At 31.5% G+C, this 61,692-nt stretch overlaps 10 protein-coding genes across 13 annotated transcripts; 7 read left to right on the forward strand and 3 right to left on the reverse strand.

Moving 5' to 3' along the window:
- Window positions 1–1,845: 1,845 nt before the first annotated feature.
- On the forward strand, window positions 1,846–8,807 carry LOC113865993 (probable aminotransferase TAT2). Of its 3 annotated transcripts, XM_027500852.1 has the most exons (9): window positions 1,850–1,919; window positions 4,132–4,552; window positions 4,816–4,837; window positions 5,630–5,969; window positions 6,057–6,275; window positions 6,689–6,748; window positions 7,163–7,318; window positions 7,416–7,509; window positions 8,443–8,807. In XM_027500852.1, the coding sequence occupies exons 2-9, from the start codon at window positions 4,378–4,380 to the stop codon at window positions 8,559–8,561; spliced, it is 1,185 nt and encodes a 394-aa protein (XP_027356653.1). In that variant the 5' UTR covers window positions 1,850–1,919; window positions 4,132–4,377; the 3' UTR covers window positions 8,562–8,807. The 3 variants fall into 3 exon arrangements, with proteins under 3 accessions (XP_027356650.1, XP_027356653.1, XP_027356651.1); XM_027500849.1 differs by lacking the exon at window positions 4,816–4,837 and having other exon boundaries at window positions 1,846–1,919; window positions 8,443–8,640; XM_027500850.1 differs by lacking the exon at window positions 4,816–4,837 and having other exon boundaries at window positions 3,994–4,552.
- A 3,377-nt stretch (window positions 8,808–12,184) lies between these two features.
- Window positions 12,185–12,745, forward strand: LOC113865130 (homeobox-leucine zipper protein ATHB-52). Its single transcript, XM_027499508.1, has one exon. The coding sequence runs from the start codon at window positions 12,185–12,187 to the stop codon at window positions 12,743–12,745; it is 561 nt and encodes a 186-aa protein (XP_027355309.1).
- Window positions 12,746–14,620: 1,875 nt separating this feature from the next.
- Window positions 14,621–18,728, forward strand: LOC113865795 (uncharacterized exonuclease domain-containing protein At3g15140). 2 transcript variants are annotated; one of them, XM_027500543.1, is made up of 6 exons: window positions 14,621–14,881; window positions 15,561–15,763; window positions 16,229–16,309; window positions 16,708–16,824; window positions 17,198–17,321; window positions 18,243–18,728. In XM_027500543.1, the coding sequence occupies exons 1-6, from the start codon at window positions 14,657–14,659 to the stop codon at window positions 18,444–18,446; spliced, it is 954 nt and encodes a 317-aa protein (XP_027356344.1). In that variant the 5' UTR covers window positions 14,621–14,656; the 3' UTR covers window positions 18,447–18,728. The 2 variants fall into 2 exon arrangements, with proteins under 2 accessions (XP_027356344.1, XP_027356345.1); XM_027500544.1 differs by having other exon boundaries at window positions 14,659–14,881; window positions 18,246–18,446.
- Window positions 18,729–19,445: 717 nt separating this feature from the next.
- On the forward strand, window positions 19,446–21,894 carry LOC113864550. Its single transcript, XM_027498397.1, has 4 exons — window positions 19,446–19,902; window positions 20,175–20,378; window positions 21,042–21,067; window positions 21,153–21,894. The coding sequence occupies exons 1-4, from the start codon at window positions 19,597–19,599 to the stop codon at window positions 21,391–21,393; spliced, it is 777 nt and encodes a 258-aa protein (XP_027354198.1). The 5' UTR covers window positions 19,446–19,596; the 3' UTR covers window positions 21,394–21,894.
- Window positions 21,871–30,385, reverse strand: LOC113864549 (protein SAWADEE HOMEODOMAIN HOMOLOG 2-like). Its single transcript, XM_027498396.1, has 9 exons — window positions 30,107–30,385; window positions 28,669–28,754; window positions 28,505–28,550; window positions 28,260–28,431; window positions 25,878–25,953; window positions 25,738–25,789; window positions 23,565–23,708; window positions 23,306–23,425; window positions 21,871–22,464 (listed from the first exon to the last, which is right to left on the reverse strand). Exons 1-9 carry the CDS (start codon window positions 30,158–30,160, stop codon window positions 22,081–22,083), a joined length of 1,134 nt encoding a protein of 377 aa, XP_027354197.1. The 5' UTR covers window positions 30,161–30,385; the 3' UTR covers window positions 21,871–22,080.
- A 3,101-nt stretch (window positions 30,386–33,486) lies between these two features.
- On the forward strand, window positions 33,487–37,574 carry LOC113865729 (probable E3 ubiquitin-protein ligase ZFP1). The gene is made up of 6 exons (XM_027500455.1): window positions 33,487–33,738; window positions 35,180–35,858; window positions 36,226–36,605; window positions 36,736–36,801; window positions 36,911–37,069; window positions 37,154–37,574. Exons 2-6 carry the CDS (start codon window positions 35,210–35,212, stop codon window positions 37,283–37,285), a joined length of 1,386 nt encoding a protein of 461 aa, XP_027356256.1. The 5' UTR covers window positions 33,487–33,738; window positions 35,180–35,209; the 3' UTR covers window positions 37,286–37,574.
- Window positions 37,575–40,558: 2,984 nt separating this feature from the next.
- Window positions 40,559–45,359, forward strand: LOC113865354 (homogentisate 1,2-dioxygenase). The gene is made up of 9 exons (XM_027499838.1): window positions 40,559–40,829; window positions 41,767–41,997; window positions 42,520–42,599; window positions 43,151–43,318; window positions 43,430–43,605; window positions 43,755–43,824; window positions 43,928–44,082; window positions 44,488–44,571; window positions 44,994–45,359. The coding sequence occupies exons 1-9, from the start codon at window positions 40,642–40,644 to the stop codon at window positions 45,204–45,206; spliced, it is 1,365 nt and encodes a 454-aa protein (XP_027355639.1). The 5' UTR covers window positions 40,559–40,641; the 3' UTR covers window positions 45,207–45,359.
- A 1,453-nt stretch (window positions 45,360–46,812) lies between these two features.
- LOC113865576 (pre-mRNA-splicing factor ISY1 homolog) lies at window positions 46,813–48,792 on the forward strand. The gene is made up of 2 exons (XM_027500244.1): window positions 46,813–47,803; window positions 48,322–48,792. The coding sequence occupies exon 1, from the start codon at window positions 46,889–46,891 to the stop codon at window positions 47,801–47,803; it is 915 nt and encodes a 304-aa protein (XP_027356045.1). The 5' UTR covers window positions 46,813–46,888; the 3' UTR covers window positions 48,322–48,792.
- Window positions 48,419–53,061, reverse strand: LOC113865132 (glutamate receptor 2.8-like). The gene is made up of 6 exons (XM_027499511.1): window positions 52,848–53,061; window positions 51,230–52,437; window positions 50,276–50,588; window positions 49,232–49,626; window positions 48,641–48,808; window positions 48,419–48,556 (listed from the first exon to the last, which is right to left on the reverse strand). The coding sequence occupies exons 1-6, from the start codon at window positions 53,059–53,061 to the stop codon at window positions 48,419–48,421; spliced, it is 2,436 nt and encodes an 811-aa protein (XP_027355312.1).
- A 2,557-nt stretch (window positions 53,062–55,618) lies between these two features.
- On the reverse strand, window positions 55,619–60,712 carry LOC113865133 (sodium/calcium exchanger NCL1-like). Its single transcript, XM_027499512.1, has 9 exons — window positions 60,337–60,712; window positions 60,010–60,216; window positions 59,105–59,289; window positions 58,250–58,395; window positions 57,734–57,995; window positions 57,016–57,164; window positions 56,621–56,861; window positions 56,216–56,497; window positions 55,619–55,867 (listed from the first exon to the last, which is right to left on the reverse strand). The coding sequence occupies exons 1-9, from the start codon at window positions 60,710–60,712 to the stop codon at window positions 55,619–55,621; spliced, it is 2,097 nt and encodes a 698-aa protein (XP_027355313.1).
- Window positions 60,713–61,692: the final 980 nt, after the last annotated feature.

Genomic DNA, 61,692 nt, shown 5'->3' on the forward strand with positions numbered 1-61,692 from the left:
TGTAGTGTGAGTACACAACACCATTTCTCATAACATAGACTAGCCATGTAATGCTTTAAAACTCCAACTGCTTCTCTTTTTATCTGCATCTTCTAATTATATTACAACATGTTACCTCACACTGAAAAACTAAATAGTTCAATTTAATGTTATAAAATTTTGATAATTATTACCTCAGTTTAAACACTGAGTTAATCGATTACTGGTTCGACTAGTAATTTATTAATTTGGTATACAATAAATATTAAACGTTTAACATATTAAATAAGAATAAAGATTGTTACATCTTGCCTTAAACAAATGGACGTGTGTTTGAATCTTTTTTATTTTTCCAATTTTAAATTGTTGTTTAAGGGTTTGTTTATGAAATTATTTTTTGAGAAAAATAAAAAAATTTGTGATGATTATTTTTGTTTGAGGAATTTGAAAGAATTAAAAATTCTTCTAAATTTTACATTAATTTTAATTTCTAAGAGGGGTGGTCTAGTTTCTAAGTTTTATTCCGAGTTAAATTTAATAACATCAGTTCATTTCATATTAAATTAAATTTTAATACATAATTAGTTTTAAAATTATTATACACGTATTTAATAAAATATTATTAAATCATCTGAAATTTATTTTGATAATAAAAACAAGATTGAATAAGTTATTCTATTATATTTAATTTAATATTTAATAAATTAATAAAATAGAACAAGTTAATTATATTTATCTATCATATTATATTTATTAGTTTATATTTTATTTATCTGTGAAAATTGACTTACAAAGGACTTGGAACATGATATAGACAAATTTTTTTTTCATTCTCGTTTTGTGCAACTATTTCTGTTATCATAGCCACCATTGCATCCAGAACAAGAGTGAAATTAGAATTTTTATTTACAGGGGCAAAATCAAAAGACAAATTTACCTATTATGTATATAATACATGTAACAAATTTTGTATGTAATATATTTAAGGTTAATTTCAATAATTTTTTAATAAATTATTATAAAAAATAAAATAAAAGATAATATGAATCAAAATTTCTTCTATAACTTAAATTAACTCATACATCATAATTTTTGAAGAATTTAAGTAAACAAATATTTAAAAAAGTTAAGGTTCATAAATTAGTTTTAACTTAAAAGAACAAGCAATTTATTTTATCTTTTTTTATAAATATTTATTAAAAATTTGGAGATTTCATAAAATTATTTATATATAATAATATTATGAAATTATGCATGATTTGAGTGATGTATTTGGGTATTTATTCAATGTGGGCTAAAATGAATGAAGAAAACGTGAGGCCCAAAAAGTAAATAGAGAGAAATAAACATGGCCCAGGCAAGAGTGAAGTTTAATTTCTTTCTTTCTTATTTGAAATTTGTTTCAAATTGTGTGGTGAAATATAAAGTTTATTCCTAAATGTAAACTAAAAGAGAAAATTGTTGATATATAGATATTTTTTAGGTAAACTTATAAAAATCCGTTAAAAAAAAGAATAATATTGCAATATTTAATAAAATATTTTAACCACAAACTTATTTGGAAAAAAAAAAAGAAAATACGAAGACAAAGTAGAAGGGTTGATGCCAACGTGCATCCCATATCCTTAAACTATATAATAATATATACATTTGAATTGATAAGGATGAGATGTATGCAATGTAATGTTGCATTGTTTCTGGTCAACATCATCCATGAAAATTAGATAGGATGAATCATCAAACTTATCTTGTCAAAGTTTAAAAATACAAAACAGTGTTCATTTTTCTTTACGTTCCGTGTGAGAAGACTCAGAACTCGTAACCAAGCGATATATGCTATAAAGCCAAATCTTGCATCGTATTATTATCCATCCATTTTTGGTTGGTGGAGTTGAACACTAAAAACCATTGCTTTGGATGAACAATTATTGCATGGGCAGGTACTGTTCTAATTTTGCCTTTTCTTTCAGATTTTGATTTGCCATTTTTTGGTGTGTAATTTCAAATTCTAAATGTTCGGATTTCAGGAAGCTTCTAATATGATGTTTGCTTCTAATACTAAAGATTTATTGACATTTTTCTCACTCTTTTTCATTTGATGTCTTTTAAAATTGTTATTATTTTAAAAAATAAAATTAATTAAAGAAGTTATTTTTAAATATAAAAAAGAAAATTAATACACTTGTATCATTGCACGAGTTTTTATTTATTTTATATGCACACATTCTAAAAATACACTTTAAATATAAAAGAGAGAGTTTTAAATATTTACTCTAAGTGATACATAAAACATTTTCTTTATTGATTTAGGGCTTTTCAAAACCCAAATAGATTTTTCGGTATATGTTATTGTCATTTGTCCAACAATTCAAACCCAACATAGGATTAGTAATATTTAGATATAACAGCCAAATTAAGTTCCAAAATTAAAGTTTATTATAAATTAAAGTGAATTCTTGCGCAGATAATTAAGTTCTAACATTGTATGTTTATGTGGAATTTCAATAAATCTTATAAAAATATTCATTACAGTGCTACTTCAATTTATTGAGAAAGACAGATTTTGGGTAGATACAAAATTAAGCATTTATTCAAAAGAGTCTAACAAATGATAACTTATGTTATTAACACTTAATTTAATAAATATACTTTGAGAAACTTTACAATAAAATTTATTAAAGTAAACTTACATTAAAGTCATAAGTCATTTTAATAAATCTATTTTATATCACAAAAAACATTTGTGTTGACAGCTTATTCAAACACACCTTTCATACCGTTACAAGACAAATAAATCTCTCATCAATTTCTTCATTAATTGCTTAACAAACTAATCTTAAATTTGTCCCAATTGAGATAAGGGGTCAGAGTGGGTTGGCTTCAACCTAGTTTCACATCTTCATTACCATAATTTTCTCAACCTACGATCTTACTATCACCTAATTAAAGATTGAAATAATATAAAACTTTTATTAACATGTAAGTTAAAAACCATATCATAATAATTAATTTCGGAAAATAAAATTAAGTCGAGTTATTGAGTTGGATAAAGCATTCACTCTTTCACCACTTTCTGAATTTTAAAATGTATATAGATAAAAATTAATAATAAATTTGGATAATAAAAAATAAGTTTATAATTAATAATCAATTTTAAAAACTTGATTTTAAATTAGGTTAACCCATGTGATTGCTATTTAAATATTATCCATACCTAACTTTCACGTGTCCTATCCTACCATTTAAGTTGAGTACTGCACTTTTGAACAGTACCTAACTCACTACAATCTTAATATGTTAACAGAGTTTACTATTTTTTTTATTGAATAAAGTGTGTAATCATCTTAAATTTTACATACCATCTCTAAACTTTTAAATTACGTTTTTTTATACAATCTCAAAATCACTTTTTAAATGAGGTTCATTTTAATTTTCTCATATAATAAATATTAATCACTTCAATTTTTAACTTGAATTTTTAATTTAATTATCAATTTTAGAAAAAAATTATTTTAATATTTATTTATATAAAATAAATAAAACAAACGAAATTTAAAAAATATATATAAAATCAATAATTGAAATGACTTATTCTTATAATTTTAAGAAATAAAATGAAACTTTACCCCTTTTAAATTTGTACACTTTCAACTACAAATTTACGCGTTTTCTTTATACAATCTTAAACACTTATTAGAGTGTACAAATTTGTACACTTTATGAAGAAAATCACTTTAGTTCATAAAATATTAAAATATCACACCAACTATTGAGATATTGTTTTAAGAAAAAGTTTGTCAGGTCTTCAACTACAAGTCAATCTCAGGCTTGACAAAATATGCAAAGAGTTAATTTAATTTACACTATTTTTGATTGTGCAACCCTTAATAGTTTCTTTCAATTGACTTATATAGGGAAGGGTAATGTGCATTTTAGCCATCAAATTTGTTTTCTTTAGTTTATTAGTACTTTTTAATTTTTAATTTGAATAAATGACTAAAATAAAAATGTCAGGTTCCAATTGAAGCCATGATGATTAGCTTAGTTCCACATATTTTTAAAGACTGTTACAAAGGTTGAATTTCCCACGTAATGGTTTGTACAACTCACACAACTATACAAAAACCGCCAAATCTTTGTTTCCATGCGCAGGAAAACAACATAACGTGTGGTGTGTGGTCTCGGGGAAACCAAACTCTGAACAATTCTAAAAATCAAAGCAACCCAACTATTGCCTGAGCCATCGAGCCTTCAAAAATACTAAGCTCATTGTGTGTGTGAGAGAGAAAAGGGGCATGGAAAGTGGGGTTGTGGCTGTGAATAACAGTAACTATGAATCCAAAGCAACTTCCACCATTACCATAAAGGGTATTCTGAGTCTTCTAATGGAGAGCATTGATGAGAATTGTTGTGATGGTGATGGCAAAAGAGTTATTTCTTTGGGTATGGGAGACCCAACTCTCACTACTTGCTTCCATGCTTCCACTGTTGTTGAAGAAGCTGTTGCTGATACTCTTAAATCTCACAAGTTTCATGGCTATGCCCCCACTGCCGGTCTACTTCAAGCCAGAATGTAATGCTTCTCTGCTTCTCTCTCTTTGGAATTTCAATTTGTTTTAGCCCTGTTGTTATTTTCGTTCATTTTTTAGATAATCTTCAATTTTGTGTCAGTCCTTTAAGCTCTGCTGTTATTGTAGTTCATTATCTAATGATTATCAATTTGGTCCTTTCCAATTTATAAAAATTTTGGTTCTTAAATTAGTCTCTTAAAAATTTTAATTGTTTTTATGTTCTGTTCAATTTTTTTAAGCAGTGACTTTTGCTCACTGTTTGCAGGTTTTGGATCGAATTCTGCCCAGTATGAAATTGCATGGAATTTATTCTTAATTTGACAATTTCTCTGTGTTTTGCATTTGGTTCGGAAAGTTTATGCTATTTTTTTCTCTACTATAGTAGTTGACATTAGCTTATTTTATGTGTATATCTGTGTGTATATATATATATTTTTTATTTATTTATTTTTTCTTTATTTTTTTTTTTTGCTGAGATGAAATAGGTGGGATATTCTATAAGAACCCTTTTATCCTTGCATCAGATTTAGAATTGTTTTTCTTTCTCCCTCTTGCAAATTGGATATAAAATTATGGGTTTTTCTTGGTTCAATTTGATTGCATACGGAAGCAACTTTTCTTTTGCTCTCTTTTACTTCATCAACTTCAAATTCTAGAACATGTTAAGGGACTGTTACTTAAAACTAAGATATATAAGATATGCCCAATAAAGATGCTCTAATCAAATTCCAGTAAAATCATTGTTCGAAACTCTCTTTTCTGTATGAATGAGTCCATATTATTTTCATTGGACCAGGATCCAATATCATGTAACAAACATGGTTTCATAGTGCCATTCATATAAAGTATAAACATACTTCAATTCATTTCTGGGTTTGGTGTAACAATTTAGCTTCAATGCAATGCTTTTTTCTAGTTCCTATGCAATTTTGTTACTAGCTTAGGAAATCTAGTATCTCACAGTTACTAATATGTTGGTTGCTTGACTTGTTAACTTTTTGCTCGTGCAATGAATTGACTTACTTGGCTTTTATTCTAAAATTAAATGCAATCTAAAGTTACTATCATGTTGGTGACAGTGCAATTGCTGAATATCTGTCTGGTGACCTACCTTACCAGCTATCATCTGATGATGTTTTCATCACTTGTGGATGCACACAAGCCATTGACGTTTCGGTGGCGATGTTGGCACGCCCTGGTGCAAACATTTTGCTTCCAAGACCAGGCTTCCCAATCTATGAACTTTGTGCGGCATTTAGAGGAGTTGAAGTGAGGCATTATGATCTGCTGCCACAGAAAGATTGGGAGGTTGATCTAGATGCTGTTGAAGCTCTTGCAGATCAGAACACAGTTGCACTGGTGATTATAAACCCAGGGAATCCATGTGGGAATGTGTACAGTTACCATCATTTAGAGAAGGTTAGTTTTTGTTGTTTAGTTTCTACAAACGTTTTCTGTTTTCATTGTAATTAAAAAAGTACCAGCTTATTTTCATATTGGACTTAGATTGCTGAAACTGCAAAGCGGCTAGGAACAATTGTGATTTCTGATGAAGTATATGGTCACCTTGCTTTTGGGGCCAATCCTTTTGTGCCAATGGGAGTTTTTGGCTCTATTGTTCCTGTTCTCACTCTTGGGTCACTGTCTAAGAGATGGATAGTACCTGGATGGAGGCTTGGTTGGTTTGTGACAAATGATCCATGTGGCACTTTTAGAAAACCAAAGGTTCTATTCCCTCTCACTTTTTAATGTTTTTATATTTTTTTATCTCGAGTCTTAGATAATAGTCCAATAGTCAATCTGAGAAGATCCTTAGATGTTATATATAACTGATCTGTGATTTATGTTCTGTTATGACAATCGACCTTTTTCTTCAGTATGTTTATTTGTTGTTCCCTCTTTATCTATGTAATTCTTTACTTTGTTTGTGTCTACTAACTTTATTTCCTCTTTGTTTGCTTCACTCTTTTGTACTATTCTATATTGAAAGTTCAATGATTGACTGGATTTAACTGTCAGTACTTTAAAATATGAACATTTCATAGTTGAAATATTTTTTTGCTACTTCGAAATTATGAGTGGTTATTCGTAGTATTCAATCACTTTCTTACGCTAATAAAACCAAGTTTCTTATGCAGGTAGTTGAGCGCATTAAAAAGTATTTTGATCTTTTGGGAGGTCCAGCCACCTTCATTCAGGTTTTTTTTTTTTATCTCTTGCATGTTTATTTTCATGTAGAGTAATGAATGCCTTTGATACTACTATCCAAAGAGAAAAGGGCAAAAATAAAAAGAAAGAAATGAAGAAAAAATTTCAATTTCAAAGAATACAATAGCAGACTATATTTATCTCTAGACTAGAAGCATTCTAGCCAGGACACTTTTTTCACCTGACAAAATGTTCAATTTGGCTAAGTACTCTGAAAAGTCATTTGGATGTAGTATTCATATGATGATGCTAGCTCTGTCGTGAAATCCAAGTTATTTGGTTTGGTGCTGATCTATGTTGGAACTTCATCCAAAATTCTTGATGAGGCAGAGTTTTCTTCCATGACATACATTTATCTGTTACTTATTTTTTCTATCTGATTGATAACACTTCTGGTTTGACAGGCGGCTGTTCCTCGGATAATTGCACATACAGAGGAGGTTTTCTTCAAGAAAACCATTGATAATTTGAGGCATACCGCAGATATATGTTGTAAAGAGATACAAGATATTCCATGCATTTTTTGCCCTTACAAACCAGAAGGGTCCATGGCTATGATGGTGAGTAACTGAGAGTATATCAAAATTGGAGTTATTTGAGGACAGAATAATGTTTTATAAATGCAATCTTTCTTATTTATTCTTGAATGAAATGCAGGTGAAACTTAACCTTTCACTTCTGGAAGATATTAGCGATGATATTGATTTCTGTTTCAAACTTGCAAAGGAGGAAGCTGTTATCATTCTTCCAGGTATTGTGCAAATCATGCTTTATTTGGCATTTTGTGCATATTCTATTTGAGGAGTCATTTCATGTGTACAGAAAAATTAGAGCATTTATTAGCTTAAGAAGGAGGTGTTTTTATTTGATATCTTCAATTATGTCATGTGTTTCACTTTTATCAAGAAATTGTATCACTTTCTTAGAAACAACTTTGATAACACTCTGAAGATGTTCACATCTCACCATAATTTATCGGCGTTTTAACATTTCCAGCTTGAGTTTCAACTAATTGTGACTTATGTAACCAAAACAACTCAAGGTTGTTTGTTTAGGTCCAAAATCGTTGCTGATATTTAGTTATAACTAAAACAATTAAGTGGTGTTAGTCTCTATCTTTATATTGAACTTTCTGAAACTCAAAAGACTTTCTACCTATTGTTTATTTATTGATAACGCACATAGAATATTTCAGGGAAGAATATTTAATTCTCTTGAAAACAGTTTGAAGTACAAATGTATGGAAATGTGTTGTTTTTGAAAGAAGTATATGAAGTTGCTTCTTTCTCAATTGTTCTCTCCCTGTATTCTTCCTTCCAAGTTCCAATAGGAAAAAGGGACTTTCTTTATAAAAAAATATAGCCGTCAGTGAAAGTCACTTAGATGATATTTTCATCAAGGTAAGTAGATATTACTTGGGCTTATTCCAAAAGGTCTCCATTATTATTCATTTACACCCTGCCACTTTGGTAACAATTTTCTAATTGTCATACATTCAATTAGTGAGAAAAACTTACTCAGCACTAAAAATATAAAAAAGAACAACAGTTAAGAATTTCTATTTGGCACTAAATATATATTGTAACAAAAGCTATCTAGTGCTAGCTTTTGTCTTCGCCATGGCTCACAAATTTTCTAGTAAATTTTGTAACAAACAAAAATGACAAATTTTTTTTTTTTGCAGGAACTGCGGTGGGGCTAAAAGATTGGCTTCGTATCACTTTTGCTGCTGATCCATCTGCTCTTAGAGAGGGTATGAGAAGGATAAAAGCATTTTATCAAAGACATGCCAGAAGATTATAAAAACAATAGTGAATCCACAAATAAAATGTTTACTATACATGTGCCCCTTGATTCTGTCTCTTGCAAAAAAAAAAAAAAAGAAAAAAGGAAGAAGAAGAAAAGAAAATGGAATCACAGATTAACTTGTATTTCAATACAGCATACACTCATTAAAAATGAACTATAAAGTTGGACATTGCAAATTATAGAGCCAATCCTCTTTATAGTGTAGCGTTATCTTTATTCATAAATGATATCAACATTAAGAAAACCAGATCACAGAAGCTAGTTGGGACTCAAAGTCTCGTACCTTGCAAATGAATTCTATCATTTCACCATACCTCAAAGCCTCACTGCTCATTGGGTTGGATGTATACTAGCCCTTTAAGTAGTTTTCGGCAGACACTATAATGCCACGTCATTACGTGTGGCATGAGCGGCTAAGATGGTAGAAAGTTCTAATATCAATTTATAACGAAATTTAAGTAAACAGTACTATAAAAGTTAGTCATCGTACTTTGAGAGTTTAAGACTTTATCAACCCTATTAAAATCTCATACTTTCAATGTGTAATTCAGGTCTAGTAACTTGCAGTTAAATTCTGACAATATACCTATCAGTGCATGTTCAGGAGTGAAAAAATTCATTTATATGGATCATCAATAATAAGCCTTGAGATGGAAGTGGTGCAAGAGCCTTTACACTTTTCAATTAGAGTATAATGATAATATACTAATTTCCACTATTCAATCATCTGCTTCTCAACTTTGAAATGAGACCAAAAGGTTGTTTGTAACTTTGTTATCACTTATGGAATTGTGGTGTTTATGCTTCTAAGACAAGCGATTAATTTTAGTTCTAAGGAAGTATCGTTTGCCCTTCAATCATGCAAAATTAAATGCAACGAGAAGTGCAGAAAATTTTTCATGCTCTATTGAGCTTGCGCACTCAGTGTAGCTCTGGAATTTGCTTTCACATGAAAGAAAAACTCCATGAATTTGTACATATTGTTGATCAAAGTGTATGTATCCCTAAACTAGATTTAGTGTCAATCATGCTTTACACAAAAACTATCAATCAAAAACCACTGGTAAAAACAGAACCGGCTTTTTTTTTTCTCCCCAAAATCAATACTATTTGATCTTACCAATTAATATAACTCTTATGGACTTGTTAAGGAATTGATTTGTACTGCACACTTTTATTTAACATAGTAAATATATCTTTGGTTAATACTATACATAGCGTTGAGCTTGAATAAACTTTTGTAAAAATACTTGTAGAAAAAGAAAATAAGGAGATGAATTAAATAAAATTATTCTTATAAGTTAAAATCAATTTATACATTTCATGTTTTAGATAAGTTAATTGAAAAAGTTTCTGAAAAGTAAGAACACATTAATTTTAAATTATGAGAATAATTTTATTTATTTTCTTTTCTTTTCAATAAAAATATGTTTATAAAAGCTTATACAAGCTGGGCCTAACTCCTTTTAAAGGGTAAAGATTATTAATATAAGCTAAATTGGGCCTAACTCTTTTTATTATAAAATTTTCTGCACAAATTTTTTGTACTAATAAAATTTTTCTATAAATTAGATGGGCAAGTGTCTAACGTTAGGTGTTAACTCGTAAGTACAAAACATAAAGAAAAAGATCTTTAGTACAAAGAAATTAGTACGATTATTGACCAAAAGGCAGCTACAAATAATTTCCAACAAATAGCTTTTTATTTTTCTCTTGCCCGATTCGTTGCGCAACACAAACTAACATGAGTTTAAATTTTGTAGTGTTCGTACAACAAAATTCATACTAAATTACAAAACTTAAACATAAAAGGCAACCTAGCTAGTAGCCATCTAGCTAGCTTTCTTTTCATGCTCTTTCAAAATCTCACAATTGGATTAATCCACCGTATGAAATTGATATTAGTTTTGACCTGGTGCTAACACTCTTCTCTGTTTTCTACAGGATACTGCGGAAGTTTCTTTAAAGTTATTAGATGAATTAGGATTTGTTTAATTAACATGATAGGATACGAGGATAAAAAATAATATAGCATAAGTATGATAGATTTGTATGTTCTTTTATATTAATGTGTATCAAATTAAATATATATTTTTAACTTAAACTTTGTGTATAGGACAAATTTTATACTAAAAAATAAGATAAGTTTATAAGATAGATTTATTATATTCTGAACAAGACATTATTTAAAAAATTAATGTTATTCTTACAATACTTTTTACTTTTCTCTATCACATTATTTTATTTCACATTTTTTTTCTATTTATTTTCTTATTGTAAAAAAGGTTGTGAGAAAATATTGTGAAAATAGCATATTCAGTTTAAAACATGTGTAATCACACCCTTTGAAGCTTATTTTCTCTTTCACTATCAAGGCAACTGGCATTGGCTTGGCATGTTGACTAAGTTCATGCATTTGGGATAGGAAGAGAGCATTGAGACTATGAGCCATCTAATTCTTCAAACAGATTCAGTGAAGGGATAGCAACTTCATCATTGCATGAAATAGTTGATCTTTATGAGTAAACGAAATTGAGATCCAAGGATGCATGTACTTAGGCCTCAATCACCAATTTTCCTAGCAAGGGTGGGGGATGTTGTCACCTTCCAAACGACACATGCACTGATCATTGACGTAACATAAACAGAATATAATTAATTTGGGATCTTTCCAATTAAAGTCAGATTAGCTATGTTTAAGTTGAAGCAGACAAAATCTATAACACAAGTTAACGAAGATAAGTCAATAATAGTGTCTACTTCTTAGCTTGTCTCTCTTGCATGCTTAGCATGCCCGGCTTTTCAAGATTATCTAGCATCTTGATCAGATGTATGAACACAAAATCCTATTTGCTTTTCAAGTTTCAAAATATTAATTTTATTAAGTAGAAGTTAAAAAGTGTAATGAATGAAAGTTCATAAAAATTAAAGTTAAAATTAGAGTTCATAGGCATGCATGCTATAAATAAATCATGTTCCATAATAATATTAAGAGCCACATAATTGCAAGTAAATGCAGTGATCAAATAACCTGTTTACATTTTGCCTCTTTTCCAATTTTTTAAATTCAAAATAACACCCTATAAATTAATAATCACTATAGATAATATTATTTCTTAAAAGACGTGTTATTTTTTTTAATTAAAAGAATAAAGAAAGGGACAAGAAACATGACAAGTAATTTCAATCCTACAAGCAACTTTAACCGCGTTGCTTAAGTTGCTTTCAAGGAACTGTAACCAAAGTAAATTGCACCATAAAATGATCTTTGACATCCGATTTCTTATTTAAGACAGTTTCTTACCACAAAAAGGGAGGCTAATTTGTACAACAATATAAAAATAAATGTTATTGTTAACGAGATATTATAATATAGTATATATATATATATTCTACAATATTTAAAATAGAAACTTAGTGTTAGGTAAGTACGCTAAAGTTGTGCATCATTAGATATCCTCTTTGTGATTCCATTTGGTGGGGCTCATGATGTCTCTCAAGCTAAAAAGCCTTATAAAAGAATGAGCATCCAACTCATCTGGTCTCACAATATATTTCACATCAACAAAACTAATCTCAGTTGTTCCAAAACTTCAATCAAGTGACTCCAACAATCAATGGAGGATTTCATCTTCTCCTTCAAGACCCAAGAACATGCACACCACAGAGCAAAACACAACAAGAAGAGGCTAACTGAAGACCAAGTGGCCATCCTAGAGAATTGCTTTGCCTCTAACAAGAAGCTTGAACCTGAGCAAAAGTTCCAACTTGCAAACCAACTTGGTGTCCCTCCAAGAAAGGTTGCCATTTGGTACCAAAACAAGAGAGCTAGGTGGAAGAATCAAACCCTGGAGGTTGATCATGGTGTTCTTCAGGCAAAGCTAGAGAATGTGATGGCTGAAAAAGAGAAACTAGAGAAAGATGTTGAAAGGCTGAAAGAAGAGCTGAAGAAAGCTCAAGAGATGCTACTTAGTAGCAATAGCAACATCAAAGGTGGAGACCATAATAATGCTTCTTGTGAATTTTCAACTTCTTTTGAGGAGGGTGGGAATTCAGGGGTGCATGATGATGCTACTCATGAGTTTTGGCACAATGCTGAGGTTATGCAGGATGAGGAGCTTTATGCTTACTTCATGGGTGCAAATTATGGGTCAAGCTTGCATGAGAAAACGGCATAATATATAACAATCTTTTGTTAGTGTGTTCATTTTTTAGTTAAGTTCTCCACGCAGCACGACCCAAAAATTAAAATTCGTTTCCATTTTTCTTTAATAGATATTGTATAAGACCATGTCCATGTGTTACAATGAAAAAAGGGAGTGTCCTTTCTTGGATATTTTTTTAAAATTAAGCACAATTTCTTAAAATATTTTTTTACTATTTTTTAATCAAAATTAAAATTTTATTTCGATAAAAATAATATTTAATGTTGTTATGAATTATTAAACTAAAATTTTAATTCTAATTAAAAAACAACACTAAAATTATAAAAAATATCACACTTACATTTTATCAAATTAAAATAAATCGAATGAAGCAATTTGAGAGCCTTGCATTGCATTTTGTTAAGTTCTAAGCTGCTTTAAAATTGAAGATCTTATTTATCTCAATCTTTAAAATTAAGTTTAAATATTTTAAGAGTAACGATTTTTTAATTTATAACTCCAATTCATGAGTTAGAGAAAAAAGATTGACTTTTGGTCAAACCATCTTCAAGCCGCAAATGCAAATCACATCAATGGACTATGCATGAATGTAAATGCAACTTATCAAAATACTATTTGCAATGCAGACAGTGACTATCACCTCTCACTGACCCACAAAAATGGGAGAAAAGGCAATGCCAATCACACATTTTCCCCATTTTTTATGCCTTTAAACTTAAAAGGTTCCTAATAATTTGTAAGGAGAAGTATACGTTCAAATTGGCTTAATTTATTGAATTGATTTGGTTTGAATTTTGAGTTTTGGGCAATTAATCAGAGTTATATCTTCTGAGAAAAGATGAAATAATATGATTCAATTTTCTTTCTCATGTTTTAGTCTTTATATTTATCTTGTAGACAGGTAACAACTTATTGTAGGTAAGGTTTATTAGTTGTTCCCCTGCAAAACTTCTATCTCGTTGGGATCTTATCTTATTTTGTATGTTAATATTTCATGCAAGAAGCTAGAGATAAAGACTTAACTTTGCCTTCAAACAAAATGTGTTCAAGTCGTTTGTGGATTATAATATGATTCAATACAAACTAATAAATGATAAATTAATTCTTATTCTGATGAGTTAACTTTTAGAATTAACTCTAAATTTCAGATGATATTGAATTAATCTTGACAAAAAAACTAAGTATTATTCTTATAAATGTTTTTAGTAACTAAGTATTATTCTTATAAATGTTTTTAGTAACTTGCTTTTGTGATTTTTCTGTTTAGTGAGTGTCCAATCTCGAGTATGAATAGATGTGTTAAAGTTTTACATTGACTACATATACAACTGAATAAAAACTTATAAAAATTAAAGTAATTATCATTTTATAAACTAGCTTTAAGGTTGAGTAAAGCACTGTATATGTAAAAAAGAGTTAAAGAACAGTTTTGCATTAGCTTAGAGAGTGATAACAAACACTCTAAGAAGATATATGTTATGCAAGTGACTAACTTTCAAAAAGTAATTACAAAATTTATTTTTTTGTTGATTCATTATTTAAATCTGAATATGGATATAAAATTTGTTTTGTTTTGTTGATGTGATATTCTCTTATTAATTATCAACATATTATAGAATAAATTGATATTTTATTGCATTTAAAATCTTAATTTTTTTATTATCAATTTATTTTGTGTTGAATATTTTTTATAAAAAATAAATCATCAATTTATTAACACTAATAAAATTTAATTATATATAATAAATTTTAAAAACATTCATATTAATATAAATAGTTCAATTAATAATTTATACCAGAAATACATAAATAAATTTACCTACAGGGCTATTTTAGTAACACAAATTTGATAATTTTTATAATAATAATTTATAGAATGAAGGCGAGATATAAACCTAGCTGTAGAATCCACTTCGAAGAGAAATGGCGGTTCTGAGAGGTAGTTTGGGCAACATCTTTTCACATCGTAATCCTTTGTTTTTGAGCCTTTCACATCTCACTACTCACCCCAATTACCTCTTCCTCACTCCAATGCACTCTCTCACACTCTCTGCTTCTCTTTCCACTTCCCACAACCCTTCTTCACAAGAGTCTCACTCTCGCTGGAGACCCATGTGCTTGTATCACTCCCAGGGAAAGTGCACCAAGGTTCCAACTTTTTTATGTCCCTTCAACTTTCACTTCATTTCTGTTTCTGGGTATTCTTTGTTCAGCCAAAATTTGAAGTTTTTATTATCGTTCAGAGTTCTCGGGGACCCTGCTGGCTTGTATGCCATGTGTTTGATCAATTATTTCAATGGTGAAGAATGACATGACTCTGTTGCATGATTTATCACCACCTTAACATATATAAATATTTAATGTCCAACGTACTTGTAACAATGATGGCGCATTTCCATATACAGTTTAGTTAAGTGCTTGTTAAACAATAAGGTTTTTCATACGAGAATTTCATTATAAAACTTATTAGAATAACCTAAAAAGAACTTATTTTAATAAAACGTTCGAGGAAACTTATAGAAATAAACCAAAATGGGCTTGTGGGAGTCGTATACTATTCTTATAAACTGTCCATGAGCTCTTCTAAATGCTGTTTTAATAGAAAAAGTATTTTACGATTTACTGATTTAGGGACTCTAACCCTTATGTTTATTAAGTATATAAGAATATTATAAGATGTCAACTGAACTGACTGGAATATGACTCGTTCTGGACTTGCAGTGTAGGGACTTCCTACACTGCATGTCTTTGTGGTAGTATATTGATTGTTTTATGAGAGTATAATATTTGTAGTTTTGCTACTTTTTAATTTTCTCCAAATTTGCAGATGGATGATCCTATCCACCTTGAAAGGTTTAATCATGATTTCTCCAGGGAGCTTCAAGTGAATGCCCCTGAGTTAAACAAAATATGCGCTCAGAATTTAGACTTTTTCCTTGTGCTTGATTTAGAGGGTAGGGTTGAGATTCTTGAGTTTCCAGTTCTAATGATTAGTGCAAAAACAATGCAAGTTGAAGACATTTTCCACAGGTTTTTATCTTGCTCTTTGTTGCATGTCTAGCATGAGAAGTGTCCTGTGATATTCTGTTTTTCTTATCTATTTCATTTTTTTTGGGTATTCTGAATTACTTTTATTGTGCTTGATGGTTCTAGAAAGATTATTTAAATGGAATGTTTCAAGGATAACAGGTTGATATTACTTTCTTATAGTACAATGATTTTCGGAAATATCAAACTAAAGTATAATTTGGATATTATATACCTATATATTTTTAAAAATTGTTCATCCGTTGAATGAAAAATAGTAGACCCTTGATTTTTTAACCCTTAAATGTAGCTACAATAGTTTCGATGGATGAATTGGACTGTTCCAATGTTCCAATATGCTTTGATCTCTTAGGTTGATTTCTTTGTAGATAAAAGTATGATGTACATATGAAGATTATCACTTTATGCTTATCTTACAGTTTTACTTTTGCATTGTTCCTTTAACAGGTTTGTGAGGCCATCAAAAATGAGTGAACAAAGAATAACTGAATACATTGAAGGAAAGTACGGAAAATTTGGAGTTGACAGGTATCCAGCTTAATTTGTTTTAAACTAATCTTACCTGATTTGTACTTCTGATCTGTATACAATCTTTTTGGTTTTCATTTTCATTTTGCTACCTGAAACAGTCTAAGTGTCTAACAAGGAGGAAAAACATCTCTCCTCCAGTTCCTATATTCATGTAGTGATTTGATAGTAATATCTGGAATTTAAGATTGCTTATATTAAAAATTTTTTAAAGAGTAGTGTTTGCCATGATTTGATATTTCTAATTAATGATGAGTAATAATGAGTTAGACTAGTGAAAGGATATTGGTTGATCGTAATTTAAGTTTGACAACAGCAATAAAGAGCTAGTACAGCTGAATTCATACAGTTCCCATGCTACCTATTAGATTAATTAAAAAATATAATTTTTTGACCAGAGTTTGGCATGACACAGCAATACCATTCAAGGAAGTTATTCAACAATTTGAAGCTTGGTTGATGCAACATCAATTGTGGATGGGTGGAGAACTTAATCGTGCAGGATTTGTAACTTGGTAAATATCATTATTTCATGGTTCTGGTTTTTTTTGTTTGTAATGGTACATTAGGGGCTGGTTTGAGAAAATGTTTTCTTTTCATTTTCTGTTTTCATTTTAAATCACATAAATACCATACTGTTTTCGTTTTATTTTCTGTTTTCAAAGATCTATATAGAAGTAGTAAGAACAACTTTTTATTGTTTTCTGTACTAATATTTGAAAAAGGGACACAAAATGAAAGCAAGGTATTTTTGGAATTAAAAGTGAAAAATAGGAAATGAAATCAGAAAATATTTTTTCAAACTAAGCAGCCCTTAGTTTCCTGCTCTATTATATATCTAGAATAAGAAAATTTATTCTTATACATTGAATTCTTTCATTTTTGCAGTGGAAATTGGGATTTGAAAACAAAGGTCCCTCAGCAATGTGACGTGTCAAAGATAAAGCTTCCTCCATATTTTATGGAGTGGATTAATCTCAAAGATGTCTATCTAAACTTCTATAATAGGAGGGTGAGTTCTTTAAATGTTTAGAATTGACAGAAGAATAGAATTATTGATTCCTTTTTCCATCATGACAAACAACATGGGTATATGGTTCAATCTAAATTCTATCTAAACTTCTATAATAGGAGGGTGTGAATTCTTTAAATGTTTAGAATTGACAGAAGAATAGAATTATTGATTCCTTCTTCCATCATGCCAACAACCTGGGTATATGGTTCAATGGAAATTCTACCTCACATCTTGTTGAATTCTTTAGTTTGAGTGGTAACCGTAGATGGGTGCCATTGATTTAATAGCAATTTAAGGTTCAGAATTTGAAGATTTAATCTAAGAAATCATGGAATCTTGAGTAAAGTTGACATATTTTAAGTTTGTACACTAGTTATATACCTAATTTCTCCCTGGTAAAGATGTGAACACTTAATAACATTCATGTACCTTACCTAACAACTTAAATTTTTGGGAGATTTCGTTTATGACACGGTATCAAAGACTATGATCTACTGGTATGGAGTCGAATCCTTACTGCACCATATTCTTCAACGCGATGAAAGGTGGGCCTAGGCATTGTCCATGCTTAAGAGCTCGAAGGGCTTGTGCGTCCATGGGTGAGTGAAAGATATATAAGTATAAAATTATTCATGTACCTTTATCTAACAATTTAAGCTTTAGGGAGAACTAGTTCATGACACTCCCATTAACTGACTAAGCATCAAGATTAATGTCCAACAAATGTGCTGTACTCGAATTAAGTTATAAAACCAGCTTTGCCATCTGATCTTTTAACAAAGTAATACGCCACCTTGATCTCAATGATTATCTCATCTTAACTTGAATGGGTTATTTTTTGTTCTTTTTCTTTTATCCCCTTTGTTTTATTAATCCTAATTTACAATACTAGTTTTATGTTTCCTTGATAACTGGTAGCAGGCCACAGGAATGGTTACAATGATGAAGGAACTGCAAATCCCATTGGTGGGAAGTCATCATCTTGGTATTGATGATACAAAGAACATAGCAAGAGTTCTGCAGCACATGCTTGTTGATGGTGCACTCATTCAGATTACTGCAAGGAGGAATCCTAAGTCTCATGGAGATGTTAACTTTCTTTTCAAGAATCGTATTAGATAGAGGATTTCTAGATGGACTATGTAACTTTCTTTAAGAATTTTCATTAGACTTGTTTCTTCTGCATATTGGGAGATTGGAAGTAACAATACTTGCATTTGCATGTCTTATGTACACATAATTTTGCATTAGTAAGTAGTTGAATTCATCCAATTCTGGGTAGCCTACTGAATTTTGATTTAGTTGAACTCAAATAGAGTGATGGGTTTAGTTATGTACAACTTGGAAATGTAATTGTGTAGTAGGCTTTATTTTAGAAGAAACAAACTACAAGTTGATCACATTGAAATTACGGTTCCTATTTCCTTTCAATCACACTTAGCCTTGCAGCATATAGTTTGGAAACAATTGATCAGAAATATATGTTTTCATCAATTAATGTTAATCCATATGTTATTATTGTCTTTCAAGATTTACCTTATGAAGGAAACGTGATGCATATTCTTATTTCTTGTCAGAAACATGTATAAAAGAAAAAATGCGTTAGGTATGTGAAAACCTTGATATGAATATTTACTAATTAGGCGTCTGTAATATACTTCGGTATATTAAATTCGCTCTAGCAGTGCATTTGTTTCATATGAAAATGGGTGAAAAGAAAATGAGAAGTGAAAATAGGATGAAAAGTTATCTTGCCGGGAAAAAAAAATAAAAATTGATTATTAGAATTTATAAAAACATATTTTAAATTATTTTTTTATTATATATTTTAAATTATCTTTTAAGATTAGTTTTCATATTTTTTAATTTCTCAAAATTTATTTCTTGTATGATTAAAATAATAAATTTATATTAACATGAATATAAATGTTAATATTTTATGTTTTACAACACATCTAACGTATAATACATTAATACTAATTCAATTCAATTATTTTTTTTATATCACGAGCGTCGTCAAGTGTATAAAGTAATTGTATATTCAAAATTTAAACTGAAAAAAATGGAACCTTATTACCCTTGAAGGCCCTAAATATCCATAACAGATATTTTAGATGTTGTGATGTTCCTTTCCATTAGTCATAAAAAGATATTTTACATAAGAAAAGAAATAGTCCATCTCTGAGTAACAGAGGCTCAAAATCTTTGTTCTTTGATAAGTTTAAGGTAGTAATAACAGGAATCATCATCATAATACTCTCTTCCATCTCCAATGTTGCACTCTGTTCCATCAACCCTCTCTGTCCCTCTCTCACTCACCCGTCATCATCATTCACCATCTCTTCCTCTTGTTCATTTTCTTCATAGACCCTCCAACACTACTGTTTCGGCCATTCCTCCTTTGGCTTCAACATGGCTTCCTAGCATAACACAAGAATTTGGACCCATTGAACTCCCCTTTTCTACTACTGACGACCCTTCTACCATTCAAGTTGCTTCCAGCGTTCTTCTGTCCGTAGCCATCACACTCTACTTCTTTCGCTCTATCCAGCGCAGAGCAAAACTTGCCAGAGAATTGGTAAACTCTGTTTTTCTTCGTGTAATTTAAGGTTACTTATTTATGTTAGTGTCATCGTTAATGTCTGCACACATACATAACTATGGAAAATGTGAGCGAGAGTGGGAGAAAGAGAGAGACAAATGAGTTTCAGAGCATGAACTTATATTAAGATAATTAAGTCATGGAGATTTCATTTGGTTCTGTGTATTTAATTTGTGGTGTGATATAACTGAGATGTGCTATTTTGATTAAATATATTATTGTTGAATGAAATGGGTTGGTGGTCATAGAAATACAGGTCTTCAGGAGTGAAGAAGTCATTGGAAAACTTGAAAGGTATGAGGTCAACTTCCATTAAAGCTAAGAGTCCACCTTCACCTGATCAAGCACTGTTGGGGGCAATTATAGCAGGTGTTATTTCTATTATCCTCTTCAGGTTCACCACAACTATAGAAGCAGCTCTTGGTCGCCAAACACTTTCTGATAATTTCTCGGTTAGTATAATATCTATCAAATTTTAGAATTCATGAAGATCTAGTAAATAATTTTTTTTTTGTTCAAACACGTTTTCTATTTTTGGTGTTTATATTAATGATCATAACCATTAGATTTGGGTCCTCTAATTTTTCAAAGAAACGTGATAATTTCATGTTACGGGAGAGAAAAATAATCCAAAAACCATTATTTGTATGTGAACCACTAATTAAATATTTTTGTCTTACTATCTTATAAAATATCATTATCATGTCTTTACTAACTTAAGGGATAGAGCTCGATATGTGGGGCTTTGACCGTGGATTGGCCTACAAAACTCACAATTTTGTAGGCCCAGAATTAAAAATATGTGGCCCATTTAAATGTGGGTCTATATAGGTTGGCCTGCATATCCTGCATGGTGGTCATACTTCAAATGGTATTCATAAAATACATTTATTTATGCTCCTATATATAAGAGGATGTTTTGAATCAATGCAATCAACCTGTTTGTATGTTTTCAAAAACAGAGTTCCAACAAAATAAAAAATTTCTTCCTTCCACAAAATGTATTTTTTCATAATGGTAGAATTGATAGAGAAGCACGTTATTGAATTAACACATTAATGTCATATGCCTGCCCAAAATATTAGACTGAAGAGTTAAAATGACTTGGTTTTCAGGTCCGCCAGATAACAATCACCATAAGGTAGATTCCATATAACTTATCTTGTGGAAGCTTAATGTATTTCATTTTATTAGTCATCTAACAACCAAATGATATTTTCTCACAGGACAATAATAAATGGCTTGTGCTACCTTGCTACATTTATCTATGGTTTCAACTCTATTGGATTAATGCTGTATTCTGGCCAACTTGCCATGGAAACCTTTGTGGGAGGGTCAAGTGGAAAGGAAACTGAAAGCAAAATCATTGAGCAACCAGGCTTATCAAATGCATCAGTTGAGAATCTTACAAATAATAACAAATTGAGCAGCACAAAGGAAGATCAAAGTTCAAATAATTCACTATAATAGAAGTCCTGTACTGAAGTTAAAAGTGGAGGTGTTAGTCTTGCACTTTCTAGAGTAATGTTGGTGACAAGTAATCTTTCATGAAGTCACTAGTCTTGATGGAATCTTCTATAGGTTGCTTTTGTTGATTGGAGAAAATTGAAAAATAGATATGCTTAAACTCGGTCCTTGGAAATAGATGTATATGATTCAGGAATTATACTTATTATTGCATTCACACTATACCTGTCTGCACATAACACACTTGTGTATAACTATTTTCTATTCAAGGACAAATACAAAGTAAGGTGCTTATATTTATAATCTGTCCTCTTGCATTTTAAGTAAATTGATTAAGCGGATACTAGCAGGGTTGAGTTGATATAAAGGGTTGAATTGGCAAATAATGATTATTAAAAAAATTCCTCGTCCAATTTATCTAATTATTCTAAATATTACAGGTTTAGTTTTTCGCAAGAAAAAAATGCCCAGCTATATGCTTGAAAATCGTATAACCTCATTCTTCTTTTTAATTTCATAGTTCAGATAAAAAGGAGGGAGAAACCCATGTACATGCATTCTGTGCTGAACATACACTACCCGGCTAGTTAGTAGTTCTAAAAAAGAAAAAACAATGTACTCAAGTCTAATTAACAGGTTTGAAAAAATGAACCCCACACAAAAGGTAGAGGACAAAAATATAGCAAGTCATTTTCCTTCAGCCATGTTTTGATTAGACACTTCAGGAAGATTGCTTGTGGCAATGATACTAGTAAATGGGGCACTTCCAGGGGTAATGATGGAATTTCCTGCTTGAACATCACTAGTAGTTTCAGCTTTCTTTGCATTCACATTCATAGTTTGTGGGGCATGAGGAACATTTGTTTGCAAAACTTGTGTTTCCATGTGAATGCTTGCTGCAATCAGCTGTTTTGGCACTGTTTCAGTAGTGACCCTTACAGCATGAACATTTGCTGGATTCATGCCACTCTTCTGCTGATCCACAGGGACTACCTCATTCACAGCATGAAGTTGCTGTAACCGGTAATCAGTTTCGGGCCGCCGGCAAACCTTCCGAAGTGGCACAATTTCCTGGCAAGAACACAATGATAGGTGATTCAACAAAAAGTATCACGCGTGACCTTTAGTAATATGGTCATATGTTTGCAATAAAATTTAGAACAAATTGCTAAAATTTTGTGAAATGCATGATTCTGCCGATTTTCAAATGGCATCATTGTGAAGCAATAGGACTGAACAAGGAGTCATACATCATTTTAGTTCACTGTTTTGCAGCCATTCAGCATTCATTGTTCGCCATTGGATCAGAAAATAAAATCCAACAGAAAATGGGGATTAGAATGGGAACTATTTCAGAAAAGGGTGTTAAGGGACGAGCCATCTCAGCCAGATTTGTGACATCTATGAAACTGGAGTGGAAATGAGTTGTATAAGGTGCTTAAAAAGTATGAAATGGTACCCCTCATAGAACCAAACCTAATTGACCATCATAATTGTTGACAAACTAATTGCTACCTAAGCTCTATATGATTTACCTTTATTTAAGGAATACAACTTTAAAAATAAGTTTAAATAAGATTTTGGTCCCAAAGTTTCCTTTCATTTATGGACTAATAACTTGATAAGTGAAAACTATGGAACCAACCCTTCATGAAAATATATACAGACTAAAATCAACATGAATGCAAAATATAAGAACTAATACTAAATATTAAGGACCAAAACCAATATAGTTATAAATATAAGGACTGACATCCAAAATAAAAACCACTGGAACCAAAACTCAAATGAGTAAAAAGTGAAAACTATATGGACTGAAATCTTATGTAAACCATAAAAAAAGCGGCAAAATTAAACCATAAAAGATACCAAAAAAACACAAATAAGACAGAACTTAAATGAAATTTAATACCTCTGATTGATCATGATCATAACGAACCAAAAATCTACAGCGACAGCCTCTTACATCATGCCTCCGTCTTTGAGCATCGAGCACATGGGCATCAAAGTAAAGGGCTTGCTCTTTACCTTCCTGTATAGACAAAAATCAAAACTAACTAAAAAATAAGGAAAGAAAGTATTCATTTCAGAAAGAAAAACATTATTAGTGAAAACAAATGTACAGGATCAAAGTAAACGTTTTTATGAGACCTGTTAAGAGTTATTCCAACCTGAAAACAAAGTATGAGATCTCCAGGTAGGACTGCAACACATTCTGATGATTCACATGGCAAAGAGCGTGGTCTGACATTCCTTCGAACATTAACCCACTCATCTTCCTCAGCTCCAAAACCAGCAAATCGTATCAGCACTTCCTAAAACAAGCAGAAAGATATTACCATTATATGAGATATAAAAGCAAAACCCTCAACAAAATAAGATGAAGTGCTGGTTATATTTCCCACCAAAGAATTGAGGACAAAACTCAAGATAGTTACAGAACCATTAATGAGTGACCTGGAAACTAAGAACCAAGGACACTATATGTAGAGGAATATTTTCTATCATTAGCAGAACTTGCCCAGCTTGCATCTACATAACCAACAATGTCTGCATGTCTTTAGTGTTCATAATCAATCCCTTGAACAACTAAATAGATCATGTCCAAGGGGAATGTTTGAGGCCATAGAGTTTTATGAAAGCACCAAACAAGACTCCCCAAGTCCCCTTGAATAACAAACCCAAGTTGTTGCTTCAAAAAAAATTTCTATCACAGTGACTTAAGGCTGTTTTATGTCCAATTGATAGAGGTTAATGAATCATAGCAGCCCTTGATAAGAAATGTCGAACAAATGCGCAGTGGGAGAAAATGTCCCCACAATCAAAGCTCACAATCATGTATTTTCAACAGGTCCACCAATCTATCAGGGCTCATTTTGACATTAGAAGCCCATCAACAACCAACTCTAGATCTCCTAGGTTTTTAATGTTGCTTCCAAAGAAAGAAATCAAAGCATGAAATTAACCACACCCTCCACCATATTGGAACTAGCATTTGTCAAGATTTGATTCAGAACAAGTTTAAAATCTTAATGGAAACCATGGTTAATGAATATCAGATAAGTTATCGCTTATCAAACTCTTTCAGAATACAAGAGCAGCTCTGTAGCATAATATCTTGAATGGTGGACTGGGCTTTCTTTCTATAAGATGGTCAATCGAAGTCTGTCATGGAGAGTTATGGTGTTATAATGACATCGTATAGATATCATATATCAATAACATGAACAGTCAAATCTTATTCCCTATCACATACATGTCTTGGAGGAGTGCAAGTGGACCCCCAGCTTTGGATCAATAGACCGCCATAATAAAAACACAAACTGATAATCAACCTTCTTCAATTCATCTCGTTTGTTGGCTCAAATTGACTCAGTTTTCTTGTTCAGATAACACGAGTCCTCGGCTAGAAACCATATCTCAACAGCCGCATTCCAGTCCAAATTCATTTTAGTTTTTCAGATGTTACAGCCGGTGTTTGGAGTTCCCAAAAAAAACAGAGGAAACAAAACCATTTTTGGAGATTTGGCACATTATGTTTGAGTGGGTCTGCAAAGGGGTATAATGGCCAATAGGAAGGAAGAGGGTGACCAAACAGCAGGAGAACAAATGCCTTGAAAATGCACATGTAGGATAGCATGTGGGCAGCACTTGCTGAATGCTGAATCACATAGTAGCAGTAAGTGCAGGTGCATCCAGTGATGGATGGAGGGTCTTTCAGGTTTAAGTCAGTCTGCCCATTTTGAATTGACCCATTGCCAGAGTTTGGTGATAATCGGAGACTTCTCCAGAATTGTTCAAGGCAGGAGGGACTTTACTAGGATCGTTCACAGCAGCACCAAGAGTGATTCACAACCAGAAAGAAGGACACTGTGTACCAACAACATCTCTCCAGAATTCTTGAAATTGCTTGAGAGAATACCTCTCAGCCCTTATGATTTTATATTGCAGGATTACAATTCAAATCTGATTAAAACCAAGTCCCTAACAAAAGATAGCTCCTAAATTGTAGGGTTAAGAGATAAAGGGTGTTGCCTATAATAATTAAGACTAATAGTTACAACAATTAACATTAGGACAAGCACAAGCCCATATACAATAAGACTAACAACTCCCAATATATTCTAACAGTTTGTTAGGGTTCAATCACTAAAAACATTTTACTACATAACTTCAGTTGTCAGTCTTAGCATTCATATGAACATGCTATGGGAATAGATAACAGTAAAATAATAGGATTACCAAGGAAATATTCTAGGGAGAGAGGACAATTGAAAACCATACAAAAAAGCCTCATTAATTTCTTCACGAAACTTAATGGAAATAATCTCAGCTTTAAATTACCGGATCACTGGTCTCCAAATATCTGTGTGATATAAAGCTAGCTACATCATACCTAACAATAAGATGAACACAAGTCAGGTCCACAAATGTAAAATCATTAAGATGAAATAAAATAAACAAAAAAATGAAGGAATATTGACCATGCTCCATCCCTTCCAGATTTAGCTTCAAATTCCATAACTGAATTTTCTGGTGTTGCTTTTACTGTTGTTGGAACTGAGTAAAACAAAATGAAGGTAACATAAGTAAACAAAATAAATAATAAAATCATAAAAATATTGACGTCTTAGTCTATATGAATACACAATCTCTAGTTGGACTTTTTCCTGATTGGGATTGACTTATTGATTATTAAATATTTAAAGCAGCATTATACCCCAAAAAACAGGATTTAAAGCAATGGGAAATGAATGTCACCCCAAATCATTACCAATAAATTCAGTTATGCAGCGATATATCAACATCTTTGGGAGAAGTATGTACTATATCATGTCATAATAGTCAATAGTGCCTATAGCAGCCGCTATTGCGGCAGAGCGGCGCATTCCCGCGATGGTGACTCTGTAGCATTGCGTTTCACTATAGCGATGGTAGCGCCGCGAATCGCGGCCGAAAATTACAAAAATAGCGGCTGGAGCAGCCGCTATGCCATCCCCTGAAATTTCTAGTTCTGCCCTTTGTTACCGTTGGGCTCTTAAAGGAAGGCAATCTTGGAATCCCCCCCCCCCTTTATTTCTAAATCTTCTTCTTCCTTGTGCAAAACCCTAGCCCCTCTCAAGTCACCTCTCAACTCTCTCCGCAGCTCTCCACTCAACTCTCCTCTGTTCTTTGTTTTTTCACATCTGGAGTGTAGCTTTCATCTCCGACGAGACTTCTACCAAAGAAGAGACATTTTCCGGTCATCTTTTTCATCTCCGGTGAAGCCTCTAAAGTGACCCAAATTATTTTGAGTCATTTTCTTCATCTCTTGTCATCTTCTTCAAGGTCAGCACAACTTTCAACATCTTTCAAATACTTTCCGATCATCTTCTCTAACTCTGGCGAACTTTCCGTTGACTGAACAATTATTTTTTCCTTTATTTTTCTTTGTTTTTTTTTTACTTCTCCATTTTGATTCCCCTACTTTGTTCTGTTTCAAATTTCAAAGCTTCAAGTAGAAGCAAAGGCTGCTCCTGCACCTTTTGCTTTTTGTTATTTATTTCCTTTCCTAATTTGAGTTTTCCTCTTTTGTTTTGTTCCAAATTTGTATATTAATTTTATATTTTTTAACATGTATGTGTGTGTATTAAAACTTCAGAATAGCAGTCATCCCGCTACCGCTATCCCCGCTATAGTGTTTTTGAGGTTGGCCGCTCCGCGCCGCTATCTAGGATTGACTACTATGTATCATGTACACTAAAACATTATAACTATGGTAGTTAAAATCAAGAGTTGAATTGTAAAATAGTGGGATTTTATGATTTTGGACAGCCCCAACAATTCAAATTGGTCCTGAAATAACATGGTGGTTAAATTGTAGTAAAATCAGGTTCAAATCATAAATTCCCTAAAATCATGTGATTTCACCTAGCTAGTATCCAATTTGAAATATAGATTCAATGTCCAGATTGGATACGAGTCCTTAACCCAAAATGAACCAATCTACCTCTTTTTTGTTTAAACCCTAGTTTGAGATGCTAATTCTCTATTTGATTCTGTTTGAACCCTCAGAGGTGCCATTGTCAACCCTGATTCCATATGAATTATGATTTATGAGTGCAAGTTTGTTTGAGTGTTTTTAGCGATTCAAAGGATTTTTTTTCTAATACATACATACATACATACAGCAGCTACTAAGACCATGCTATATATGTAAATGTAATGATAGTTCCCACTACCAGCAGAGTTCACCAAAACGCTACACAAGTGACCAGAAAAGCTGTATTTACACAACAAAACTAGCAAGATCAAGTTTAGACCCAACGTGTATCATTTGATTAAAAAGTACATTTTAGCTTCACATAATTGACACTTCAGGAAACAATACAACGTTTTACATTCAAAATACTAAAATTCTTTGTTGATTTATCAGCAAGATGGACATGAAGCCAATGGGTTTCAAACCTCTAATGATTTGACCCCAATTTTCACTCTTTTTGTTATAAAGGTAGAAGTCAATGATAACATAAAAATGGAACATATAATTGTGGTAGATACTAGATGAAGCAGGTAATGGTAACAGGAATCCCTCCATAAAGTATAATTCATTACTTTTTGTACACAACACAGCAAGTTCAAACTAGAAACATAATGCAATGAAGGACATATACATCTAGCCCTTCATTGCATTATGATAGTGTAATCAACTCAAATTAGTCGTCTGATAAAATAACACTGATATGGTATATGAGCCAAGTAAAAGTTTGATCAAATTTTCAAAAGAAATTAACACAAAATAAAGTATGCAGGATTAACAAATAAGTGTGGCTCTGGGTTCAAGCAAAATAAAGAAAATTAAGGACCTAAAAGAGGCAACATACTACCTGAACCTGAAGCAGCAGGAATTGGAGCAGCTGTTGGTTGTTGAGGGCCTTGAGGCATACTCCTTACTGGGTTTGCATCATCACGAGGCATAGGTGTGATATTTAACTTTCCAGGAGTCTTACTTGATTTTGCCCTTATAGCATACCGCTTATTTTGAAACCAATTCCAAACCTATAAGCAAGTGGAAAATTAAGATAATGTAGGGTGAAAGATTCCATTTAACACTAAAAGATAGCAGTCATACTTGCTTCATCTGCACTGTAATCTTGCCTTTGCGATCCGGTGATGCACTAAAAAAATGAGAAGAAAGCATAACTTCAATACCACTTTTGCAGGAGCATACTAAATACTACTCATAGTCTGATACTCATTAAAACCCTCAAGAATAGTATGAGCACCACAGCATACCTGAACTTGTCAGCAAGAGCTGCAAGAACATCACGTGCTGGCATCGCATTGTTGTGTTCTTGAAGAATACCTTCCATTTCTCCTACCTATACATAGAAAAAATAGTTTTTAGCAGCACTCTTTATGGAAAATATCATAGTTGTTAGAATCTTACAAGTCCTATGATTGATGATTCACAATATAACTGGACTATAGCCAGCAATTTGTAATTTTGTACCATGTGATGGAGTAAAGATGACTTTGAATCGTGCAATACATGGATGAATGATTATTATGGGTACTAACCACACAATTAAACGATTTCTTATCTTTCTTACTTCTTTTTCACTAATGCTAAAAAAATTGTGAAGTCAGATAACCTTAAATTGTTAAATGAAAAAAAGGAACTAAAGGACCTCAAATCCTCTGAAACATAGGTTTCACACTGTCACCTCACTTATTCTACCTCTATGCACTACATTTTGGCTGCTGCTTCAATGCCCTGTTTTCACTCTTCTGAGATAAAGGGTTCAGATTCATGGTAATGACTTATTTTGTTTTGTGAGACTCTTAGTTAAGTTCTTTTGACAATTTCTAGTTTAAAATGATAACATTGAGCACTATACATCATAGATTTGAGGGGGAAAAAGGTTCACCAAACAAGAAATAGAATATGGCATTTGACTAAATACGTTTTGGTAGCATAAATTTAATAAAATCTATATTGCAAAAAACACAAGAAAGTTGGGTGTTGAACAAAGGCATCTTAATCAGCTTCAGTGTGTAAAACAAAAGCATGAGAGAAAATAAGAAGAACAAAAATCGAAACAGAATTTAGCACGGTTCAACCAATAGAGTTATCGGTATACAACAATAAGCAAAAGAGGAAACAAAATTCACTATGATCAATGAAAATTATGAGGAGCAGCCACTCAATGCTTCTAGCATAATCCCAAAAATACGAAAATCCCAAGACTGGGAACACAACCTATTTAAAGGTAGTGAAGTTTGCACATCACATCAATTTCACACCACTTCCCAATACTTGCACATAACTACTCACAAAAACATGTGTATATAGCAGAGAAGGGGTCTAAATAGGTGATTCAACTATCACTTCCCCTAATTCAACGTCCAATATCATAGCCCTAACTTAATGCATCTGTTTTCAGCTTCCAGTACTGGTTTAGTAGACCAACATAAATCAAATATCCATTATCCAGAAACCAAATATCACACACATGCATAGCAAAATTGAATGACGCAAAATCCGGTGGAAAAATTCAAATTAGCAAAATGAAACAGTTATAAAGGAGACCCAGTTGGTCAATTCATCACAAGATTCAAACTTTAGCATAAAAACAAACCCCCATTATATAAAAAGAAAATGAAAAAACATGAAAGAATCACGTGAAGTTCAAATTTAGGGAAATAGAGAGTTGCATGGAGTAGATAATACCTCAGCCTGAGTGAAGCGAAAAGCGGGGCCCCCATTACTGGGTGGGCGACCCATGATTGAAGGAAACCGAAAACGAAGCAGAAGAACAAGAGAGAGAGAGAGAGAGAGAGAGTTGGGGAGAAAAAAGGGGTGTTTGGACTCGAAAGGAGTTTAAAGTTGAAACCTTTGGCTGTGTTGCAGAGAGAAGAGAAGAGGAGAGGAGAGGAGAGGAGAGGAGAGGAGAAATTAGAACAGACGCAGGTGACAGGTACGATGTTGATGATCAATAAACAGGTCCCCACAAGATTTTATTGTAAATTATTATTTAAAATATATTTAATGGCCCTAAAGTTAATTTTAAGCCACAAATGCTATGCCTTATTATTGATATTGATATTGATATAAACTTGTATTTTAAAAAAAAAAGTTGTATACTAACTTATACATTTTTTGTGGTAAATTTTTATTAAATTAATACTTTTAATTTTAATAATATTTTATTTTTTGTAAATGTTAAGATTAACTTTAAAAAATAATTTTAATATTCTTTGTTATTATTATTATTATTTACTTCTTCTTGTGTAGCTCGAAGATATAAATTCAATTAGGGCGACTTACGAAAAATGTGCCACACAAATGCTAACATACGGCACAAGAAATGAATATAATGTAATAAAAAATTAAATATAATTTGGTCTTGATAAATATGATTAATTTTAATTTTAGTTTCTCAAAATTTTTATTTTAGTTATCATAAATTTTAAACATTTTTAAAATAATCATTGTTACTGATTTGTAATGACATGGCATATATTTAAGAATTATTGATACTGTATTATGTCAACAACTGTCGTAAGATAGTAAGTAATGTAATGTGTCTAGTGGTAAATATATGATAATAAGAATTAATTTTAAAAGTTTTAAGAATTATAAAGATTAGAACTAAAAAAAAAAAGGATTAAAAGTTGAATTTAATTATATTTATAAATATTAAAAATACCATATTATAAATTGGATAACATGTTGCAAATTATGTGATGTGAGCATAGAAATTGTAATAATCATAAATAACATTAAAAAAAAAAAAACACCAGCAATCAACCACTAATGCATTTAAAAGTGAAGATCAAATAACAAAGTGTTGAAAACACATTGTGGATTCATATAAAAAGGTTAAGGGGCAAACTAAATAGGATGATCAAAGTTATTTCTCATGTGTTATCAATTTTATTATTTTTATTTTTATTTCTATTCATATTCCTTAGTTCTTATATATTATTGTAATATCTTTTGGAAATTTCTTTAAGCATGCACTCTGTTGTTTATGGACTCAAATTCTCTCTTCTGGTGCAACCCTCTGCAACAAAAGTTTCCATCCAAAGATTGTAAACTATTATAATATTTTATAGTTTAGTCAATCACATATTTAACCAATAGACAAATTTGTGGGTGGAAAGAACACTCTGGAGAATATCTATTTTGATTATTTATTCACTTTCTTGAATGATTTAACAAGTCAAAATTAATCTCAAACACTTGAGGCATGTTTAATTACTGTTTTAAAAATAATTTTTTATTAGAAAAAAATTAATATAAATTTGTACTATAATTTATTTTTAAAAACAGAACAGTAATCAAATATACTCTCAATCTTTGGATTAATCATCATATCAAATTTGAGTGTTAATTTTGAGCTGTAAAAAATAACATTGATTTGTGCAGTCTTGCAAATAAAAAGCATGTATGTGTATTTTTAAAACAAAATTATATCAAAATTGAACAAAAAATCCTTCAATAAAATTTTGAATGCAATATAATTTTTTTACCAAAATAAACAAATAAGCTTCAATACTTAAAATTTATTGAAATTAATGAAAATAATTAGACTAGCCCACTTACCTACAAGTGAGTCAAAGATAAATCAATGTAATCTTCTTATCCTTTATATTTTTTTTGTTTCTTTTCAATTTGTTGATATATTTTCTACCTCAAAACAAATTGAGATTTTACTTTTACTCTCAATAACAATATTCTCTTTTTTAAAAAAACTCTCCAAGCATTAATTTGCTTAGATTTTGAACAATGGTTTGATTATAAACAAATATATTTATAATTTAAGTAATGTGATTATATAAATAAAATCATTATAAATATAAATATAAATTTATATATTATTTTTCAAATTATAAATAATTAATTTTACGTGCCTAAATCATTTCACATTTATTTTATTATTTAAAAAATATATTAAGTAGATGATTACAATAATTATATTAATTATATAATAGTGGTGTTAATGATGTTATTTCTCATCATTGTAAATAATAATAAAAGTAGGTAACGAGTCAACAAAAATAATAATATTTTTTCTAATAAATATGATAAAGTTGTTGTTTTCTTTTTTTTTTAATCTAATGATAGTATGCGGTATAAGAATTTTTTCTGAAACCTTTTTATATAAATATAATCAACGATTTTGAATCTTGTAACAATAAATTTAAAAAATTTATGCAAAAATATATCTGTTTAGATGAATCTTAGGATGAAATATTACATCTTAGATTTGATTTCACGAACTATTATATAAATTTATTAAATTAAAAGTTATTGTTATTAATGTAAACGACTAAATTATTTAATAATTTTTTATATAATAAAAGATTTACTGATTTAATCATTAACTGTGTTATATTATTTTTATAATTATATATATAATTATCACAATTTAAATATTTTTAAATATGTTATTTTAAATTTAATATCTATTTATATTTTAAATATATAACACTCATTAAAATAAAATAATGCCATAAAATTTTTAAAAATTAATTTAATTGATAAAAAATTTTAAGTTAATATTTAAATTAATTAACTTCAGATTTATAACAAATATTAAATAATATAAATATTTAGACGAATAAATTAAAGATACTAATTTATTTCCATAATTATTATTTGATAAATAAATTTGATATAATACAAATCATTAACTTTTAAGAACATATATTTTAAATTTTTACAAAAAATATATCTATTAAACTAAATTTTAGCATTAAGTTTTAGATATTGTAATTTTTTTTAAACTATCAGATAAATTGATTAAGTTATATAAATTAATTTAAAATATCTTTTTTTTAAATTTTATAGATGGTTTATTTTTACCGTTAACATATTTACATTGCTATATATAATTTCATTAATATATTATCAATAGTAACAATTAATCCTTTAAATTATCTTTAAAAAATGTAACCGTTCAACTAATTAAATATTAGATTTGATTAAATATATAATAGTTGATTAGGTGAGCTAAATAAATTAGAGTAATATTATTTTACTGTCATTACAATCTGTAACCATTCTATATATAACAATATCATCGTAATAAGTTTACCTTGTCGGAATTCTCTTTCTTTATTCTCTCTTCCCTGCGTTAAACAGCTCTACTTTCTTCCTCTTCCTCTTCCTCTTCCACATTCTTCAATCTCACTCTTCGCTTCTCAATTTCTCTCCAAAATATCGTTGATTCCTTGCGATCCATCTGATTGACAGGATTTCATGTCGTGAGAGGGCAACCACTCTGATTTCACGCGCTTTCTCGAGCGGCGTGGATTGGTTTCGGGTTCGAAACTGCATCATTCGATGATAACGAGGTACACTTTTTTTTTAAGTCGGTGGTGAACTTACGATGGTGTCGGTTACGGTTAGTTCGTTGATTTTATCTTTTTTTTAATTTTGGGTTTCAGGATTTTGTGAAAAGTTGTCTTATTTCTTTACCATTTGATTTATTTTTTTTCGAATTCTTGAGGGCTCTGAAATCCGTTTCCTTTGCCCAAAAAATAACGAATTTTGATGATTTTTATGTGTCTCATGAGTCTGGTAATGGACATATTCTATGCTTGGAATTGGAATGCTTATGTTATATACCTATCTTGCCTTGTGGGTGTATTTTATTTCTTCAAGTTTGTTTTCTGCTCAAAGATGTTGCTTTATCTCCTTCTTCTTCTTCTTCTTAATTAAATTTATTTTCTTTATTTTTATGTTAGTGTGAATAATTTTCAGGAAGTAGGACTTAACGTTCAGCTTTATCTGAAGTTTGTAGACATGTTGGCATGTATGGTTTCACCATTGCCCAAGTTCATAGTTACATTACATAAGGCTTGAGGTTTGACATTTTATAAATTTATAAAGAAGTTCGAGAATAAGTAATTGAGACTTCGTCTTTGGCTGAGCTGGAAGATTGAATAGCAATGTTATGTGTGTGGATTCTGAAATGACATTTGTGTAGTAGTCATGATGTGGGTATTTAGATCATTTGGATGTGCGTTTCATGATGATAAATGTATATGAAAGAAAGGTGAAAGTTTCTAAGAGAATAGTAAGGCTTTTCAGAAATGCTACGTAATTGCATTAAGTAAATGACCTTTTACCAGAATCATCTTTTGGGTGTGCCTAATGTATCATATTTTCTACGTGGTTGGGGATCATATGCCTATACTTTTCTCAAGTAATTTTTCCTCAAAGTTCCGTATAATATAGACCTACTAGTGTAGAGTCCTTGTGGAATAGGTTAATTAATGATGTATGAATTAGCTATAGATACTCAAATGATTATGCTAAAGCTTACATTTTCTGTTTTCATATTTCTTAATAAATAAATTTCATCTCTGGACAATCTGTCCTCATGTTAATTATAAGGTCTTAGGTTTGTGATTCTGGATATCTAGTTCTCCTTTTGACCTCTTTCCTTTGGTTCTGGCTAATTGTTTTTATTTCTCTTTTCCCTTTAATGAAATAAACAAGGCATGTTTCTGTTTACCCTCTCTATCCTAAAATTATTTGAACTATTTATCGATTAAAATAATAAAATTTGGAACACCTAAACTAAAGTTGATAAGTTATTGGATTCTGTAACGGTGTAATGACAAGTTATCAATTAAAAGGATTCATTAGCGTCTGACTAAACTAAAGTTGACAAGTAATTTCAGATGTGAAATGTTAACTGGTATTTTCATGTGCGCAGACTCTCTTCTTGATTTTATGGTTGCTAAGTAATTTTCTAACGACTGATTTTATTCACTCTGTTTGTTGTAGAATTAAACTGCATCAACAAATCTCTACATTATGGATCAAATGAGTGATTTGCAAATGGGACAGCAAAGTCGTAGTCATTCTCAGTCTGAAAGCATCCATGGCAGAGGCACCAACATTTCTCAGCCTAATATTAGTACAGTGGTGTCAGCTTCAGGGGATGCAATGAATGTAGATTCCCATTATTTACTAGATGCTCACGATAATGTCCCGATGCACGGAATAGTTCACCGTCAACATAATCGTCATATGGGTGCTGCCTATGTATATTGTCCTGACATGAATCCTCCATCTAGTACTGCTGTGTCTGGAAATCGCAGAACCTCCAATCAGTTGTCAGGTTCAAACACATTCACAGCTTCTGGGACATACAAACGCAAACATTCTGTAGGAACTAGAGGAAATAATCAACATTTAAATGCTTCAGCTAGTTCTTCGATTGGTCCTCGCAATGCAAGACATGCAGAAAATGGAATTCCTTTGCCATCATTTTCTAGTTCGTGGAGCAGATCAGATGAGCCTCTTATGGTGTATGACCATAACCATTCAATTCAAGGAAACTATTCAGGGCAGCACTTTCATCCAGCTCCTCTTCCAAGGTTGGCTCAACAATTGAATAGCAATAATAACAATGGTCATTCTTTGGCTTGGAATCAGTCTCTTCCAATGCCCTTTGTACAAGGTAAAGATGTTTTTCTCCATTATTTTTGTTCTGTGATTCTGTGTTCATGTACATTAATATTACTTGGGATGATTTGTGAGTTAATAAAGTGAGTAATTTACAGTAACATGCATTTGAGAAGTTTTATTCAAGTTTTCTAATAAAGAGTGGAAACTTAACTAAGTTTTTTGGATCAACCAAGCAGTAAAGTAAATTTTTTCAAAGTGTATTGTAGAACTAAAATTTGAATAAATCTATAGGTGTTTTTTTCTTCCGTGTATTACCTGCCTCCCACAATGTCAATAGAATAGCCAAACAATGTACTCAAATTTTCTTCGAATACTTGTGAATGGATTAGGTTTCTGACTGTTACCCTTTTATTCTCTAGTTCCCAATGCTAATGGACGTTCGTTAGAGAATACAAATATGGGTTTGTGGAGATACCATGATACATCTGGCAGCACAAATGGCCTAAGATTTCCCTATCCTGCTCCGGTCAACCCGCATTACCATGCCTTTCATTATCATACGCGGCCTGTGCAAGGGAGGAGAGGTCACTCCATCAACTTTCATCCTCCAGTAACTGCAGCTTCATATAGAGTTCCAACAAATCCTTTAAGCAGTGCTCAAATTCCCATACAAAATGCTTTTGAGATGGGCTCTAGGCGTGGTCTCCCGGTGCCACCTGCAGGTGCATGGATACACCGACCTCATAGGATGACTGTTAGATGTCCAACTCTTCCTCCCATGGCCTTTCTCCAAGTTGAGGTTAAATTTTCTATTTCTCTTCATAATTGCTTTTTGTACTTCATTGTTCCATAGGACTTTTTATGTAGATAATAGTCATCCTACTTATTTTTACTTATCTATATTGATTGTTTTGTCACAAATTTTGCAGAATATTGCTATACTGGTTGGCCATCATAGAGATATGCGCTTGGACATTGAGCACATGTCTTATGAGGTAAGTAGACATAAATTTGTACTGAATTAGAATAATGAGGTCCAGGATACTAAAAATTTAGTGACTACGGAAAATTTTAATTTGTTTACTCTTTGAAATTGTACAACAGGAGCTTCTTGCATTAGGTGAGCGAATTGGCAATGCAAACCCAAGTTTATCAGAGGAAACAATTACAAATCAAATGGAGACAAGAACTTATTTACTACCTACTAACTTAGAGGAGGCAAATTCTGATGAACAAGAAGCTGATATTTGCATAATATGCCAGGTATACATAATTGCATAATATTTGTACTAGGGTAATGTAATCCATTTTCACCATTAATTGAAATGCTTGTATATGATTTCACAGGATGAATATAAGAACCAAGATAAGATTGGAATTCTTCGATGTGAGCACGAATATCATGCAGATTGTTTAAGGAATTGGTTGCTTGTGAAAAATGTCTGCCCCATATGCAAATCAGAAGCATTGACTCCATGAGAAAAGAAGGGTGTATAAAAATCAATGCACTCTTCTTGGATACTATATTTTTTCGAACGAGTTCATATTTTGATATGTATATGAACTTGCACATAGAGACATTCACATTGCTCAACTCATTTATTTGGTGGCACCAGAACATTGTATCTATCAAGTTGTACAGAACATGTGATGTAATAACATTGGTTATTTTCATTGTTACTATTTTTTATATGGATGGTTGAATGTCCCATGTCATGTATATATTGATATTTTTTTTCTTCAAGTATACGCTTTGTTTATTTGTTATTCACAATAGCATTATCTTTTTCACGTAGTATATAATTCATGATAATAATGAACAAATTCGTTGATAACAAACAAAAGTTGCTTTCTGTCATTGCTTAGAAACATTGAGGCATGACACACAAAATAGATAATTATAACATTTTTTTGTTGACCTCTTTTATTGACATATATGTAAGTTTATGTTAATCTTGCCTCTTAAAAAAAAAGAGTCAACTACACATAAAAAATTTTTGTTGAAATTTTTTCTTGGATAACATTTCTACAAAGAAAAAAATCAATTTGACTTTCCTCTTTTCTCTATTTTTTTTAACACTTAATATGACTGTAAATTTTTTGTTAGTATGAGATAACGCGGTGATGTAAATAAGAATGTAAAAATATTGTTATTTTTCTGTCGTTATAATATCAGAACTTAAAAGCAATGAATTTGGAGGATGATCAATGTTTTTGAGTTTTAATTTTTTAGTTAAATAAATGCCTGGGAACGTGGCGTAAAAAATGTACTTAACTTTCTCTCGTTGTTCATTTTATATAATCCTCCTTTCTACTGGTTTAATAACGTCTAAAACTACAATTAAGAGTAATTTCATTATTATTAATTTAATTTTGCTTACAAATTAGTTTTATAAATAAAAAATCTAATATTAAATCAGGGTGACAATTCGATTCATTTAACCACAAATTATCCAATCTATCGATACATAAAATTCAACAACCTATCTAATTATAAAATAAAAGTTAATTCATATATTATTGAATGTATAATGAACTATTCAAATTTTTTTAATACATATAGTTTTCACAAATCATAAATAGATTTAAACCTTATTTTTAATCCATTTATTATATTTCAATTTAAAGATTATTCGGTCAATAACACCCCTAATACCAAGCAAGAGAATATTGTTATTCTTGTTAAGTTATATAATAGACCCGCATTAAAGGACCACAAATAATATTAAAGTTAGGTAAGTTCATTGCTAACTAAAAATAAATCAAAAGAAGAATGCCACAGACAATAAATATTACAATTTTATGGGAATAAACTTAATTAGTAATTTTGTTACTTAAGGTTTTCAACGATCAAAGACATGAATAACATTTCATGAAGCATGCAAAATGCAAGAAGTTGAACCAATCTTAGCATAAACTTTCCTTTAAAGTAAATTATTTCAAGTAAATTCTCAAATGTTAGCTATAACTCAAAGCATAATAATTTTGAATATGAACAAGTTCTTTCCTTTAAAGGCAAACAATATACTTTGAATTCTAACAAACTAAAAATGTGTTATTTTTGTTAGTGATCAATTTTTTAGTCCAAAATAAACAAACACATGAGCCACAGGTTGTGCACCAATTGCATCCTCCTTAATCATAGTATCATTAATGTCATGAACACCTTTAGAATCTCGATGCCTGCCTGATAAAGAAAATAACATAAGAAAACCAACAAATCAAACCACCATCACTCATATTATCCAAATTATCATCTTCCTTTCCCTTATCATGTCCTCAATCCCAACAAACCACCAAGTAACATAACCTAATCCAGCCACACTAGCCCAGCTTCAGCATGGACCCTTATCCTTGGCACCATCTCCTTATCCCAATGGAAAATGCAAAATGGTAAGGTTGCATTGGCCACTTCCAACACAAATTAGCCCATTCCCCTTGTGCACTCCAAGAGGAATGCACACAATGAAACAAGTCCAAATAATTCATTTTAACTATGGCAATAATTTTACAACACAAATACCTCATTTTAATCAAATCAAGTTCCAACAACCTACCTCATTAAACCACAATTCAAATTCAAGGGGGTAGGGATGGCAAGCATCCATTGCCAAACTAGAGAGATAAAAATATATTTTTCATTTATTCTTGCTGTTAGTCAATAATTTAGGCAATAAAGAATATTCCTTTTGGCATACAAGTTTCATAAACACTTCAACAAGCACATGTTGTTTTATGTAATTGACAAGAAGCATGAAAATTTCAGTACCATGAAAAACAATAGTAGAGACCAGTGTAGTTGAAGGTGAAAACAACAAAATTCTAGTGTGTGATGACCTTCCCTCAGTTTTAACTAGGGATATGAGATGTAACAAACATTCTTCCTATAGCTAGTTACTATAAGTTAAATTAATTTTTCTTTATAACCACAAAGTCTTATTCTCTGATAAACAAGAGTTGACATATAATCAAAGTGGTAGACAAGTGGCATAAAGGTAAGGTAACTTGCTATTATGAAATTAATTTAACTTATGTAGATAAACAATATTAATTAAGAACAGCTGGTATACAAAATAAATAATAAAATCAAACATATACTATGTTAAAGATGACCTTGAGAATTTAATGCTTGAATAACAAAATAGAACTATAAAGCCATTCTTATCCAAGAAGTTACGTAGCGTAGTTGGTCAGTGTTCATGAACACAAATGATAATTCACCAATAAAATAAATTTTTGTTATAAAATCTTATTAATAAAATAGATGTTAAAAATATAATATAATAATAAAATAGATGTTATATTAATTCTTAATAACACCCACAAGATAACTGTACGCTGATACACTTTTTAGTTTTCCGATTCACATAATTCCACTCATGAAACCAACACGTTTCCATGAAAATGGGTCTTTTCGGAGTTGTTTGGTATACATATATATTTTCTATTTTTAAGAAAAAAATGATATTATGAATATATTTAGCATATTTAATTTTTTTAAAAAACATTTCCATAAATATAATTGAAATTCTTTTACTCATAACAAAAATTGGTAAAAATTAAAATCAAACATTAAAAATTTAACATATTTTGAAAAAGCTTTCCCTGGACGTTAAAATTTTAGATTTATAAGATTACGTAAAAGTATTGTCTCAATCGTTTTTATTGATATTAAATAAGTAAAATTTATAAAATAAAATATGAATTATAAATGAGTTATTGGAAGATCTTCCCTCAGTTCCGACGCCAATACCAACTTTTAACCCCCGCTGGTGTGTTCCCAAGTTGACTTGCTTGACCTCTCTCTCTCTCTCTCTGTGTTATTTCCGTGAATCATGGACAGCCAAATCGCCGGCGGCGACTACGACTATCTTTCCGGCTTCGGCAACCACTTCTCCTCTGAGGCGCTCGCCGGAGCTCTCCCGCCGGCGCAGAATAGTCCTCTCATCTGCCCCTATGGCCTCTACGCCGAGCAAATCTCCGGCACCTCCTTCACCACCCCTCGCAACCGCAACCTCTTCAGGTTAGTTACTGCTTTTATTTTTCTTCTTCGTCTCTTTATAATTCAACGATTATACAAATTGATTTTCGCGTATTTGTGTTATCTGCTCCTTAAAATCATATTTTCGTAGAATTTGATCATCATCATCACCGGAAATGTCAATTTAATTACACTTTTGTTTTCAAAAACCGAAACCTGCGTAGACGAATGAGATTAGCTTTTTGTAATAGTAAAAAAGAAGATAAAATATAATTAAGACTCCATATTTAATTTAAATTAATGTATAATGTATTTTATAAATGTATTTCATTTTTACTTGCTTTTATTTTCTCATATTAGGATTTTAAAATGTATAATAAATTGTAAAATTATAAAACTTCATTTGTTTATCTTTTTAAAATGATTCATATTTTTTAAAATGAGTTATTTATTTTAAGAAAATGTTAAACTAAAAGTATTTTTATTAAATAATATAAGAATACTCATTACCATAATTTTTAATATATTTTAATATAATTTCTAATAAAAATTTATTATTTACTAATTTTTAATTAATGTCAAGTCTGATTAATAAGATTCTTTGTTTTACTGCCTCCGTTTTTCTTTTTTATGTTTAAAATTTTGAAGAAGATTAAGAAAATAATCAATATTTTAAAATTTATAAAAACATATTACTTAGCTTTTTTATATTATATTAGTTATTTAATTTATTTGCTATCTCTACTAAATAAATATTAATTATTAAGAATAAATTATAAAAATATTAATTTTATAAAATGATAATTCAAAGTAAACAAAATAAAAATGTTAAAATATCAAATAAAAAAGAATGGAGCCAATGAAAGATTTAAATCTGACTACTGTTCAAGTACTTTCCTTTTTTCCTCTCTATATGTTCCACCATTGTGTATATTTAGCGTTTTAAGTTTTTACTTCTGATTTTTGTCTTTGGGTGTAGTTGGTTTTATCGGATCAAACCATCTGTGACCCATGAACCGTTCAAGGCTCGGGTTCCTTGTAATGAGAGAATTTTGAGTGAGTTCAACCACTCAAACAGTTCAGCTAATCCAACTCAGCTTAGATGGAAGCCCATGGACACACCCCATTCTCCCACGGATTTCATTGATGGTTTGTCAACCATTTGTGGTTCTGGCAGCTCCTTCATGCGCCATGGTTATGCTATTCACATGTAATCAATTGTTATCCTGTGATTAAGTAGTACTCTTGTTTCTTTGACAATGATTTTGACTAGTCAACTTTTTTAGTAAAGCCCATTCATTGTCATTGAAAAATTGATTAAATATTCATTTTAGTCCTTTTATAAAGTTAGAGACTAAAGTGATGCATGCTTACAATTTAAGGGACAAAAGTGGGTATTTACCCCAGAAAAATTTTAAGTATTAATCACGTAGGTCCTGATTTTATAAAATTCTCAATTTATCCCTAATTTTGTAAAAGGTTAATTATTTCAGTCACTAATTCAATCTTAGAGACTAAAATGGGATTTTTTTTTTCACTTTTGTTGGTAAGGTTTCAATCAAAATTACATAAATCGTGAGCTTAAGTTTTTTCAAGACTCTGGTGTGGTGGATAGTTTTTATCACAGCAAACATAGTGGAAGTGACTAAGCTTCCGGAATTTGTATGATAAATTTAAATTTTGAAGGTTACATTACACTATAATAAATGGAACAATGTTATAACACTTATAGGTACACTGCCAACAAATCAATGGACAATTGTGCCTTTTGCAATGCTGATGGTGACTTCTTGATAGTTCCTCAACAAGGAAGTAAGTGACTACAACAATTTCCTTGATTGTTAACAAAGAAAGTTGTGTTTTGGGTTAGTTGCATAGTACTCGCTTACACATGTTATAACTCTTTCTGGACCTGTATAATTTCCCTGTTGATCTGTGCTCAATGGACTCAGGATGCTTCCTTTTTCCTTTCACAAAAAGAAAATATGTCGGCATTCTTGATACTTGAATGTAAAAAAGAAATCTCCTAATTGAAGGGTGTCTCTGAATTATAAATACTGATTTTGAAAAAGGCTGGTGCATTAGTCTTCTGAATGTAGTTATTCAACGTTTTTATTTTTCCATGATTTCTTCCATTGGAGTTATCTTTGATTCGTTGTGTAAAATCTTATTTTTAGACGGACAAACAGTTGTCACCATGTTTTTGAATTCTTCCATGCATGAATATCTGCTTTGGCGTTGTGGCTAAATAAAGTTTCATGACACTTGAGAGTATGCTCTATTCCTTCCTGTGTAACACAGCTTTTCATGAGTATTCCTTTCCCTTTATTATTATCTTTTAATGCCGGGTACTGGATTTGTAGGACTATTCATCACTACTGAATGTGGAAGGCTGAAAGTTTCCCCTGGCGAAATTGCTATACTACCTCAAGGTTTTCGATTTTCTGTGAATCTGCCTGATGGCCCATCCCGTGGTTATGTTGCTGAAATTTTTGGTTCTCATTTTCAACTTCCAGATTTGGGACCAATAGGTATCTTTTCTTTTGCAGTTAAGAAATTTAAACTACCATAGCTGTTGCTTGAAAATCCATATATATATATATATATATGTATAATTAAAATGAATTTTGTTTACATTTTAGGTGCTAATGGTCTCGCTGCCCCAAGGGATTTCCTTGTACCCACTGCATGGTTTGAAGATAAACCTTATCCTGGGTACACCATAGTGCAGAAGTTTGGTGGTGAACTATTTGCTGCAGTACAAGATTTCTCTCCTTTCAATGTTGTTGCTTGGCGTGGTAACTATGTTCCATATAAGGTGGGTGGGTTTCTCTTCTACATTGTTTCAAGAGAATAACTTATGATTACCATCGTCATCATATTATTTTCAATTTGATAGGGGTATAATTCCTGTTAAAAACTTATGCGTCTTAAATTAAATTAGCAACTCTTCTTTTTTTCTTGCAGTATGATCTAAGCAAATTCTGCCCTTATAATACAGTTCTATTCGATCATGGCGATCCTTCAATCAATACTGGTATGCATTTTTTTTAAATGAAATTGTCCTTAACCCCCTCTTTTGTTCATGGAATTTCTTTTCTTTTCTTTTCTTTTTTGACAATTATTGTACTTATGTGCAGTGTTGACGGCACCGACTGATACACCTGGAGTGGCATTGCTTGATTTTGTCATTTTCCCACCCAGATGGCTGGTTGCTGAGCATACATTCCGGCCTCCATATTATCATCGCAATTGCATGAGTGAATTTATGGGCCTCATTCATGGTGGCTATGAGGTATATTATACTTCTGTTTCTTTTTATAAGAACTAGATTTTTGTCGTCCTTTAATATAAGACCTTTTACAAAGTTTTCGGAGAATTTATTATCTTTTACATTTCTAACTTATTAACAATAATAATAATAATAATAGAGTTTGACTTTAACTAAAGGTAAACTTGGAATACATTAACTTTTTTTCAACCACTTTGCTAAATGTGTTATTCAGTTAAAATGTTCTTATAAAAAAGACCGGATGGAGTATCAAAATTTGACTTTGATTCACGGTTTGTTTGAAGCATCGTATGGCTTCAATCTTGATGGTAGTTTGTATGGCAAAAAAGCTGGGCTAGTTTTTGGTCGTTTGAGAAATTGAGGCAACATTTCTTCTGTAGTCTGTGCCTAACACGATTGTCTTGGCAGGCCAAGGCTGATGGATTTCTTCCAGGCGGTGCAAGTCTTCATAACTGTATGACTCCCCATGGTCCTGACACCAAGTCGTATGAGGTATGGTTTCTCTGAATAATCATAGGGACATTAAGATCATTCTTGTACCATCTTTAACTCCATGAGTAAATTCTACTGTTGGAGTTGAAGTGTTTTCGCTTCAGTCCATGACTTTACAAATTTTTTACTTTAATTCTTAATTATGTAAAATACCATTTACTTTAGTCTTTTTTAGTACAAAACAGTAAAAAATAAAGTAGAGATGAATAAAATGAACACTTTTGAAAAGTTAGAAATTAAATCGGGAAATTTATAAAGTCAAAAACTACTGTTGATGCCTTATAGGAACTGAAATGGGTTTACTCAGAAAAAAAAAAACTGAGTTATGTGCCATTTGTTGATTTGGTTAAAGTACTAAGAATGATAAAATACAAATTGATGGATTCAATCTTCAGTAAAGAATGTTGGTACTTGGTTTACAGGCTACCATTGCACGTGGGAATGATGTAGGACCTTCCAAGATCACTGACACAATGGCTTTTATGTTTGAATCGAGTTTGATACCCCGTATCAGTCAATGGGCCATAGAATCACCATTCTTGGATCATGATTATTACCAATGTTGGATTGGTTTGAGATCTCATTTTACAGCGACTGAGACCCGTAAAAGCCCGATCTTGCACAATGGACAGTGAGGAGTGAAGGGGGTGTTGCCACACAAATACAATTAGCCTGAAAAGTCTTGGTTGGATATTGTTGTACATAAAATTAAATATAATTAAAATAAAATGTAATATAGGCGTTAGAAGTGAACTCAACCACAAATTGGTGGCAATAAAAATGGTTTTTGAAACGTTACTTTATGTTGTATGTAAGTTTATAAGTTTTATTTTTATTTTTTATTCTCACTATCTTATCATAATTATTATTTTTTATTCATTGTATACTTATTAGTTTAACTATTAAATTTGCTTAATACTTTTAGTTCAATTAGCTTGCTTATCAATTCTTAACTATTTGTAGTTTTTTATTAGCTTATCCATTAATTTTGTTAAATACATCCTTAAAATACATTAAATATATATAGTTACTTAGTTATGATTTAAAATTTGGATTCTTTTGCTCTCGTAGACTGTTCTCACTCTGTGCCCAAACTATTTGAAACCCTGTCTGAGTTATTAGAAACCGGTCTAAACTACAACCTATTCCCCCCGTTTACTCCATAACATTAGTGATATCAATTTACATTGGTTCTGCCGTTATGATTATTTTAATATTTTAAAAATTAAAAATATTTATATTTTTTATATTATTTATTATATATATTTAATATAATATTATTAATAATAATTATTATTTTACATGTGAAAGAACGTAAAATACTTTCTTAATTTTTAAGGTATCATCGAATTATCTTTAAATTTTTAAACATAAATTCGATTCAAATTGAGCATGCTTACTCAATATTTACATCTGTTTAGGATTATTAAACACAAGAATGATAAGAGATAAATTTTAATAAAGTAATAACTGTTTTTTTTTAAAATAAATTAGAAACTTGTAAACTTAAGTTCTATGAGTATCATTCAAAACAAGCTAGTGAAATACTTTTTGAATTTAATAATTTTGACTTAAATACTAAACAAATTTTTTTCATATTTTATTTAAAATGAATATGATTATTAACAAAATTTTAATTTAAAGGATTAAAAAGTTAATTCAAAGAAAGGTCAAGTCAGTGTTGGTACCATTTTAAAACAAAACAGTAAATTTGATTTTTATTATGTTTCAAGAAAAAAATTGTTAATTTTAATTACTGTACAGTGTTTTAAAAGTAATTTAAATATAAATTTAATCATTCACATATCAACTTCTAATATATCTTGCATGTTTAATATCTTATTAATACTAAAATAATTTAAGAATAAATTTAATTTAATTTCTCAAAATATATTAAATTTTAATTTTTATAAAATTATTTTTTTATATTTTACAAATATTAATTTGTGCCTTTAATCATTGTTAAATAATAATGTAGTTAGTTTATGTTATTACATGTTAATTTTTATACTACATGACATGTTGCTTTGTGAAGAAGTAAAAAAAATAAGAAAAAGTATTTTATAAAAATAAAAAATTAGGATTTGATGTGTTTTTTTTTAAATTATTGCCTTGATAAAAAAGCCACTACTTTAAAAGTATTTTATTGTTGGCTACTTCAGAACGCAACTAAATAGTGTCCCTGTGTGCCGAAGAAGCAAGAGAGGAAACAGAGTTAGGGTTCCGCACACTCGCAGAGTCCTTCTTCGCATTCAAAACCCCTTCAATTCAAATCAAGGGAACTTGCTAGGCTTCATTCTCTGTTTCAAAGAAGAAGATGGCTCGTAACGAAGAGAAGAGGCAATCCACGCTGAACCGCTTCGTCGAGATGCAAGCGGAGGAGAAAAGAAAGCCCAAGGAGCGTCGTCCCTTCTTGGCTTCCGAGTGCCGCGATCTCTCCGAGGCTGACAAGTGGCGCCAGCAAATCATGCGCGAGATTGGTCGCAAAGTCGCCGAGATCCAGAACGAGGGTCTCGGCGAGCACCGTCTCCGCGATCTCAATGACGAGATTAACAAACTAATTCGCGAGAAATCGCATTGGGAACGGCGGATTGTTGAACTCGGCGGTCCCAATTACACCAAGCACTCCGCCAAAATGACTGACCTCGACGGTAACATCGTTGATGTCCCCAACCCTGGGGGCCGTGGCCCCGGCTACCGATACTTCGGTGCCGCCAAAAAACTCCCCGGCGTTCGGGAACTCTTCGAGAAACCGCCGGAACTTCGAAAGCGCCGCACGCGCTATGACATTTATAAGCGAATTGATGCGAGCTATTATGGTTACCGTGATGATGAGGATGGTGTGTTGGAGCGGCTTGAGGCGCCGGCGGAGGATGCTATGCGGCGTGCGGCTGCGGAGGAGTGGCGGCGTGTGGATGAGGTTAGGAGGGAGGCGAGGAGGGGAGTGAAGAGCGGGAAGGTTGTGGAGGTGACAGCGGTGGCGAGGGAGTTGCTGAAGGAGGAGGAGGAGGATGTGGTGGAGGAGGAGAGGGAGAGGGAGAGAGAGAGGAGGGAGAGGTTGGAGGAGGAGGAGAGGAGGGAGTTTGTGGTGCACGTTCCTTTGCCGGATGAGAAGGAGATTGAGAGGATGGTGCTGGAGAAGAAGAAGATGGATCTGTTGAGTAGGTATGTGAGTGAGGGGCTCATGGAGGAGCAGAGTGAGGCCAAGGACATGCTCAACATTCAGCGCTAGGTTCGTGTTGGTTATGTTTAACTTGGATGGAATTTGAATGGCTAGCTAGGTTGTTGGTTACATGTTATTGCTGTTGAATTAGATTAGATGCAAAGCAATGAACAGTGATTGCACAGAAATGTATCGCTATTGTGCTAGTTTTTTGAGAAATGCAATGAACGGTGTATTTATAGTTATAGATTGTACTGGATGATGACGATGATATTTCATTGAGAAAATTGAAATGCACCGTGCTGGCAATTTTTGAGTTTCTATGTACCTGCAAAGGGGAATGCAAATGGATACTGGTTTTATTGTGTCATTAAAGTTCTTTTTTCCTATCTGCAGTGATGTATTATTTTGTGGTATGATTTATTCTTATGTAATAAAGTTTGAAATCAGAAGAAATAAAGGGAATTTTGCATTTTGTCAAGTCAAATACATGTCAATAATAGAGTTAATAATTTTATGTCATTTTTATCAGTGTTAACACAAAAAGTAATAAAATATTACATTTGCTATGAACCTTGAATATGTAGGAACATACTACCAGTTTCAATTGCCTGGTGGGGTGGTGAAAGTTATTTGAAGATCCTCGTTCTAGCTGCACAATACTATTGACTTAAAACCTTTTCTTTAAGCTAAAATTTGCATATTAGAAATGTTGGAAGAGTTTAAAGGATTTTCTGCCACATTGTGGATTCTTCCTGATAATAGTCTCTTTCTAGATCGCCAACGTTTAATCACAGCCGTCATTAGACTCCACATTGTTCTCTGTCCATGGTATAAATAATTTACAGAAAACAAGTAAATTAAGAGAACAGTTGTTGAAGTGCCTCCAGTTAGGATGAAGGGCACCATGAAGCTGCCAGGGCTAAGACTAGTAGTTTCTGCACCTGGGTCTACATCTTTGCATTCTTCTGATGCAAGCATACTGTTTTCTAGATCACGTAGTGTGCCATTTTCAGATATGTTTAGTAGGGCTTGGTTTACACCATGAATCAATGGCGATCCCTTTGGAAACACCTGTAAAGACATTGCAACAAAGTAAAACATAAACTTGATTCTAATTAAGGAGCTAGAAATTAAGAATAATTCTTACATGTCAATGTGATAATCTACATCCAAATAAAAGCCCAAGTTTCACTAAAATAACGGTTTTAGCATCAGTCATCAGAACTGATTTTAAATTACCAAAAATGACAGACATAGCTTTTCACATTTTGTATTTTTGATGTAATAAATGCTTCCTTTTTTCAAAGAAAATTCTTTTATTTTTTTAGTTGCTTAAAATAAGCTATAAGAGCTCGTGATAACAAAATGGTTAATATAATTATCAAACCTTTGTTTGAGCTTTTAATTGTACTCAAAGCCATAGACACTGTTCTCACACAAGAATTACTTAAAAACTAAAACAGGACAAAAGTGAAAGAATATTTGAAGCAATACAAATCCATATCCTCCAACTTTGTATGCAGGCCCTCGAGTAAACCCTTTACAGTGCTTTGCCAGGAAAATTTTGGCCTCAGGAATGTCAAGGAAGGCAGCTGCTATTTCTTTGTTTCTGAAGGCCTCAGCATAGTTCTCTGATGAGTTGAATTGCTTGATGTTTTCAGCATTGATGCCCAATGCATCCTGGATATATCTTTTCAAGTAGGATCCTCTATCATATCCTACCTTGGCATTGCTGTTCTTGAGCACCTGAATGCTGTCTACGGTTGGTTCAAACCGTTCAACAGTCAACATGCTGGCAAGGCTAGCAGTGTAGGTCTGTGTAATGATTAGAGCCACAAAAAGCCAGACCACCATTGCAACCCTTGATAAATTGCTGTGTAACCTGTCCCCTGTGCAGCCAATTAAGCAAAATATGTTACTTGAGATAGTTGTTAGCATTAGTCACAATGCCCAAATGGCCAAGAGTTTGATTACAGTTGTTCCTATTATTATTAATTGAATCGATTTTCTTTTGGATAAAATGATGGCATAGATGTTTAAATCTATGACTTTCTACAGATTAACCAAATCAATCACCCCTTGCTCATTGCTAATACTAGTAGTTTAAATAAATTGAATTTTAGAACAGAAAGTTGGGACTTGTATCTTTGGATGCTTTAAGGGCACGTTTTGGGTAAACAACTTAATTATAACACTTAAGCTAATAGCTTATTCGTAAATTTGAGGGTGAAACTAATTGAAATAAGATAAAATTAGCTCATTTTAATAAGCTTTTCTATGAAGCTTGTTAAAATAAGTTAAAAAGAATTTAAAGGAAAGTTGTCATTTTTGTAAACCCAAATAATATCTATAGAAACTCTTTCAAACACATCCTAAGACTAATCTTCAACAATCAATTAAGCTTCCGGAATAGTTAATTCTTGTCAAGTATTATTGGCTACATCATGAACTTCGAAGTTATAGATGTTAGACTGCTAAACACCCTAAGATATTGAAATGAGATGGATACAATAGATGAACAAGGAAGAAAGAAATTACCATTCAAAGAGAAAAGAGAAAAGAAAGCCAACCACAGCATAGTTGTTGTTTGATGCAGAATAGGCCCCTTAAGCTCAGGGCAGTGGTTTCTTTCAATCATCCATACAACAAAGCCATTGTAGAAAATGATGACTAATATTAGAACCCACATGAGCTTTGTAAAAGGCTTCATGAATAGCCATGCTCTATTGCCTGTCTTCGGTTTAACAGGAACAATCATCACCACTCCTGGATCAGTATAGGGCTGAGTGAATGAAACATATTCATAACGCGAGGACACTATTGCTACATCACCAACAACTGCGTCATATTTCTGCATCATGCATAGATCAGTCCAAGTGTGCAAAGTAAATGGCATTATGATATGACTAATGAAAAAAATTTCTGGAGGCTACCATATACCAGCATATTAGACATGGACAAGATAGTTTCACACCAAATTAGTGTGCACTATAAGCTTGAAAATGAAAGTAAAGCTAGGGTGTGAAATATAAAATTATTAAATTAGTTGAGGGAGAAGTGCTCTCTTAAAGTTATATTTTTATCTCAAGTTGTATATCATATATCTAGGTCCTAAGAAGCACAGATACCACATGGGATACAAATATTACTAGACAAAGGATAAAACAATTTTAAATGCCACAGGACACGACATGACGATAATACAACATTTAAAATTGAATTACTGTAGACATATCAAATGTTAAAATTTATCTAAGTATTATGGTTTTCTAATATATATTAGTATAAAAGTTTAAAAAATAAATGTAAAAAGTTATAAAAATGCAACTAAAGGTATTTGAAGTGTCTATGAAGTATCCGGCATAGATACATGTCGGACACAATTACAACATAACACGACTATCATTCAAAAGTCTGTGCTTCTTAGCAATATATTATCAGTGATTTGCATTAATGAAGTGAGCTTCACCATACGAGAAATAAAACACTTGCCTTATAATAAACTTGCTTCACCAAATCATCATATGTGCCATTAAAGGCAAAAAACTCATATTCCAGATGGTATGGCAATTTTTTTACGGTTTCTTCGAAAAGATCTATAGCAAATCCCTCGAAGGAAGTAACTTTTTCTGAATGATCTTGAGTAACATCGACATACTGTTTGAATGTTGATGTAGAGGGGACACCAATTCTTAGTCGTTTAGAACATGTTGGATTGATCATTTTTCCAAATTCCTTCACAAAAGAACTATAAGAAGCATTTTGGTCCAAAGATTTTGAGAAACTATGTCCATCTGACCAGAAACCAATTTCCCTGTAGCTCCTCCCAATCACGTCAATGATTTGAAAAGTACGCGCTGGAGATAATTTTTTATCAGTGAACTGAATTTTCCCACTTAAACCAGTAAAATTGCTAAGCAAAATCTTGTTTAGAAAAAGTTGACCCTGTTTTGGTTTGGTTTCCCTCATTGCCTGAAGCACAGTCCATGCGGCATCATAAGCTTGGGCTGCAAAGATCCCGGGCTCATAATTATACTCTTCAAAATTCGCTGAGCTAAATTCTCTACGAAATCTATGGTAGAAGTTTGCATATTGGTGCCATAGATTTGGAATATAGCTCTTGACTCCAATAATCCCTTGCAAATTGGAGATAGTGGATGTATTCAAGGAATGAACAAGGTTTGTAAAGGTACTAGTACTAATCCATACATTACCTTCCTCCATCATATTCGTTCTTTTGGCAGTTTCAAAAAGGTGCAGTGCCGAAGGAAGGGATAAATGGACAATAAAGACTCTACATTGCCCTCCCCTTAGCTTCTCAAGTTCTTGAGACAATGAAGAGGAAACAAAAGGTGGAATGGCTAGAACATTGCTTAACTCTGTGCCAACTTCTGTGAGAGCTTCATAGAGCTGAGGTAAAACTTCAGCGGAGGATGAGTCTCCATCTTCATATATTATGCTTACCTTGTAGAGATTCCAAGACTTGACAATTTCAGCTATAGCTTTCATCTGCATGACTTGGCTAGGCGAGGATTGGAGCAGGAATTGCCACTTCTCTATTGCCCATTTTGGAGTTGTATCTGCTAGAGAAAGGAGGGGTATGCTCCTTTGGTTGCATACGTCAGCCACTAAAGATGTCTCTTCCCATGTTTGTGGTCCAACGATTGCTTGCACCTTTTGATTATCAATAAGATCTTTAGCTGCCAAACAATACATTACATTACAAGAAGAAAGGAAAAGGGTCAAATGATGTCTAAACTCTAGGAAATAATTTGTTGTTCCATATTGGAGAAATTGGTAAGAATGGAAAAAATTGAAAATTATGATTGCCATAGGCAATGGACTAAAATGCAATAAACAATGAAAATTATGATTGCCAGACTATCATCTTCTACTAATATTTTGATAAATATGTAAATCATGAAGAGTTGATAGCTTTATATCTTAAACTGTTTTTGAATGATCACCTACCAAGGAATGTATCAGTATTGACTTTATGATAGACTCAACTTTACATGATTTTGAAAGGTCATTGCATGGTTAAAAGACATTATATACACTGTTAATAATGAATTATTTAAAGCAGTGGGACAGACAATGAGAGATGAACCTGCAATAGCTGCCAGAAGAGGATCCCCTTTAGAGTCTCTAACATGCAAAGTAAAACTCTGATTGCTATTATGATGAAAGTCTTCCAATGTCAGCTTCATAGCCACTGCTTGCTCTTGGCCAATGCGAGAGCTGCCATCTAAAATAGCTCCTATTATGCCCTTAACATCAGAACTCACATCAGCTTCACTATTCCGAGGTAAAATTACATGCATGTTGATAAACCAAATCACAAAAGCAAACCTATGCATATTTACTATAATAGAATATTGCTAGTCTAGACACACTCATCCCATTATATAAATGTAAACATAAATTCTAGATTGCTTAAAGAACATATGTCAAACAAAAAACTTGCCTTTTCTTTTTGGGTTGAAGGAGTCAATGTTCATACCATTTTATAATATTTGACCGCATTGATTCTTAGGAACATTACTATTAGTTTTAATGGGTCAAATTCCAACGTTCTGGCAAAAAGTTTGAAGCAATTTGAAAAAATAAAACATTTGGAGGCAGCAATGAATCAATATCAGCAATCGAAACCATTTGGCATGCAGGTAAAACCTGGATTACATGCAATTGACATGGAATCTAATGTTAAGCAATGCAATTATTTCTCTGTCTCAGTACTTTTGGCTTGTTTATAATTAACTCTCTTTTTGGAGCAACAAGTGTATGTTTGGATTCACACTAAATTATCGGTATATTTATACGCGTATTTCAATTCATTTGAATGACCCAAAATCAACTTTATCAAAATTAATTTATTCAATTTTAAGTCAAACAGACAAAAAGTCCCTTTAACCACGTTGTTATCGCACAATTGTTGCTACTTCAACCGCATTTTCTTGTGAATTGTGATGTTTGAAATTTTTATAACAACATAACCATAATTTTAAAACCTTGTTGAGTCCTTTATGTTATCTGCACATGTCGAAAATTTAAAAATAAACATTGGTAAAAAAAATAAATCTAATAGTTATATAAAATTTGAATTTCTGGCAATTACATTGTAGGATACATGCATGTGCAGTGCAAATTACAGAAAACGTACTAGTGTGGAAAGTTTCTTCTATGAAATTTTTATTTGAATTCAAAGTTATGATTCTATTCAAGGAAATGCTTATTTTAATGCCTTAATGTGTGAGCATTATTGCTTTAGTCTCTTACTTTATAAAAATTTCATTTTGATCATTTTAATCTTTTTTTACTTTATTTATTTTTTATTATTTTGTATTGAAAAAACTAAAATGAATGTCGGTTTAAAAAACTAAAATTAGTATTAGTTTATTCTTTTCTTTTCAAGATTCTCTTTATATTCTCGTGAAGTGAAATGATTAAGACTGCTTCATTGTGGAAACTTCAAGGAAGAAAAGAAGGCTTAAAAGGACACTGACAAACAAAGACTTTGGGTTTTTTCTTGACTAAAAATTCATTTGGCATTAAGCGAGAAAGAAGGGTATGCTGTAGAAACAAGACCCTTTGTGTTTGGATTTTACAAGCTTTATAAACCATTCAAAGCTTAGCATATCGTGTTGCTTACGCTCGCTCTAGTACAAAATTAAAACTCTGGAAATTTTCAGAAAATGATTCAAAACCACATTAAGGAATTATTTTTTTATATTTATTATTTTTATCTTACTAAGACAAAATTCTGTCTCTCATTTGTTAGGAAAGAAAAATAAACTTTAACATTTCCTAAAGCTATTATTTTTATTAAAAGGAGTTTTTGTTATTACAATTGTTTATTTTTAGACTCACTTCTTTTCTGTTCTTTTTTTTAGAATAAGGCTAAAAATATGTTTTAGTGATTAAGAAATTAAATGAATTTGAGCACGTTTATATTAGTTTATTAAATTTTTTTTTATAATTTTAACTATAACTAAATTTTAAAGGAAAGAAAAAGTACCCACAGAAATGTGGTATTCACAATGTGGCTCTAATTTTGTTAGTACGTTATAATACGTAAAAAGGAAGATAAAAATTTGCTGGACTCAAATGTTTTCAAAATCTTTTTTTCCTTGTTATTTCATTTTGTAGCATAGTAAAAATATAAAAATTATTTTTATAAAACTTTTTCCTGTTGCAAAAAAATATTTTTTTATAAATAAACAAAAAAATATTTTTTTAAGAATGAAATAAATACTTTATTTTATACAGTTACATAATTAATAGGGTTAGAAATCTGTATCTGGTCAAATATATCATTTTGTCTTGAGTTTTCTATTTTTTTTAAAATTTTGGAGGCAAATTTTATCAGTATTTTTCTCTTCCCTTTCAATTTGCCATCTTTCTGTTGTGGCCCAACTGCACTCAGCTTTCTGTATCACTTTTCTTAGACTGTTTTAGAGTTAATTTTAGACGGAAAATTTTATTTGATGATATTTCTTGTTAACAAATTTAGAGCTAGTTTTTATAAATCTTCCAAAATCCTCTTATACTCATATTTTAAATTTCTCAGAATTAGATTTTTTATTAATCTTCCTTCTCATTCTCTACAGCTCTCCTCTTTTATTAGTCAAACTCTTCTTCTTTTTTTCTTCTAAGCATTCAAACAAAAGTCTTTATGAATAGAAAGTCCAGTTTTTCAAGTTCCACAGTCGAAAGTTCTTAATAAATATCACTATTCATTTTTCCTTCCTACGTATTTGTCTACTCACAACACCATCATAATCCATGATATGTTCTTCTTGAGGCTGGACTGTATATATATTTGCTAATAAAAATCTAAATTTGGTATTGGAATTGATAATGCTAGCTCTCCAAGATTCACTAAACATAATTCAGAACATCTTTGAGAACAACCAGTAAAAGTAATGATAGGAAGTATAAGAGGTATGCTGGTATGGCTGTCCAAAGAGGGAAACTTGAGCGAAAACTTGCAGTGAGGCCCATTACAGCACATACAATTGCTACAACAAGTACATCAGCTGAGAATTCCCAATTTATATCTCTAACATATATTAGAATGGAGATCACCACAAAGCAAAGAATGTTGTTCATGAACACAGCTGAATAAATCTGCATTCACATAAATCCTCATAGGTCATATGAAAAAAATAAATACAAAAACTAGTCCCTGAAAGTGACACTTTATTTACCTTTGATCCTTGAAAGTTTTGTTTTATATAATTTGGCAATTAAGGACTCTCTAAAAGTGTTTCCGTAAAATTGAGCTCTTAAATGTGTTAATTTTGCTTACATTTTATTCTCATTTTGCTTTGTAGGAAGTCCAAAAAAGTATGACTAAGCTAACAAATTTGGGGACTTTCAGGTAAAAAAGTTTCTCCTTTAGGGATCAAATTGTTTATTTATTCTAAATATCGAGTTAGATTAGTGAAGTGAAAGTGGCACGGGAAGATGACTAACCTCATATATTGTTTGACAAGTGTTTCTTCTCTTCTTATGGCTAGCTTCTTTGATTGCTGAGGTAGTTTCTCTAAAATTTGTAGCCAAGGGGACTAAAATAAATGATATGAAAAATGATGAAATTCCTGCTTCTTCAGAGAATTTCTCAACACTGGCTATCAGGGGCTCTGCAAGAAGAGACAGCATAGTAATTCCCAGCACCACATATCCTAAAGCACTCAACCATGCATATACTCCTTTGCTTTGCTTATCTTCCACCAGCTTTTCAACCTCTTCCCAGGTCTAACACAGTCATTTCAAAGAGTGCAAGTGCATGTAAATTTACATTATTCAGTGTTTGATCCATAAAAAATTAAAAATAGGTACAAATTAGTGAGTTATCTGAATTAAGGAAGTGTGGATTACTTGAAGGTTTCCATAAGGCAGAGATGAGTGATGATTGTGACAGTAATTTGTGTTTATCCATTTTGTAAACCCATCAACAAATTCCTTCTCACTTATTTCATTGTCTCTATTAATATCAAGTTCTTGAAACATTTTTGTAATTGCCACCTCTGCATTAACAAATTGAATGTCCTTGACTAGTTTTTCTAACTCAGATCTTGAGACATGGTTGTCCCCATTGGTATCAATTTCTTCAAATAACCTGTTGCATCACAGCTATGAGAACAGGTAAAAATACTCAAAAATATTAATGGTGCACTAAATTCCTTATTTGACAACCAAATGGCATCGACTTTAAACAACAAATTAATTAAGGTAAATATTTGCATTTAGATATAGAAAACATTGATGCTGACCTTCTGATCACAGATTCATCAGGTGTCCCATCATCTTTACAAAGCCTGCCAACTATATCATTCTGAGCATGCCTTAATACTTCAGATATAACACGTCCCCTCAATTCGCGTTCTTTTCTTGTGTGTTCAATCCATGGCTTGATGAAAACCTGTTCAAAATAAATTAGGGATGAGCTTAGAAAAGAAATGCCCTCTCTTATTCCAACCAAACATAGGTGGAGAAAAATTAACAAATAATGTCAAGGGCACCAAGATCCTGCACTTTTTTAAGTACTAGTGAGGAATGTGTTTATGATATAATGTTATGACTCAAGAACACTAGGAGAGTTCAACCAAAAAGACTAGTCTTACTCTTAGCCTATTTGGCGTGAGAGCTCCATGACCACATTAAGGCATCTTATTTTACTCGACATGTGACTTAAAACATTGCTACTCCCTTTGAGAACGCAATTGTTATGAACTAAGAATATGACAAAAGCCTAACCTAAAATACTAATCCATTAGATGAGAGAGATGCATGGCTTAAGTACAGCATTAAAATTCTTGTTCTACTCAACCTGGGATTCATAACATATAATGTGTTGAATTCATTTCATAACTCACAATGTTTTCCTTTGTTACAATGGCGACAGAGAGATTCGAACTTATAACCTCCTGAAACTACCAAAACTCCTCATCACTAGTGGCTTGCATGGAATTCACAAGGTGAATTTTGTACCTGATACATTTTGTTCAGTGCCTTTTTGGGGAGGTAGTGTCTGTCCAAAGCATGCTTTGCTTGGTTAATAAATTCTGTCAAGCCTTCGACAAATTCTTCCTTGGTTATAATTTGATCACCATTTCGGTCAAAAATTCTTAACATTTCTGCTATTTGTTCCTCTTTGATATTTGTTTCAGTAGCATCCTTATTAAGTATCCTCTCTTTTATTTCAGAAACTAATAAATCCTTGGTCCCTTGTTGACTGATTTCATTATATATCCTGCATATTGAAGAATTTTTGGTTATGCATGCAACACTTGTTTACACAATTAGGCAAATGGCCATTTAATCTTGGATAGTAGATACATATACAACATTTGTCACATGCTCCACATCAACATTATCAATAATATGGTTAAGGATGAAAAGGGGGAATAAGAAATCGGAAAATGAAGGATGATGATTAGTGGTATGTGAAAAATGATGTGTGTATGTATATCTACTTTGAGAACTGTTTCATGAAACCTCACTCACCCATTTATGGCAGCAACATTGGGAGTTCCATCCTCAGTAAGGATCATTTCCAGAGTTTGCTTTTCAACACGTTGAAAAATTCTTAATATCAATTGACCATGTTTTACATATTCTAGTCTCGTTTTCTCAATATGGGGTGTAAAAATCTGCATATTTGTTAGTAACAATAAGAAGCCTTATGATGTCAAGTGGTATGCATTCAAAGAGAGAAAAAATCTTCCCCAGGAAAATAGGATGACAATGAGCAACATCAATACATGTTGTGTTCTAATATGGATAGTTCCATTTGTGTAGTAAATAAGAACTGTGGTTAATATTAAGAAGGTTTAAATATATTTTTGGTCATTGTAAGATTTTGATTTTCGCTTCCTTTTTTTTTTTTTTTTTTTACTTTTTGTCCCTATTTTTTTAAAAAAAGTTTAACATTTTTACTCTCTAATGATACTATGATTAATTAAAATGTTGTCACATATTAATTTTTTATGTCACTAATAAACTTCTTTGTTGCCTCATATTTTTAAAAGAAACGAAAACAATAAATTAAGACAAATAAAAAACTATAGAGTCAAAATTTTGGTGCAAGAAAATTAGGCCTTTTCTTTCCCTTCTGTTCCTCCGATTTTAATTCTTAGTAATATTCTTAAATCAGAGTATATGTTTACATTATAAACTCTAATATACTCATATCTCTCTTTAATGTTCCAATTAAAATTCAATTAGCCTCTAGAATTACCGAACTACTATACCGGATATTCCTTCCATATAACAATTAATTAATATTGTGTAGCAGTTAGATAGAGTGAAAGAATTGACATAAATATACTAAAATAAAGAGTTGGATAAGAATTAAGAAACCTGGTAAACGAAGGCTGAGATGAGAAAAATGAGATCAAGAATAAGGGCAATCATTAAGGTCACAGCAAGTGGTGTTGAAGAAAATTGGAATAAAGTGGGAATTTGCATTATGATGAGTGGTATAACTGACAAAACCATGATTTTTGCTTTCTTCATAGTGTCTACTTCCAAAGTAACACCAAAACCTATTAATATCCATTAAAAATGAATTACAAGTCAAGCAACTAAAAAAGAGTAAGGTAATGTAGTGAATATTTTGAAACATGAAAAGACAAGCATCAGCTTCATCGGTTAAAACCTTTTGAAAAGAATGGATCAGTAATTTCAGTTAGAAACATCAATTAAAATACAACCAGTATTTAGTAGTTCAAATATCTAGCAAGAATATGGGACACTGTATGATAATTTTAAATTTAAATAAAACTTTTAAAATATATTTAAAAGAATTAATTAAAATTATAAGGGTGGTATTCCTTATTAATTTATATGTAATTTAAAAAATATAGATGAAAGGGAAAATTGTTTAAATTATCAAACAATTTTATGCATAATTAATTTAAATTTTAGGAGAATAAATTAAGAATGATGTGTTATTCTTTAAACAGTGAATATACTTTCAATCATTCTACTCTAATTTAGATCGGTTTTGGAAAATCATAAATTTCTCAACAATTACAATTACTCGTAAAAAATAAAATATAAAAAAAAAAATCAAACTTTTTCTACAACTTACGATTAACTTTTTTAAAAGTTTTTTTAATCTAACGTTTTCAAAAACTAATGTGAATTTTTCTATCACCTTATTTTATTTTCTATAAATACTTGTGAAATTTATCCAAATAATCAGTTATCATCAATAAATGTGCATTAGAGTACTTAGAATAATAGACAAATGGAGAACAGACCAGTTAATAATTCTTTTATGGTTGCACTTGATGAATCTGAGGCACTAGAGTCACCAAATATAGGGTCATTTTTCAACTTTTCACTGCCAATGATAACACAAGTTCCCCACACTAATGTAAGAAGTAAGATGGATGATCCAGCCAACAAGCCTACTCCAGTGGAAGTATACTTTTGTGCACTCTCTGTATCACTAGAAAGTCCAGAAACTAACACAAGATAAATAGTTAGGGACTAGTTGTCACCCATCAAAAAATAAATCATCACCAAATGTTGTTTATTTCAAGGAAAGGGAAAAAAAAAGGAGACCTTTTAAATTAGTATCATACCAAGAATAATTAAAGGCTCAGGAAGTGCACGAAGAATATCAAAGGCTCTAGCACCAAATATGCCAGGTCCTAGAATCTTGAAGACTTGTTCACCTCCATCAGCTAAGTATGATTCTCCATGGAATAACAAGTACTCATAAACCAAAATTAGAAAGAGATGACCCAAAATGTTATTGGAACATGGCAAGAAACCATACATTTGCTCACAATACTTCCCAGAAGACTCACTTCCTTTGAGATACAGGTGTGAATTTTTGAGTTGAACATCATCAACTCCATTAGAAACCAACTCAGAATCACTGCTTCGAAGGGCACGGCCTTCAGCTTCATGTGACAAAACAAAAATTATGAAAATGAAGCATACTGCCTTTGACATGCTTCTCATTTTGCAGGAGGAAAATGAGGTTGGAGAGAAGACTCCAAAGGATGAAGTACTTTATTATTTAATTTCAGCCTTCATGCTCAATTTATAGGGGTTGTTATGGTTGAATTTACACTTTTCAAAGTCATATGTGCATAGACGGAAAACCATAAATATTAAGATGCACAGATTGCTCACAAGGTAACTTGAAACTTATTTGTATGTTTTTTTTTATAAATGGAGTATGATAATTTTAAAATAATGAAATGAATATTAAACTACCCACTAGCATTTTGATGTTAACAGAAACATATATACATTTGCTGTTAGTTCTATTGTGATTGGGATATATAGAGTGATAGGGCTAGATTGCAATGGTTGAGTCAAACAGGATATGCTATTTTGAGGAGCCAAATTAAAATAGGAATACATTCAATCAAATTTGCATTGAAAATGCCAATTTTATAATATTTGAGGGGCCTACATCAGCAAGCCGCCACCCCTGGATATATAAAAATACCTATGTAGTTGAAATTGGATAACAGTGTTCATAAGATACATGTATAGAAAATATATCATAAAAACATAGGATAAAACTCTAATATAAGCTACATTATATGAACTTGTTACTTTTGAATATTTCTTCATCATTTTAATTATGATATTACTGTTATCATTTAGCTAGTCATTTTCCTTTTTCTTTCTCTAAACTTATTCTAATATTTCTCTAAGATATGTTAAGAAACGCTACTGCACATCAGTGCTCGAGGTTGACAGCGAAGAAGGTTAGAGTTAATAAATCCAATAGATAGTGACATAAGCTGTTTCTTTGTACAACTTATTAAAAAATATTTTTGTTAGGTTTTTTTTTTAACTTGACTGTTGCGTTGGACATTTATCCATACTTTATAATGGCCTTATCATGACTCCGGTGAGGTATGTTATATTGTAAATTCTTTTACTCTTTGGTTTCTTTGCTTAAGATGCTTTACTTT

This window comes from Abrus precatorius, unplaced genomic scaffold (genome assembly GCF_003935025.1).
Source record: "Abrus precatorius isolate BTA unplaced genomic scaffold, Abrus_2018 Scaffold4, whole genome shotgun sequence".
Taxonomy (NCBI): domain Eukaryota; kingdom Viridiplantae; phylum Streptophyta; class Magnoliopsida; order Fabales; family Fabaceae; genus Abrus; species Abrus precatorius.

Excerpts from the sequence above, each read along its gene's own strand:
- LOC113865993 (XM_027500849.1), top strand. The coding sequence starts at position 4,275 with ATGGAAAGTGGGGTTGTGGCTGTGAATAACAGTAACTATGAATCCAAA. Across the intron at positions 6,276-6,688 it reads GCACTTTTAGAAAACCAAAG|GTAGTTGAGCGCATTAAAAA; the intron begins GTTCTATTCCCT and ends TTTCTTATGCAG. Across the intron at positions 7,319-7,415 it reads AAGGGTCCATGGCTATGATG|GTGAAACTTAACCTTTCACT; the intron begins GTGAGTAACTGA and ends AATGAAATGCAG.
- LOC113865576 (XM_027500244.1), top strand. The coding sequence starts at position 46,889 with ATGGCTCGTAACGAAGAGAAGAGGCAATCCACGCTGAACCGCTTCGTC.
- LOC113865354 (XM_027499838.1), top strand. The coding sequence starts at position 40,642 with ATGGACAGCCAAATCGCCGGCGGCGACTACGACTATCTTTCCGGCTTC. Across the intron at positions 40,830-41,766 it reads CGCAACCGCAACCTCTTCAG|TTGGTTTTATCGGATCAAAC; the intron begins GTTAGTTACTGC and ends CTTTGGGTGTAG. Across the intron at positions 43,319-43,429 it reads TCCAGATTTGGGACCAATAG|GTGCTAATGGTCTCGCTGCC; the intron begins GTATCTTTTCTT and ends TTTACATTTTAG.
- LOC113865130 (XM_027499508.1), top strand. The coding sequence starts at position 12,185 with ATGGAGGATTTCATCTTCTCCTTCAAGACCCAAGAACATGCACACCAC.
- LOC113865729 (XM_027500455.1), top strand. The coding sequence starts at position 35,210 with ATGGATCAAATGAGTGATTTGCAAATGGGACAGCAAAGTCGTAGTCAT. Across the intron at positions 35,859-36,225 it reads TCCAATGCCCTTTGTACAAG|TTCCCAATGCTAATGGACGT; the intron begins GTAAAGATGTTT and ends TTTATTCTCTAG. Across the intron at positions 36,802-36,910 it reads TTGAGCACATGTCTTATGAG|GAGCTTCTTGCATTAGGTGA; the intron begins GTAAGTAGACAT and ends ATTGTACAACAG.
- LOC113864550 (XM_027498397.1), top strand. The coding sequence starts at position 19,597 with ATGTTGCACTCTGTTCCATCAACCCTCTCTGTCCCTCTCTCACTCACC. Across the intron at positions 19,903-20,174 it reads CAAAACTTGCCAGAGAATTG|AAATACAGGTCTTCAGGAGT; the intron begins GTAAACTCTGTT and ends TGGTGGTCATAG. Across the intron at positions 20,379-21,041 it reads CACTTTCTGATAATTTCTCG|GTCCGCCAGATAACAATCAC; the intron begins GTTAGTATAATA and ends CTTGGTTTTCAG.
- LOC113864549 (XM_027498396.1), bottom strand. The coding sequence starts at position 30,160 with ATGGGTCGCCCACCCAGTAATGGGGGCCCCGCTTTTCGCTTCACTCAG. Across the intron at positions 28,755-30,106 it reads TTCGCTTCACTCAGGCTGAG|GTAGGAGAAATGGAAGGTAT; the intron begins GTATTATCTACT and ends TTCTATGTATAG. Across the intron at positions 23,709-25,737 it reads ATTTGGAGACCAGTGATCCG|GAAGTGCTGATACGATTTGC; the intron begins GTAATTTAAAGC and ends TGCTTGTTTTAG.
- LOC113865795 (XM_027500543.1), top strand. The coding sequence starts at position 14,657 with ATGGCGGTTCTGAGAGGTAGTTTGGGCAACATCTTTTCACATCGTAAT. Across the intron at positions 16,310-16,707 it reads GGAAAATTTGGAGTTGACAG|AGTTTGGCATGACACAGCAA; the intron begins GTATCCAGCTTA and ends TTTTTTGACCAG. Across the intron at positions 17,322-18,242 it reads TAAACTTCTATAATAGGAGG|CAGGCCACAGGAATGGTTAC; the intron begins GTGAGTTCTTTA and ends GATAACTGGTAG.
- LOC113865132 (XM_027499511.1), bottom strand. The coding sequence starts at position 53,061 with ATGCATGTAATTTTACCTCGGAATAGTGAAGCTGATGTGAGTTCTGAT. Across the intron at positions 52,438-52,847 it reads TCTTCTGGCAGCTATTGCAG|CTAAAGATCTTATTGATAAT; the intron begins GTTCATCTCTCA and ends ATTGTTTGGCAG. Across the intron at positions 50,589-51,229 it reads TGAAGCAAGTTTATTATAAG|AAATATGACGCAGTTGTTGG; the intron begins GCAAGTGTTTTA and ends TGCATGATGCAG.
- LOC113865133 (XM_027499512.1), bottom strand. The coding sequence starts at position 60,712 with ATGTCAAAGGCAGTATGCTTCATTTTCATAATTTTTGTTTTGTCACAT. Across the intron at positions 60,217-60,336 it reads TGAGCCTTTAATTATTCTTG|TTTCTGGACTTTCTAGTGAT; the intron begins GTATGATACTAA and ends ATCTTGTGTTAG. Across the intron at positions 55,868-56,215 it reads CTTGTCAAACAATATATGAG|ATTTATTCAGCTGTGTTCAT; the intron begins GTTAGTCATCTT and ends ATGTGAATGCAG.